The sequence below is a fragment of the Castanea sativa genome, chromosome 11 (assembly GCF_040712315.1).
Source record: "Castanea sativa cultivar Marrone di Chiusa Pesio chromosome 11, ASM4071231v1".
Lineage (NCBI taxonomy): Eukaryota > Viridiplantae > Streptophyta > Magnoliopsida > Fagales > Fagaceae > Castanea > Castanea sativa.
The window spans coordinates 32,320,682-32,392,770 of NC_134023.1; the positions used below are offsets into that span (position 1 = coordinate 32,320,682).

Below are 72,089 nucleotides of genomic sequence, written 5' to 3' on the forward strand. Positions count from 1 at the left end.
TTCATTAATACTTAATATGAGTGGGTGCATTGTGCACAATCACTAGTTAATATGAGTGGATGTTTTAAAATATAATTTGTTTACAAATTTCTAAATGTATAGTGTGTATATATATATAATGATTGGATAATTATAGAGTGATTGTAATGTAATTATGAATAACTGCAGGTCAGCTTGGGTAACTAAGTCAAATGGCCTGTTTGGAAGTTTAGAGAGGGAGGAGAGTAGAGGAGAGGAGAGGAGAGGAGAGTAGTGGGGAGGAGAGTAGAGTGAAATAATTACCCTCCACCTTGTTTGGATGTTTTTAAAATTAGTACGGGGGAATGGAGTAATTAGCCCTTCCCCTTGTTTGGATGTTTTTAAAATTGAGATGGAGAGGAGAAGAAATGATTAAATAGACAAATTTACCCATATTTGAAAATAAATTGTAACATTGGTATATGATTAATTGGTTTGTAATTTTGTTAATTTAAAAATGGTAAATTGGAGAATTCATTTAGTCAATAATTTATCTACTCTACTCTCCCTCCAAATCTCTCCAATTTGGGCGAATTAAAAATGAGGGGTTAGAGGTAGTTAAAACCCCTCCAAACCCCTCCCACTCATTCCTTAAAAAATTTCCAAACCAGAGATTTAAATTACTCTCCCTCCCTCTACTCTACTCCACTCCTTTTTTAAACATCCAAACAGGCCATAAGAGTCTTCCCCCTCAAAAATAAAAAAATATAAAATCTAAGAGTTTTGGTTTAATGATAAAGAGTAATTATTAAAAGGAATGTCATAGATTAAGACTCTATAAAAATAAAAATCTAAGAGTGATTCTTCTCCAATGAACAAAAAAAGAGTCCAAGAGTCAATATTGAATTTACCTAAACTTATGTGTCTAATTTTTTTTTTTGATACATATGTGTCTAAATTTCTAAGAAGGCAAAAATACATTTTTTTCTCCTTATATTTTGAAATATTTTTTAATTCGGTCCTTAAGTTTTCATAACTTTCTTTTAGTTCATATATTTTTAAATTTAGTGTCATTTTAATCTTTGCTATCATCTCAATTACAAAAAACACCTATCCGACAATAAAATAGTTAAATTTTTAATATTAGATATTTTTTGTAAGTTAGATAATGGTAGGGATTAAAACGAAAGCTATGAAAACTTAAAGAAAAAATTGAAAATATAACTAAAATATGGGGACCATAAATGTGTTTTTGCTATTTCTAAAAGAGTAGAGCAAGAGTCATTGTCTTTTATGAGAAAGACTGAGTTTTTTTTTTAAAGAATTTCAACCTATGATAGCTCTCTACATTAGACCAAGATACCAATCTCTTATTCAACCATTAAAGACTTTACCATCAGAGATTGAACTCTAGATTTCTTATTCAACCATTAAAGACTTTATCAGTTGAGTTAACTAAAACCCAGAAAAAAACTAAGTTTAGCAAGTAATTTGATTCTATAGAACTAAATAACTATAGCAAGAATTAAGACGTAAGGGGGGGGGGGGGGGAGAGAGAGAGAGAGAGAGAGAGAGATCACATTGCCAATTGAATACTACAAAACCGGTTCAACGGTTCTCTCCTCTCTTCTACTGTACACGTTACAACAATTTAGAGGATTTGTTTTAAAGAAAAAAAAAATTAGGGACTAGGATTTGATAAATTTTTTTTTTGGAGGGTCGGGAATGTGCTAGGTTGACAATTTTTTGGGGGTTGCTTATTTAGGGCCTTTGGTATAATTTTCATTTTTTTTTAAATTTAACGGGCCAAGAAGATTAGTTAATTTAGTCGAAAGTCTAATATTCCATATTATGTTAGGTTTTAGACCCAGTCATTGAAATACAAGTCAATTAGATAAGTGATTAAATTAATCCAATTATGCAAATTTCAATTCACAAGCTAAACGATGCTTCACCAATCACACAAAATCAATCACAATGGGGATGACAATAAGGTGACAAAGTGGAAAAACTCAATAAATACTATTTAAAGAAAAAAACATTACAAGGCAAACCTTCCCTAATGAAGCAAATCCATTATAGTAAAAGAAGTTTTACAATCATACAAAAAACTTTTTCACTCTATTGGTGTGTAGACAACTTACAATGAAATCTTTTTGGCATTGAAACGAGTAGACTCTGCAACCATATGAATTTCTTCCTTGGATGACGCATTAGAAATCACAACCGAAACCTCCAACTGATTCTAAGCACCTCCTTGAGACTTCTCCACAGTAGAAACATATGTGTTGTAAAGGGTCGGCCCTTCCATTAGGCCAATTAGGCCATTGCCTAAGGCTTCCAAATGGAAGGGAAGCCCCAAAATTTCGAAAAAGAAGGGGTAGTAGAAAAAAAAAATTGAAAAATTTAGTTTAAGATGAAACTCTAAAAAATCTAATATATCTTTGTGACCAAGCAACAAAAAATCTAGAACATTCATGTAAACATTGGTACCCCAAAATATTTTTTGGTCAAAACAAAATCAATTACCCCAAAAAAATCATCATTAATCTCTAGACAAATCAAAAGGTCAACTGGATAAAATGCAAATCTAGTCTTAAAAATTAACCACAAAACAATCTCAAATAAAAAAAAATAAAAAATCTCAAATCCCTAAAATTTACTCATACCTTTTCTCTCTCTCAGCTCTTGCTCTCTACCTCTCTCTTTCTTAGCTAGATGATGATAGTTTGCAAAAATACTGTCTTAAACTTGAATCTTTTCTCAAACATTATGTTTATTATGATATTGTTCCTTTAGATTTATTTTCAGAGTTAAAGTTTTAAAAGAAATTTTAAAAATAAAAGAATAAACTCCAATTGACATACTAAATTGTATAAAAAGGTTAGATTCATTTCCAAATCTATGCATTATTTTTAGAATTTTACTAACAATACATGTTATAGTTGCTTTTGTAAAAAGAAGTATTTCAAAATAAAATTAATAAAATCATATCTAAGATCGACAATGCCTCAAGAAAGATTAAGTAGATCAACTATACTATCGATGGAAAATGAGATATTAGAAGAACTTGAATGGAAAATTTTAATTAGTCAATTTGCATCTCAAAAGGCAAGAAAATATATTTTAAATGAAATATATTATAATATAAAAATATTAATTTAATTAATACATAAATTTAAAAAAAAAAAGTCTAGTTTTAGTTCTCACCTAAGACGCCAAAATGTCTAGGGCCGGCCCTAGTCTTGTCGTTGAAATGACTTCAATGCGATCACAAGAACTTATCATATGATGCTCTATGTAATCTCACTCTACGGGTTAATGATTTGAGAGGACAGTTACAAAAACCCTAAAAATTGCACGTGTTCTTTCTCTCTTATTTTCTCTCCCTTGAGTCTTTTTTTTTTTTTTTTGGTAGAGCTCTCCCTTGAGTCATCCCATAAGTTGTGTCTATATATACTTTTCTAACTAGGTCATCATAGGAGTCACAAGCAAATCGAACAACCTTTATGAGAAATAAGAAATCCAAATCTTTGATAAGTCTACTTGGGGTTTGTTTGAATACCGCTTATTTGCTGAAAACTAAAAACTTATTGTTGAAAACACTGTAACAAAATAATTTTTAATAATAAATAGTGTCGTGGGTTGTGAACAGTGCGGTTTATCTGCATGTTTGTTGAGTTTTTGGCTGGGTCATGAACAGTGTCGTGGAACCCAGTCAAAAACGCAAACGCACGCCTAAGAAATACCAGTGCAATCCAAACGCGCACTTAAAGTTGATGAGGAGCTGCAGAAGCTTTATCAATCAAAGCAGAAATTGAATGAAACAGAAATTTCATTCCTTGAGCTTGAACTTGGGGTGCATTGTCTTAAACAAAATTAAGAGATTTTTAAACTATGACAATACTTACATTTTTCACGGTTTGCCAAAACTTTCTTAAAAATATGAACCTAACACATTGTTTTGAAAATTTTAAAATTTGGGGTGGGGCATGGCCTCCTTGGTCTTCTAATAGCTTTGTCTCAGCACTAGAGGATTGCCATATTCTCTCCATAAATTGTTGTTTTACTTCAGTTATGATGTTGCGTGTTGAAAAGATTAATTAATGATAAATGTGCGTGGATTACATGGGGCTTTAATTTTATTGGCAAGATGTGATGATTTTGAAGGGTTCTTGTCAAATGAAATGAGGTGTTTTTTTTAGTGTTGAATGATGATTTTTTTTTTCTTGGAATTACACGGATTTGGTTTTCTAAGTGGTAGTGATAAAAAAAAAACTCGGAGTTGATACTTGATAGCTTTCAATGTGATGTCCGTCCACGAAGAAGTGTGGTGTGACGATAATGCACTTGATAAGTTGCAAAGAAAAGAAAACAAGAAAAAGCACCCATCTGACTGGAAGAAAGCGAATTCGGAACCAGGACACTCAATAGTGATGTGACATAAGTGAGTCCCATGTCCACCGCTGGAGATATATGCGGTATATTTAAGTTCAAATTCATATTTTTACATTTTAAATAATATTATTTTTTTTTTTACGTATATATATTATAAAAAATTACAAAAATCTCATTTTCAACTACTTTATCAAACACCCCCATTTATTCTATTTGCAAGAAGATTCTCCTCAAGTTTTTGTGCTCAACAAATACTTAACTTCTCTTAAAAATTGGATTATAAATGTTAAATAATAAGTTTTATTTTAAATTCAAAAAAAAATTCCTTAAATTTAAGATTTTTTTTTCCCTTTACGTTCATTTTTTTTATTCTCTAAAATTTAGCATTTTTTATTATTCTTTTTCATCCAAATAAAAGCAAAACACCTTGAATTTAAAAAATAAAAAACTAATATAATTCTTAAAATTTAGCACTACAAGAAATCTAGGTTTAGGCGGCGTTTTTTTTAATGATGTTTTTAAATCCGCTACTATAAGTGGCATACTGTGACGTTTTCTAAAAATGCCACTAAAGATTGAGATTTTAGCTAAAAAATGTCGCTGTAACTCAAAACAATACCAACGTTTCTTAAAACATCGCAAGAAGTATAGTTTTAGCAGCACATATCTCGTTTATAGCAACGTTTTAATAAAATGTCACTATAGTGATTAAAGAAAATGTACTAAGGAAAAAGAAATACTCTATAGCGACGTTTTAGAAAACGTCGCTATAGTGATTAAAGCAGATGGTCTCTGCCTGTTGGTGAAAAAAAATTACGCGCTATATTGATTAAAGCAAACACTTTCAAATACTCTATAGCGACGTTTCGAAAACATCGCTATATGTTCTAAACTTTTGACTTTCAGGTTCCTACACTTTTTTTCCCTCTTATTTTTTTTTTTTGGCCTACACTTTTTTTTTTCTTTCTTTCCATTAACTCACTCCGTGTCCCACTCTTTTCTTTCTTAGGCTCACTATTCATTGTCCCTTTCTTTTCTTTTCTTTTCTTTGTTCTTTGTTCCTAGTGTTTTCTTTGTGACCCATTTTTTGTAGGACCGCCACACATCTTTTCCCTTCCACCCACTGCTATTGCGGCCGTCATCAACCTCCACTAAGACCCACTGCCACTGCGGCCGTCATCAACCTCCACTAAGACCCACTGCCACCACCATACTTTTTTCCCTCTTTTTTATTGTTCAAGTTTCTTTAGAGTGTAAGTATTTGTTCTTGGCTTATGGGTTTGCACTGATATGGTATTTTTTTAATGGGTCATGGAGCTTTTTTGCTATTTTTCAGTTTTGGTTGGAAAGTTTTTGTTGTTCAATTTTCTTTAGAGTGTAAGTATTTGTTCTTGGCTTATGGGTTTGCTTTGATATGGTATTTCTTTAATGGGTCATGGAGCTTTTGCGCTAATTTTTGCTATTTTTCAGTTTTGGTTTAAAGTTTTTGTTGTTCAAGTTTTTTTAGAGTGTAAGTATTTTTTTTTTTTTGGCTTATGGGTTTGCTTTGATTTGGTTTTTCTTTAATGGGTCATGGAGTTTTGTACTAATTTTTGCTTTTTTCGATTTTGGTTGGAAATTGGTAGAAAATTCTCTTATTCAGATTTGGCTTCTTGGGCAAAAGGACTTGAGGATCAAGGGCTGAATCATTGTAAGTATTTCTTTAGAGTGTTAGTATTTGTTTTTCAATATTATACCTTCTAGCAGTGGCAGGGGATGAACAATAGGATTGCAAAATAGACTATGTTCCAAACATATATATTAATAGGGTTTTAACTAACTAAGAAACTTAATTTAATAGCTACAATTAATCTTAGGCAACCAACCCACTTAGTTAAAGTGATACATGTATTGGTATTATACAAATATATATATATATATATATATATATATATATATATATATAATATCTATGGTTAATGTGTTATTGTGGAATATTGATGATTAGTAGGTACATTTGATATATTACAAGCTTGTGTTAGTTATTGTTGAATTTTAAGTAGGTTTATATAGCATTTATAATTTTTTTTTTATATAAATAATGAGCAGCTTTTGCGACGTTTTTGAAACGTCGCTATAGGTGTGAATATTTACAGCGTTTTAAAAACGTCGCTAAATGTATTTTCCTACATTACATACGAAAATGTTATATTATTTAGTGACGTTTTAGAAAACGTCACTAAAAGTTTTTAGACGCCACTAAAGAGTAACATATGGCAACGTTTTTTGAAACATCGCAATAAACCTATAGTGACCGCTCTATTGCGACGTTTTTGAACGTCACAAAAACAAACGTCGCTATAGACCATTTGTCTCTATAGTGACTTTTTTGGGTTTTTAGTGATGTTTTACAAACGTCGCCTAAACCCAGATTTCTTGTAGTGTAGTCTTCTTTTTCCTCATGTTTATATTATTTTTCCTATCCAATTTTTTCTCTATATCACTACACCAGTGACCGCTTTCAAATACATGTTCAAAAAAGAAATTATAGTTAAAATTTATTTCAATTTATCATTTTTATTTATTTGAAAAAATATATATTCTAAATTATAATAGAGGTAAATTATTAACTTTTACCTATAAAAAAAATAAATAAAATAAAAGCCTCTATTCTATAGTAGCAGCATCCAATTGCTAAATAGAGATCATAGAACTCTCATCTTCTCCAAACACTACACACAGAGAGAGAGAGAGAGAGAGAGAGAGAGAGAGAGAGAGAGAGAGAGAGAGAGAGAGAGAGAGAGAGAGAGAGAGAGAGAGAGAGAGAGAGAGAGAGTAGATTCCCTCATATGAGACATTAAGAAACCAAAATCTAAATTTCCATTGCTCAAAAGTATTTACATTCACAACAAAATCAACAGCAATTATCAGTATGACTTAGGCAATGATTCTTTGAACCAAGGTTGTCAAAATCGGGATCCTACGTAGGTTCGTGGGAGGTAGGTAGGATCGGAGATCGTAGGATTGGATCGTGGATCGTGGATCGTAAGATCCTACTTATTTTCAGATTTTAAGCAAAAAACCTATTGATAGTGACTTTGTATGTTATATAATCAATTAAAATATGAATCCATCCATTTAAAAAAAATTGCATCATAAAATGTAATTTGCACGCACTACATCGTTCTTATGTCATTCTAACGAAGCAAAATATATTTAACTTTTGACATAATGTATCTAAAAAGTTCAGTACATGTTTAATTAGCAACTAAGTACCAAAATATTATCTACACATATGGAAAATGTTTTCCAAATTCTAAGTTCCAAATTCAAAATAAGTTAGGCTAGTTAGCATATAAAAACTAGCTAACTACAATTTTACAATATGTAATCCAAAAGAGAATTTTCAATCTAAGGTAAACTAGCTAATTAAATAATGAAGATCCTATTTCATAATTTTTCAAATTTTACTTAATTTAGTTAACAAAATAGAAAAATAAAAACCTTAAAAGCTTTGTCAAAATCATATACACAACACAACAATATGGAATCAAGCTATCAAAGTACAAATAAATGATAAACTACTAAGTACTAACTACCAAAACAAATTACCAAAAAGCTCAAAGGTAGCGATGGCTCATGGCAACATCATTGAAAGGGTTGAGAGGTGCTGGGTTTTTGACAGAGGAGTGAGGAGGCGTAGGATTGAGGTGCTGGGTTTTTTACTTTTTTTTTTTTTTTTTTTTTAAACGTTAAAGTTAAGTTAAGAAAGCTTAAAGGCAGTGATGACTCACCATTAACAGGGCTGAGAGGTGCTGGGTTTTTGACAGAAGGCTGAGGAGGCGCGGGCAGAGGCGCGTGCTGGAGCTTTGTGTTTCTAAATAGTTTAGGTTTTGTTTTTGAAAACGTTAAACGTATACCATAGGTTTTTTTTGAGATTTTATGTTGACATAGGGGTAAATTTGGGACTTCAATTCATTATTGGCTTCTAAAACCTGTTGGGATTGTGGGTTTAGGTTTACCCAAATGAATCCCACTTAAAAAATAAAAAATAAAAATAAAAATAAAAATTCAAGCCAAATGGTAGGATCGGTAGGATCCCATACGATCCTATGATCCTATACGATCCTACACGATTCTAACATTTTTCCGATCCTGCTATGATTTTAAACTTTTTGGTGAGGTGGGATCGTAAAATCGTGCGATTTTACAATCTAGATCGCGATTTTGACAACCATGCTTTGAACCCATAAACAATTGAAGAAATTTTCAAAGTAAAAATAAAAAATGGTAATTATAAAAGAGAAGGAAAAAAACAAAGAAAACTATGCCAAGCTCTCATTTTCTTAAATATAATATAAGATAAGATGTCAAGGGAAAAACCCAAAAACCCCACCTCAACCAACCTGGCATAGAGGAAATCACAAAGCAAAGATCACCCCCAAAGAAAAAACAAATATATATATATATATATATTGAATCTTTTTCTTTTAATAAAAATATGATATGCTTGAGTAAATAGAACCAAATATTCAGATAGAATAAATGCAACAAAAAAAAAGATACTAATTTTTTTTTTCAAGATTACCAATATTGGTTACAGATCATTCAAACTAGCAAAAAACGAAAGTTACTGTATGTTCCCAAAAATGCTGCTACATTCAAATAAGATCCAACAAATTCATCACAATTCCTTGATGCTTCAGTGCACATAGTGCGTTCAAGACATTCTGCCCATTTTAAGATACCCATATGCCTAACATTAAGGAAAGGGGACAGTACTAGACATGGAGAGACCCGTGAAAACGTTTTTTTTTTTCTTATATTTTTTTAAATCGACCAGCAATGACCCTGACTGGGTTTGTTAAAGTTGCCTGATTAATCCTTTCAAAAAAAAAAAAAAACACTTGTCTGATTAATGATATGTCCACAACATAATCTTTGTATTAGATTCAAATTTAAACTAATAACAACTAACTACCTATAATTTGTTGTGAAAATGTTGTAAAAATATTGTGAACAAATTAATCCCTTATTTATTATCATCAAAAATATATATATTGTGGGGAGTAAAAGGACCCAAGTGGGCATATGGGCCTTTGGACTGTAGCATGGAGGGCCGACCTGCTCCAGAATTAAACTCTATGAATTGGCCCATACGCCGAAGATCCGAGGATACAGCTGAGGGAGAGCTTCTCCTCGGACATACCCAAGAGAACTCGAAACTTCATTATGAAGGTCAAGGTACAACTCTGAAAAGACTGATGGTTAAAGGGGGACACCCTAAACCTTCTAGATGCACCAGTGTTAAAGAAAATATCAAGAGCAAAGGTTGCCACCTCCGCATTAAAGGCTCTGCACCTACTTCCCTAGCCGCATTAATGGGGAAGTGACTCTTGAACAGTAGGGCTGAAACTTCTAGTCACTGTCCAAAAAGTATCAGGGAAGGAAGTATTTAAGGGGGGTAAAGGCCAAAGAGGAGGGGGATCGGTAACTAAGAAAGAAATTAAGAATTGTAATCTTTAAGGAAGAAAGAGAAATAGTAAAGAAGTAGCCCTCGGCTCAAGTCCGAGGAGATCCATTTGCAATTATCATTCGTTATTTACCAGTATTTATTTATAAAAGCCTGTTATTAAGTTCTCAGTACCTTTAACCTAGATTTCAAACCCACACTCTACAAATTTCATTGTTTAAGGCTCATTGGGCCTGAGCCCATAACCTTCTTTGGGTCCAGGTGCAATTGTGTACTTACATATATATATATATATATATATATATATATATATATATATATTTATATATTTATTTATTTTCCAGTCAATTAATTCTTAATAGGATAAATCAGAATACTACTATCTATCGTTATTATTCCTAATTCCAATTCCAATTGTAGATCCTGTATACCGCCAGAGTTCGAGGGTTTTATACCCATAAAAATTTGAGACAAATGTTCCAAAAATATAGATTCTTAATAAAGATGTGATGACCAAATTGAACTGGATGTGCTGCAACTAGTAATATGTGTCTTCATTTGTTTATTTATTTATTTTTTGAAAAAAACAATAGTATTTAACGTAAATAAGATTTTTAAAATTTGAAAATGAGATTTTATACATTTGAATTAATTTAGAGAGTTGTTAATCTTATACATTGATGTTGGTTCAGACATATATCAAGAAGTTAGTTCCATTTAACGCTTCATTTGTTTTGAAGTAAAATATGTAAATATTTTACATATTACCATGTTTGTTTTGTTGTAAAATTTGGTCAACTATAAAATATTTTTCGGGCAAAAAAAAAGTAAAATATTTTACACTTGAAATTTTGGTAAAACATTTTACATTTTACAATCTCTCACGCGTAGAGATCACATTAACAGACCGGCCACTCCTAACTCTGAGAGCACCCACCAGCAATACAATCTTCAATGCCAGGGATGGCATCTCTTCGCTGCAAGTCAAGCACCGAAATTGCAATTTGTATTTGCTGATCTGGTTTTCTTTTTCTTTTTTTTACTAAGCCTTTAGATCTGGGTACGTTTTATACAAATCTCTACCGCAAGGCCTGTCATACAAAAATTTTGTAGATCTCCACTTGTGTCATGCATTTTGGCTTTTTGCAGATCTGATTTTTTTTTTTTTGGGTTGCAAATCTTTATATTTTTTATATAGCTAATATGAGTTTGGGTGGTTTGATTCATGGCTGTGTTTCTTATTAAAATTTGATAATTTCAACTTAGGATGGTGAGAATTTTGAGTTTGGTTGTTTCTAATTGAAGATTTTCTTTTTTTCATTTTACACTTGCAAATGAATTTTTAAGTACAAACCCAAACACTGTAAAAGGAAAATATTTTCTGTAAAATATTTTCGGTGTAAAATATTTTACACTTGAAAATATTTTACATCGAAACAAACAAAGCATAAAACTCTACCTATTTGTTTCATAGATAAACTAGAATATTGAGTTTATTTTTAGACGGATTATGTTATTTGAATTCACACAAAATTCTCTTCTCTTCTTAAAAACTAGAATCTTGAGTTTATTTTTTTAGACCGATTATGCTATTTGAATTCACACAAAATTCTCTTCTCTTCTCAATCTTGTGGTGTTTCAATTTAGCTAAATTTTTATTCCTCCAAACTATTGTGAGCCTTTTGTTTCTCTCCTCTCTCTCCTTCTTCCAAGAATCAAAACCTTTGAACTCAACCAAGAAAGCAAAGGATTCAAATTATTGTTCTCTCAAAAGAATAATGGCTTGCTTATTTATATGTATGATTCTCTCTTACGTGTTTGCATTTATATACAAGCCATATTATTGTCCCAAACAATCTTTCTCAGTCCATCAGCAAGATAATTCTGCGATATCATTACTTGATCCAACTCCTAAGAAAACAAATCTTTCCCTTATAGTTTCTAGTCCAACACCTAACTCCCTAGAAAGAACAAATCTTTCCCATATAGTTTCTAGTCCAACCCCTAACTCCCTAGAAAGAAAAAATCTTTCCCATATAGTTTTTGGCATTGCAGCCTCAGCCAAACTCTGGAACAAAAGGAAACAACACATCAGTTTATGGTGGAGACCCAATGAAATACGAGGAAATGTTTGGTTAGATAAGCATGTCAAAGTCGAACCTAATGATAATGGTTTACCTCCTTTGAGGATTTCCAGTGATACTTCAAAGTTCAAGTACAAGCACAAGGAAGGACATCGGTCTGCCATTTGTATAACTCGCATAATATCAGAGACCTTGAGGCTAGGCATGAAGAATGTTAGATGGTTTGTAATGGGAGATGATGACACATTTTTTATTCCTGATACTTTGGTTAAGGTTTTGCAGAAGTATGATCATATAGCTATTATTATATTTGCTTTAAGTTATCCGTTAGCAATGGCACTTGAGAAAGTGCAAGATAAGTGTATACAGAGGTATCCAGGTTTGTATCGATCAGATGATCGAATTCAAGCTTGCATGGCTGAACTAGGTGTTCCTCTCACAAAGGAAAAGGATTTCACCAGGTTAGCTTTTTTTTTTTTTTGCTTAATTAATATGCATGAAATTAAGAACCTCATTTTTATTGTTCCACTAAACTTTTGTTAAAATAATGAAAAATGATTTTGTATTTATGTTAAGATATAGATAGGAGAGAGCGTTTGGAAACTTTTTTTTTTTTTTTGAGAAGGAAACTTGAATTTTATTCTATTAAGGCATGTCTGCTTGATAAACATTCAAACAATGAGCTGGAACATCCTCCATCCATACACTATAACCTGTGATATGTCATGCATATCTAGCAAAGTTGCGAGCTACTTTGTTACTTTCTCTACCAGCATATTGGAACCTAACACCACTAAACTGATTAGCCAAGGTTTATGCATCTCAGATCAACAGACCATAGGTTGCAAATGGTTGTGATGGTTCTATTAATGCATTCATGACTGTTTGACAATCACCCTCGAAGACAACTCTGTCAAAACCCAGCTCGGATGAGAGTTCAATGGCTCGGATGGCTGCCAAAGCTTCCATCTCCACCATTGAAGACGTGAGCTGGATGTTTTGTGAAGCAGACGCCATTACCAACCCCTTGCTGTCACGCCAGATGACTCCAATTCCTACTCTTTCCTCTTCTTGAAATGTGGCTGCATCAAAGTTAGCTTTGAACCAACCATCATGAGGGGTGACCACCTAGCATCTGTTCGGACAGAGGGCCTAATGCTGCGTGACTTTCACTGAGCTGCTCTATACTCCATCAACGTTTCATATGCTCTCTGTGCTACCAGATTCAAAGGGAAGCCCGGAGGATCTATTCTGACCTTGTTTCTCCTGAACCATACCGTCCATGCTTGCATAGCAAAAAGTTCTCCACTGCAATCCGACTCAAGACCATGTTGGAGCAATTGTGGAAAATTATTGAATGTCGTTTGGCTTCGAAAACTCCACTGATTATTGTCATTCCACACCTCTGCTAGCTCTGAGCAAGACCAAAGTGCATGGCGCACGGTCTCTTCATGTTGTGAACAGAGGGGGCAGACCGGGTCATCTACCACACACCGACGCTGCAGGTTCTTCTTCGTTGGAATGGCATTCCTGCAAGCCCTCCACAAAAAGTTTCGGACTTTGCAAGGCAAAGACATTTTCCATATTTTTTTCCACAATGGTTTCATCAAATCGGTGTTGTTTTGTCTCAAAGGAAGGTCTGATTTTGCTTTAGTTTTGAGGAAGAAATACCCAGACCTGACCGAGTACTCACCAGATTGCATGTAAGGCTAGAAAAAAGTATCGTTTGCATTATTTCGGCTGAGTGGGATTCTCTGTATCAGCTCCGCTTCTTCTGTAGTGAAAGTATTTTGCAGCAACATACATATCCATTGCCTTGTGATAGGATTTATGAGGGAACTCACCTTTGCGTCTTGCAAGTCTGCCGTGAGGGGTCCATGGACTGTGGGAGTATGTAAAGAGGGCAGCCATTTGTCACCCCATATTTTGATACTCTCTCCATCACCAACTCTCCACTTTGCACCCCTGTGGATCACCTCCCTACCCTTCAAAATACTCCTCCATGCGTATGAGCCTCCATGTCCTTCTTTGGCTTCTAAAATTGAACAATTGGGGAAGAACCTTGATTTAAATACTTTGTAGAACAAAGAATCATGGTTATGCAGCAACCTCTAAGTTTGTTTAGCCAAAAGAGCATCATTGAACAAAGCTAACTCCTTGAAACCCATACCCCCTTTGGATTTTGGTTCACACATTTCCTCCCATTTAACCCAATTAATCTTCCTTCGGTCACCCCTTTGGCTCCACCAAAACCTTCAAATGAGCTTTTCAATTTCATCACAAAGGCCTTTTGGGAGCTTGAAACAACTCATTGTGAAAGTGGGAATCGCTTGTACCACTGCCTTAATTAACACCTCCCTCCCCACTTGAGAAAGCAATTTTTCTTCCCAACCTTGTAGCTTCCTCCACACCCTCTCTTTTATATAATTAAAACTCACTTTTTTATGTCTCCCCACTAGTGATGGTAAACCAAGATATTTGTCATAATGTAGAATTTTTGGCACCCCCAAAGCTTCCTTTATTTCTATCCTCATGGCCTCGATAGTGGGCTTGCTAAAAAATATGGAGGTTTTTCCTCGGTTAATTTTTTGCCCCAACAAACTTTCATAGAGAGCCAAAATATCCAAAAATTTGTGACATTCACTCCTACTAGACCTATAAAACAATAAGCTATTATCTGCAAAGAGCAAATGGGTTAGTTTAGGACCTCCTCTGTTAAGGGAAAATCCATGGATAAGACCCTCCCTTTCTGCTTTCACAATAAGACTTTTGTGTCCTTCCGTGCATAATAAAAATAAAAAGGGAGATAGGGGGTCTCCTTGACGAATACCCCTTAAAGGTTGAATCATCCCTTGTGGCTCCCCATTTACAAGCACGGAATAAGACACTATTTTTACACAAATCATCATAAGAGTAATCCATTGTTCATTGAAACCCATGTTCCTCATCACCTCCTCCAAAAAACTCCACTCCACTCTATCATAGGCCTTACTCATATCCAATTTAACCGCCATATAACCTGATTTGCTAGAATTATGGATATTCATGCTACGCAAAGTTTCAAATGCTACAAGAATATTGTTTGAAATCAAGTGGTGTTTGGTAAAAGCACTTTGGTGTTCGGTTATTATGGATGGTAAGATTTTCTTTGACCTATTTGCAAGGACTTTAGAAACAATTTTGTAAAGAACATTGCATAGGCTAATAGGACGGTAATCAGTAGCAACGAACGGGTTCTTTTTTTTTTTGGGATTAAAGCTATAAAGGTATGATTTAGGGGGTGGGGTATAGAGGCCGAATTTAGCATTGAAAAAATTGTTTTTGAGACATCATCACCAACAAGACTCCAAAAATTTTGATAAAAGAGAAGGGGAATACCATTGGGTCCAGGAGCTTTAAGGGGAGCCATTTGTTTAAATGCTTCTTCAACCTCCATCTTTGTAAATTCTTGCATGAGCATAGCATTCATTTCGTCAATAACACAACTTTCCATGTGGTTCAAGGCTACCTCCCCAATTACTAGATTTGAAGAGGTAAAGAGTTGCTAGTAGGACTCAATGAATGTTTCGACAATGTCATTGGGTTGAGTTACCCAATCTCCTAAGGAGTTTTGAATACCCAAAATCCGATTCCTCCGGTACCTTTGGGTTGCTCAACTATGAAAATATTTAGAGTTCTTATCTCCACCCACAAACCAAAAAGATTTAGCCCGCTGCCTCCACATTATATTTCCTTTGACCAACAATTCATTAATCTCTAATTTCAGCTCTCTTACCCAAAAATTACACCCCGATTGTCTTGCCTCCAATTCTGCCTTAGCCAACCTCTTTCTTTTCTCCATAATTTCCTTTCTAACATGTCCGAAGTTCCTCCTACTCCATTGTGTAAGTTCTGTTCCACATCTCTCAATTTTTTTCAACACTTGAGCATCGTCCTCATTGCTGGAATTATTTCTCCACACCGCTTCAATTACTCGACTACACCCTTTATCTAACAACCACATTTCTTCAAAACGGAAAGGCCTAGACATAGGGGGGGTGGTATGTCACTTGGAGTGATCCATAGAGGAGAATGATCCGATGTAGTACATGTGAGATGAGTAACCTTTGTACTAGCAAATTGGGTGAGCCACTCTGGAGTACATAGGGCTCGATCTAGCCTTTCCCATATCGAATACCCATTTCTGTAATCTTTGCTCCATGTAAATTTTGAACCCCAGTACACAAGATCAATAAAACCACAAGCATCGATTGCATCACGGAAGAGTTGCATTTGATTATTACTCCTCCTATTCCCACCCAATTTTTCGTTGCTTCGAACCAACTCATTAAAATCCCCTGCAAGTCCCAAGATTCCACCCTCTTTTTCGTATCTGGTTCGCCATAGAAACCAATGAATCTCCACTCATTATCTTTATTTTTATTGATAATGGTATCAAAATGGTTCTTGTCAAAGCCCTCCACTATAACATCCACTGTCTCCCTCCAAAAAAGCACTAAACCTCCTCCTCTATTATTCCTCGGTGACACAAACATATTTTCAAACTGAATCTTCCTCTTCACATCTTTTAGCCTTGCTTCGTCTGCCCATGTTTCGGCTAAAAACACGATAGAGGGATCTTTCGCCCGCACCATTTCAGCAAACTCGTTTCCTGTACATGGGTTCCCAAGCCCACGATAGTTCCATACTAAGCAACTCATTGTGATTGGCGGGGCTGATTCTCAACCTCCATTGAATAAATTGACTCACCCTCATCTTTTGAAACCCGTTGAAGTTTACTTGGTAACTCTAGATGAGACTCTCCCTTCCGCTTACCACAATTTTTGTTTTCCACTGCCAATCGAGCCCCTAACCTCACCCGAACCCCCTGCCTGTTATTGTTTTTCCCTTTGGTTGCTGTGTTGAATTTTCTTTCCCATGTTGCCATAGTGCCAGCTAGTCGTGCTCTCCCCTTCCCTTCAGACACGAGTTGCCTAGCTGGAGACGTTGGCTGAACATTAATTACCTTAGATTGAAATCCTTTAATTTCAGCATTATTCTCTTGCGTCTTTAATGCCTCATTAACCTCCCTTATTTGTATCTCAATTAAATCAGCCTCTGAGACCGAATTTGGCATTGAAATTTTGGTTTCCTTATTAACTCCCCATCATTAGGAGCATTAATAGGAGAAGATAATGATCATAAAGAGTCCAAAATCTGTTGGATTCCTTGAGTCGGTTGCAACGTAGCTTCCACGCCCTCACAATTATTTACCATTGCCTCCTCCTCTTTAATACCATCAACGGATTGTAACGTCTCCCCATCAATGTCCTTTAATGCCTCCTCATCATAGCACCTTTCTGTCATCCCCTCTGCTAGTTGTACCACCACTAGACCACCCTCCCCTGCTTTCACCGATGAGCTTGATTGTGAATGACCACCATAGAGCTCAGCACGGGCTCTAGGCTTTGCCCGTTCATAAAATCCAGGGACGTAAATTACATCCTTTCCTATAGAAGAATAAGGAGTTGCCCTTCGATTAGAATTGAACTGTTGTTAATCTGGAGTAAGAATGCCTTTGCTCTCTATCCACAATTCACAATTTTTGTCGCTATGATCCAAGTGCCCATACCAAAAACAAAAGTTCAATAGTCTCTCGTATTTAAAACTAATCCAAATTTTCTTTCCATTCTCTGTTGTGATCAACCTCCCCCGACACAGTGGCAGGGAGATATCAATGAAAACACGAACCCTTATAAAATGTCCACCTTCCTCATCAACTGCCCCTGTGGACTTCTGGACCTCCCCATTGTATCACAAATCTCTTCTGCAACCTTTCTTGTCATGAAGCACACTAGAATGGCATGGACCTGAACCCAAAACACCATTGTCTTGAACACTAAATCACATACTGGAATATCCAAATTATATAGCATTACTAAGTGCTTGTCAAAACTCTAAGGCTGATTCTTCAATATCCGATCCACATCACCCAAATTGTCAAACACAAAAAGCACTCAATTCTCCTTATGATTTCTTATCCTAAACCCATTCGTGGACCTCCTTGCTTGAAAGTTCTTGCCATGGCTTCCATGTTAAGGAATCGTGGCGTCAAGAATTGTGCTGCTATGATGAACTCCCCCGTTTGGTGGTCTCTTTGAAGAACAAAACCAGTATTCTCCCTCTTTGATAGAGTTAAATAACTCCATTTTTCAGCTAATTCCTCCATACCCATGATAGGTAAAGAGCAAACCTATTGTGTTTCCCTAAAATCCAAAAAAAAAAAAAAAAACAAAAAAACAAAACAAAACCCCACTAGCTCTAAGGTAATCTTGTTACCTTAGAGAGACAAACACTCCTTCATTTGAAGGGACAAAACACTTCTACTACCTAAGAGAAGAGAGAGAGCTCACTTTCTGAGACAAAGAGACTCATTGTTTGGAAAAAGTTAGTTTTCGGTTGAATCATGGAATATAGAGTTTGGAAACTTCATATACAAGACAAAGATGTTTTTTCAATCTAAAGGGAACTGATAAGTGGTTAAATTATGGTAGAATTTTAGCTAAATAACATTTCTAAAAGTAACCACTATAATAATGAGAACCAGTTTATGCCCCAAAAATTATTGTAAATTGATTATTGTAACCCTTTATGTGTAATTAAAACTAGTGTGTAACCCATTCCACTGGGTTTACTCCAATAAATATAGGATAAATTGCAAATTATACCCCTGAAGTTTAGGGTTGACTGGATTTTACACCCCCAAAGTTTCAAAAACTTGATTCTACACCCTGTAGTTTGATTCCGTTAGCAATTTACACCACACGGTTAGTTTTTCCTGTTAAGTGAGACATGCATGTTGACATGTTTTATTTTTGCCAAATTAGCTTCAAAACTACGTCATTTAATGATGACCAAGCAAATAGTTAGCATGCATCAAAACTACGTAGTTTCAAGCCTAAACTTAACTTCTTGCACATCTCCATAAACGACATAGTTTCAAGCAAATTTCTAAAATCTAAAAACAAGGACTCACGAACAATTCAGGGATCTCACGAACCGAAACCCTTCATCCCAGGTGGTGGCGGCATCGCGGCGTTGAAGGCTCCAGGCTGTCTCGGCGGCGACGTCTAGATCCCCTAGCTTCAATTGAACGTGTGAACCCAAATAGACCGAACCTAAACCCCATGAACCCATCGGCTCTTGTGAACCCAAGCAGCCTCGGCGGCCACGACAACAGCCACATTGATGTTAACTGTATTGAAATTCATGCTATTCTATTGCTTCTCTGTTAGCTTTCTGCCTTGTGGAAACTAGAGGTTTCTGCTTATGATTGCCAGTTATGTAGTGTTGGTTCTGCTCAAATTCAATTGTCAGAATGGATAAAACTAGTGGTTTGGGTTATAGACTATTTGGTTCCTATAAGAAGTGGTTTTTATGTATGCTTTCCTTAGTTCTTTCGTGAATCTCTTCTGCTTTAACTAGTTATTCTGATACTGAATAGAAGCATGTTTAATTATCTGTGTTTGGTTCAAGATCTTTTATTTGATGAAATTTATACTTGGTGCTTTTAATGTCAAGAATACAATTATGAGCCCGTTTGGATAGGCTGTTTATAAAACCTTAACGCGCATTTTAGACAAAACGTGATTTGCCAAATCGTTTGGCTCCACAAAATCAGCACGTTTGCATTTTCAAAATTCAGATTTTTTACGTTTACAAAACACTGCGAAGTTTTGCTTTTTTAGAAACGCAGATGGGCTAACCGCTATTTTTTTCTTCAGAAAATCAAAATAGCGCTGATACGATAAAAAATAGCGCCTATACGATAAGAAATACCAGCTTTATCCCTTCTCCCATGTATATCTTCAGTGCAGGGTGTTCTCACAAACCTCACGGTTCTCACAGTTCCTCCCACAGAAATCTTCACTGAAAATGGCTGGTGGCTGGGCTCGTTCATCTTCACCAAAAGCTCAAACCTTAGATAGATGTTAGATCTACTATTGATAGATCAGTTTGCTTAGGAAGAAAGGTTATAGAGGAAGAGATGTGTGCTCTGATCTACTTGTTGTATGAGAGACTAAGAGGTGAGATTCTAAAAAAAAATAGAGACAAGAAACAGAGATAGAGAGGGCTGGAGAAAAGAAATAGAGATAGAGATGAGATCTTTTATATTTTTTAAATAAAAAAATTCCACAGCCACACACTTGTTTTCATGTTACTTTGACATGTATTTTAGTTTTGAAAAACGTGTTTTAGACTAGTTGAATACCTGCTACTTTCTCAAAAAAATAGTTGAATACCTGCTACAATTTTTTTTTTTTTTTTTGTGTGTTTAATACCAGCTACAATTTCAAACTTTAATATATGTAGTTTTTTTTTTTAATGAAATAAACTTTACTTTTTGAAGGCCTTTGAATGTATATAAATACAATACGTGTAATGTTATTAATAGTTTCAACTCTGTGCTACAGATGAATAGAATATCTTATATATTAGTAGTTTGGTTAATATATTAATAGTTTGGCTAATTATATTAGTAAATTACAAATTTAACAAAATATCTTAAATAATTAGAGGATATTTATTAATCTTTGTAGTAAATTATGAGATATATCTTCTAATCTTTAATCAAGATATATTTTTAACATCTTTAAATACTGTTTTTATTAAGATTGTTAAAATTTATGTAATTATTTTATTTATTTTCATATTAATTAATTATTAAATTAATTATGACATTATCACGGTTTGACTACTGTGAGGAACGAATTTTTCTTTTTATTAAACAGTGTAATTTATGCTTGTTGAGAAACACCCTAAAAAATATTCTTAGAGCTGCCATTGCCTCCATGTATATTTTTATTAGATTGTGTAATTAAAAAAAACACTGATTAAAGGAAAAATGACAAAATAACCTTAACAAAATAGTTAAGTCCTTTTTTGGAATTTACACTCCAAACAGCTATTTTTAAAACAGCTTATCCAAACGCTTAATGTAGCTTTAAAAATAAAAAACGCATATTTTCACATTTTTACCAAACACTTGTTTGTGGTTTTTAAAATGATGTTTTCGAAACGCACGTTTTAAAAACGCTCGTTTTTAAAACGCACATTTGTGAACAGCCTATCCAAACAGGCCCTATATGATATTTCTTATCTATATAGCATTTGTCTCCCTTCCCTATTCAAAGTGTTATGCCACTTAAATTGCAATTTCTTTGAGCTATTGCTCTGCTGACAGCCACATGCTACTTGTGAGACCGTTGGTGAGTGTGATTGATTGGTTTGGACTGTGTTGATTTAGTATGTACATATGTATTTGGATTCTTATTCTCGTTAGGGGATGATTGTGTCTTATGAAACAAGACGGTCGTATAAAACAGAACAAAACATGAAAATTTTGTAGATGAATATCAAGTACCCATAATTAAGTGTTGAAATTGAAAATGTTTTCCAATCTTACAAATCCAGTAGCTTTCAATATTATGTTGTTCTAGAGAATTGTTGAATTCATTTGGTCAGGGAAGAATAATTGGTTTGGTAGTAGAGTGGTGCTTGATGCTTACATTGTTAAATAAGTGACTTCCTAGTGCTAAAGGAGAATGTCCTGATCTTTTTGATTCTCTATTGTTATTCTTTTTTTGACTAATATGACATGATATCTTGTTCGTTTGTTTGTATCCTTCAAAGGGTAAAAGATTTTGGACTTTTATATGTTTACATTGTATTAGCAATGTAAGCTTACTTGGTACTCATTTTGTTTACATTGTTAGCACAATGTAAACTAAGAATTTTCTGAAGATTTTTATTAGGAAACTTCTCCATTCAAATTACTAGCTCCTGTGAACAAGAATGTTGCACTCACCATTCTCTTGCCCTCCCCCCAAAATACAGTTGAAAGAAGAAAAAGAAAAGAAAGGCTGAACATGGGTATTAAATATTAGAAACAATGCGGAAAAAAACCAAATTGTTGGGCTGCAAGTATAGGAGACTAGCTTACAACAATAAAACCATGGCACAGGGTCAAGTAATCATTTTATCATTTTATCAGTAATCTGACTACTTTAAGTCTTGCTTCATTTTCTTATTGCCAAATTATATTTATTTGGTCACAGGTAGACAATGTATCTTCCACCCAAAGGAAGACATGTATTGCCCTTCATGAGAATCTTTTAATTCTGCTATTGGTAGCATGCATCCAACAGCATTAGAACAATTGAAGAAGTGAAATTTTCCACTGTTCCATAGATCCATTATCAGTTGGTGTTCTCATGTCCAGGACCCTTCAAATTTTCCACTATTCCATAGATTCATGATCAGCTATACATGTGCCTCTTATCTCTTGCAAACTGACAATCTTGAAATCGGAAGAAGTGAAATTGTGGAGGTAGCAGCTTCTCCAAGAGAACCTTAATTGTAGAAGTTGGTTTGCTGTTGTGGTGGTCATTTTAGTGTATTTAGTGAACGCAAAAGGCCAATTGTATATAGTTTCCTATCTTATTTAATGTAATGACAATTGTAATAGCCATTGGCTTTATTATATTGTAATAGAAATTGAAATGCATTTCTTGCAAAGGAAATTGTCACTTAATATTGTCTCTTATTAGAATAGTGTTTATTATAATGGAAATTGGCTGAAGGTTTTTAAATGTGGCTTTTGCTCCTGACTTAAAACTTAGAAGAAGTCTAGCAAAACCACATCTTTTTTGCATCAATCTATGAGAAATGTGACTGGAATAGTAAGTCGCTGCTATATGACTGAAATATGCAAAAATATAACATAAATATGCAGAGACATGAATGAAATATGCAGAAATATGCAGAAACATAACTGAAATATGCAGAAATATGATTGAAATATGCAGAAAGATGCGAAAACATGACTGAAATAGGCAGAAATATGCAAAAGTATGCAGAAACATGACTGAAATATGAAGAAAGATGCAGAAACATGACTGAAATATGTAGAAAGATGCAGAAACATGATTGAAATAGGCAGAAATATGCAAAAATATGCAGAAACGTGACTGAAATGTGCAGAAAGATGCAGAAACATGACTGAAATATGTAGAAAATATGCAGAAATATGACTGAAATATGCTGCTTTATTTTTTTTCTGCTCAGTTCCAATATGACTAGAATAATAAGCTTACGAAAGCTTTAAAAAACAGTGACTATCAAAGTTTGCCGAACCAAAGGCCCTAATAATAAAAGGTCCTAAGACTAACACAAAATAATTTATTTTTGTCTAGTAACACCATCAAGTAAGCTTATGGGAAGCTTTATAAAACAGTAACCACAAAAGGTTCTAACAATCAAAGGTCCTACAAACTACCAACTCCTGATCCACTTCTAGTTCCTTTTCCAGCTCTAGCTCCAGCTCCTTTTCCATATCTACCAACTACTCTGCTTCTAGCAACACTTGTTTGGGTTGAGACCTATAATAATAGATTCATTGGACCATATGGTAAGTACACAACAAACTCAATCACCAAATGCTGGCAATATGCAAATATTAAGCACAATGTGAAGTATATATATAATATGGCAATTACTATAGTGGATTGGCTTCCAGCAACACTTGGTGGGTGATGATCCTCTTCCACTCTTAAGCCTATAAACACATGATTGCCTCCGGCTCTCTTAACCTTCAACAAGTTCAAAAATTTTGTAGTTAGCAACTACAATAGGTAAGTAGCACGTTAAAAAACTTATTTAGCAATAAGCAAGTATTAATACATGGTTTTGGCTCCGTATTCGTTGTTGCTCCTTGTCTTTGTTTAGTCTGGCCCTCACTAGCATCATTAGATTTGGGGAGTAATTTGCATCCTCTTTTGTTGTGACCTAGTTGTCCACAATTGCCACATTTTTGTGAGGTAAATAATTTCTTCAACTTATGTGAAATCCTTAGTGTCTTATCAACAGCTTTCTTCCTCTTGTTCTCTTTTGGTCTTCCAAGCTGTACTAGCATCTTTGGAGGCAAAATCTTATCACCTACTGCATTTGGCCAAAAGTCCTCACCATTGGTAGGCTGGATAAGGTGTGAGTATGTTCTAAGGTAAGTCTTAACCTTGTAATAGCTATGCACATAGTTTTCTACCTTTTCTTTTTTGTAAGCAATTGCTAAAACCGCATTCATACAAGGGATGCCGGTTATATCCTATCTATAGCAAGCACATGTATGCTTCTCCAAATCAACTACAAACTGCTTTCCCTTACAATGCACTTCAAACTTCGATCCGCCAGACCATGTAGATGTGCAGTCCCTAGTTGCTTCCTTGTTAACTTCTAATTTATCTTGAATCTTAGGACAAATTAGGCCAGACTTCTTCAACATTGTATCCCTGTTTCTTGGGATCCTTTTTATAAGATACCTTCTGATCATCTCACACATAGCCAATATGGACTTATCCCTAGCATCAACAATCTTAGAGTTAAATGACTCACAAAGATTGTTCAACAGCATGTCACACTTAGGCCATGTACTAAAAGCATGTCTACTCCAATGTGCACAGTCAATACCCATCAAATGCCCATAAGCATTAACATCTACCTTTCTCATCATCTCTATCTTTGCCTCAAACCCAAGCTTGGTGGTCTCTCTTGCTGCTACCCACATTAAATCTTTCAATAGTTTGCCCTTGTGCTCCTTCTTGAAGTTAGCATATAGATGCCTAACACAGAACCTTGTATGTGCTTTAGGAGCAACTTTTGCAAGAGCAGGAAGTAAGCCCTATATCAAAAACAAAGCAAATAAATTGGTTAGTATGTAGATATTAAATAATATGTAAATTATTTCAAGTCAAATATTATACAACAAATGGTAAGATTAAACTTACATAAATAATTACATACCTTCTGTTGATCAGAAATAAATGTCCAACCACATTCCCTCACAAGACCAATATCAGCTAACAACAACTCCAAAAACCATGACCAACTGTCCTTGTTCTTGCCCTCACAAACAGCAAATGCTATTGGGTACGTCCCGTCATTCCCATCAATTCCAATAGCAGCTAGTAGTTGCCCCTTCAAAAACCCTCTTAAATGACAAGTATCAAGACTAATAATTGGCCTACATTCCTCCATAAATCCAGTTCTACGAGCAACTAGACACACATACATTCTTTTAAAGTGCAATGTGGGTGTTTGTAGAGTAATTTTAGTTGTGGTGCCTGGATTAGAAGATCTCAACTCTTCACAATAATCTCTAGCTCTTTCAAACTAGTAGGCAAACCTTCCTTTAATCATCTCCAATGCGATCTGCCTAGACCTAAAGGTTTTGTCCAAGGATATGTCTACTTGAAATTGACTCATTATACCTTTCTTTATCTCAGCACTCTTGATATTTGGTCTCCCTCTAAACACCTCTAGCCATGTAACTGCAATCCACCTCGTAGGCACCATCCTACTATGAAAAGCCCTAGAACATGTATGTTTTCCATGATAGGTTTTCACTAGCAAAGAGTTTTCTTCACGATCCCATGAGGCATATATATACCACTCACAATTTTTACATTTGTAACTCACCTTGCGAGATTCGTTCTTACAAATTAACAATGGATATCCAAGCTTGATTCTATAAGATTGCACGGCCCTCTTAAATTCCTTGTGGTCACTAAACAACATCCCTATCTCAAAAACGGGGTCGGGCATATCCACCTCAGCCCTAAATTCAGTGTACTTCGGGTGTTCTTCATCATCCTCAGAGTTAATAGGTGTGCACAAGACATCAGAGTGCCCATAATCACTTTCCCCACTTCTTATATCATGCTCCTCATCACTAAAGCAAGTGGGTGCCCAATTTGATGTTTTTTTTCTCATAAGGGTTTAGGTTGGATTGGTCATGGGGAGTGGATGGGACAATGTGAGTGGTTGGGACAATGTGGGAGGATGGGTCAATAAGGGAGGATGGTTTTTCATATCTATCAAATTCACTGTCACCTACCAAATCAACATAGTCCTCATCAAAAAAATTGTCATCTACTCCAACCCCTTCATCACCTTCTTTATAACACTCATGCTCATCATCACCTTCATTACCTTGATCCTCATCAACTTGTTCCTCAAAAGCTTGTTCAACATGCTTTACATATATGTGTATTAACTTTTCAGGTGCAAATTCTAACTAGTCACGTAGGGCCCTAACATCACCATCTTTATTCAATGAACATAAGCCATTATGAAGTTCCATTTGAGGAATCTGGTAAAGAAATTCTTTTACATTCGTAATACCAAGATTTTCGGCATACTTAGGCATATCAAAAACAGTAAGAGTGTCAATATCAACATCAAATCAACATGCATATCACTATGCATAATGAATACCCCTCCATGATGTATACACATATCAAATAGTTGATCCATATTCAATGCCTTGCACACACGTATAAATGCATTACTAAAATACAAAGTTTAATTAATATATTACTAAAATATAATACACACATAAATGCAACAAAATATACATGTAGATATCAGGCACAAAGCACAACACATGTTTGCTCACTTGGACCACAACCATTGCACTTGATCAATTTACCAATAAAAAGTATATATTATTTTACACCAGGCAATACATACAACTAATCATCATCCAAACAAGCTGACCCACCAAAAATAAAGATCAATAAAGTAACCAGAACAAGACAAAATACAACCAACTATATTATAATCCATTGACAACAAAATAATACAAAACTATTCCCAATCAACAATATTCAAGTGATAGAGAAACCAAAAAAAAAAAAAAAAACAAAGGAAAACAAACTTCACCATAAACACATAGTTTCAATAAAGATGCAAGTTGTACAATGAGTTTAAATCATACACATATAGAAAGTTCCAGCAACAAATCAATCACCCAAACATTTATACAAAACCCCCCACCAAACCCAATCAACAAATCAATCACATGAGAAGAGCAGTTCGGGTTTATTTGGTTTTACCGTCGACGTGGTTGCCTAGATTTGCCGCCGCTGCTTGGGTTCACAAGAGCCGCCATTGCCGCTGCCTGGGTTCACAATCTTCAAGTTGTTGTGGCTACTCAAATGAACGGGAATAGGGATTCACTTATTTTAGAATTAGGCTGAAACGGTGTAGTTTTAGGATTGGATTTTTTTTTTATAGCTTAGGGTAAACGTGACTGAAATTGCTAATGAAATTTTAGTGCCAGGTAAATTTTTATTTTGGGTTGATTTGGAAAAAATAAAACATGTCAGCATGCATATGTGTCACTTAACAGCAAAAACTAATCGTGGGTGTAAATTGCTAACGGAGTCAAACTACAGGGTGTAAAATCAAGTTTTTGAAACTTTGGGGTGTAAAATCCAGTCAACCCCAAACTTCAGGGGTGTAATTTGCAATTTATTCATAAATATAATATTATACAAATAATATAGAATTTAGATAAATAGATAGGGATATTTTATTAATCATTAATAGCTAAGCTAATTTAGGTGCTCCCAATGGGTTTAAGCAAGACTGTTATCTTCCACCAATGGGTTTAGTTTTAGAATGATGAATTAAATTAATAATATGCCTAAAAATTAGCTATAAATAGAGGAAATAAAAATATTCATCTCTAATAATTATTTCTTCTCATTGGTGATTAGTTTGATGTGTATGGCAACCTAGTGGGCCTCCTAGCAGCGCACCCAATTAAACCTCTAGTCTCGTTGCATCACTTAGACATGGAGGCCAGTTACATATTCCCCAATACGAAGGACAAAGTGGCCGCCCTAAAACGATTCAGGCGCCCAATGAAGATGGACTCGGCTGGGCTGATGCAACAATCCATTTGCTATGACAAAAATCGAAATTGGACAGTATCTGTTTCATGGGGCTACGTTGTACAAATATTTCGAGGAACTTTCTTAGCCATGGATATGGAATTGCCTGGAAGAACCTTTGTTGATTGGCACCATAAAACTGATAACACTGCTTTTTCCTTCAACACTCGCCCTAATAATATGCACAAATGTCAAATACCTTTTGTATATTACATTTCTACTGCTACAATTTCGGCAGCCACTGAATATCTTCTACATAAAACTCCGCTACAAAACTGCGAATGGCAAATGCCAACTCCTTCTCAAATTGAAATTGTCGATGTTTACAAGACGCCCAATCCATATTTGTGGTATAAGGGAATCATTTTTTTTTTTCCTTTCTTCTTTAGGACAATAATCAATACTCCATGAGATACTGCCTAATTTAATTGATGTTAACACTAGAAAATGTATTTAGTCAACTTGAGTTACGAGTTTAATTTATAATCATATAATCTGTTATTATCTTGATTGATAACTTACATTGTTCTTTGTATTTTGAGCAGCCTCCAAGAAGAAACTGTTGCAGGATCTTGCCAACTACCAAGAGACGTACTATAGTAATTGATGTAGGAGAATGCAAAGAAGATGAAATCATTGCATTGCGGTGACAAAACTAGTATTGATTTTCCCTATTTTGTGGTTAATATTGCCTCTCATAATTTAATGATTTCTTCATCAATGCATGAATGTAAGAACGTTATTCAAGAAATAAAAAATTCTTTTATCAAAATATTAAAACCAATTTTTTTTTTTTAGTTGCACAACTCTATTATAAAAAATTATAAAAGTTATGAAACTAACATAGGAGGCTCATATCTTATTGTACTAACCAAAAAAAAAATGTTATCAGAATGTTCAGGACCTTGTTTAAGATTTTCTTTCTACATTTTTTCCCCTATGAATGATAAATTTTATTTCAAAGAACTTATTATTACAAGACAATACAAAAAAATTTCGGAAATCCTATTGGAAGGCTAATATATTATTTTATTAATATTTGAGATGTAGAACTTAGTTCATTTCGCTGGAGTAGATTTACGGGGTGTTTTTTTTTTTTTGCCTCATAAATTCAAGATTAAAGATGGGATGTATAGATAATTGTGAAATATATTAAGATTTTAAAAATAAATTATCTTGTAACTTCAAGTACTTATCATTTGACTCTCAAAAAAAAAATAATACTTATCATTTTAATTTCGAGTATTTATCATTTCTTTAAATAAAATTTAAGGGAGTAAGGATTTTTTTTCATTGATTTTTAAAAGAAAAACTGAAAAAAAAAAAAAGTCTTAAAAGCCTAGAGGTTGATATTAATAGGAAATGCTGGTATATAGGACTTTCAAATTATAGAATTTGGATAATCATAATCATGAAGAAAAGTCTCTAAGGTTGTATTTGGATGGCAACCTTTGGATTTGGATTTAAATTTGAAATTCATTGATTTTAAAATTCCTTGTTTGGGTCTTTTAAAACAATAAAAGATTTGAAATTCATCATTTTAAATTCTATTGTTTAAATACTTAAATTTGGATTTGGATTTGGATTTAAGATCAATAAAATATATTTTTTAATTATTATTTTTCTTAATCCTTCTACATTTTAATTTTAGTAACAATTTTAATAAATACATGAGGTAATGAAAAAACTATTGATAATCCAATTGTCAAGATGAAATGTCTTGCCAACTAATGACAACTAAAATGTTTTATATCAACATAGAGAGAGAACCCAAATGCATGGGTTTTTTCACAACATTCAAAATCTCAAACTAAAAAATATTCTAAAGTTCTTAACAATTAAAAGTGAGGAACCAATATCTACAACTTCAACTAGTGGATCTTTCCTACTCCTTTTTCTTTGGTGAGGCTCAGCTGCAGAACTTGTTGATAACAAATGTCAACATGGTTGTTGTGCAATGAGAGAATTCAAAAGATACATAGCACTGTTGCAACAAAGACAACTAATTTCATCCAGCAAGAAAAAAACATACAAATAGTTTATCTATACTAGGCCATCCTATGCATAAAAAAATGAATCAATACTTTCTCACTAAGAGAAACAACAATGCAGTAAGAATTCAAAAAGTAAAAATAAAGTCAAAAATTCAATTCCCACTAAATGATAAGTTAAAAAAATTATTTCAACAATCTTCACACAAAATTAAGGAATAAGCAAATATACCTATGCAGATTAAATAACATGACAACCTAACTTCCAAATTTAAGGTGTTTATTTTTCATATGCTAAATCTTTTCAACAACCAAGAAGTCACAATAAAATCAAAACTTTCATCTATAACATAACAGGCTTCAAGAGTTTCTTTTGCAATAATCAAATTGAACACACACACACACACAAAAATAACCCTCAACATTTGATGCTAAACATTAAGCTTTAAAGCATCAAACTACTCTCTTATTCAATTTCTTAAAGTACTCTTTTTACTGGGCCTTCCACAGATTATAAGAAAGAAACTGCGGAGGAGCTTGTTCTGCAAAGTCTTCATCAACCAATAGAAAAAACCACCCACCACGGCATACTATGATTAGCTAAATAGATAAAACTTGGGCACAATAAAGAATTGTGCCAAAGTTTTATTCTTAGCTTAGCTCAACATTATAAGACTACAAGATCCATTTCTATTGCCATCCCAGTTAATAACATACTAGGTACATCTCACTAAAACCACCACAAATACACAAACTTGTTTGTTTGTACAAGCAAACCGAATTGACACCAGCTACAATATAATTTTATAAAAAAAAAAATGAAGAAAAATGCTTTTTTGCAAATAATGGAACAACATACTTTTCCAAAAAGATTTCAGAGTAATTACAAACCATTGCCCACTACTTTTGCATTAACAAAATTTTCTAACACAATTAACATTAACATCTACTAGGCAATAAATTGGAAAGATTATTGTATGCCACTTGAAACAACACAATAATTGCATCCAAGTATCCAACTCTGATATTATATAATTTGAAACTAATTAATATTAGATATTGCTCAGTAACAAGGCAGTGTGCAAATGGCTTGGATAGACCATTTCCGGGAATAAATCATGAGAAGGCTTCCATGGACATATTTATGATAAGTTTTGGCACAGGATACAAAGCCCTTAATAGAAAATGGTATTTCCTTTCAACTGTTAAAAAATAGTCATACAAATTCAAGTAGTTCCAGCAGAGCCGTGTGAACCTAATAGCTCCAACGACTACCCTTTGGACATAACAAAGTAAAAGTACAACTTACAAAACTCATAGACAATTCATAGAAGCATTTCATCAAACCCATCATTGCATTACAAACCCACAAACAAAAATACTAATAGAAAATAAAGACAAATCCAAAACAAATCATTGAAAATACTATGAAACAAAATGCACAAACAAATCAAGCAAAACCCACAAACAAATCAAATCAAACCCAAACAAACCAACAAAAAAACAAATGAAACCCACTGAAACACCCAAAGCTTTTGTGGGACTTAGTAGAAAGAGCAAAATAGAGAGGCTAAAGAGGAAGATAAGAATTGAGATAAACAAACTTGAAATTGCCAAAAGAAAGATGGAAGAAGAACTTGTGAGTTGCGACTAGGAAGAGAGACACAGAGTGAAGCAAGCCAATAGAGAAATAGAGCACAACGTGCGTGTTAGATTTTAAATTCCATCGTGTGTGAGAGTATTTGAAATCCATGAATTTAAGCCTATCAAATTCTAGTTGGATTTGGGACCAAATCCAAATCCATTTCTTTTAACTTACCTAAACAAAGGATTTGGATTTGGACCCTCTCAAATCCAAATCCAAATCCAAATCTAAAGGATCCAAACAGACCATAAAATAAATCCAAATTCCAAGAGTCATTCTATGGAGGATACCACCTAAATCTGAACCATGCATTCTAATGCTTTTAATCTTGACCATTTAAATAATTTAATTGGGTTACCATTTACCAGTAGAATAGGTTAGGGTATAAGTAAAAAAAAAAAAAAAATCTCTCTCTCTCTCTCTCTCTCTCTCTCTCTCTCTCTCTCTCTCTCTCTCTCTCTCTCTCTCTCTCTCTCTCTCTCTCTCTCTCTACTCTGCACCTCTTTGCCTATATAAAAAAAAAAAAAACTTTGCTCCTCTTTGCCGATCTCCACCATGTCTGCCCCCAACTCTCAGGTAACCATTTTTCATCATTTTTCCTGAATTTTATCCTATAGGTTTGTGCTTTTGAATGGTGGGTTTAACCTTTTTTTTTTTTCTCTATTATTTATGTTGGGCCTATTTGAGAGATTTTCTTTCATCTAGGAATTTTGGAGCACTAACATGCAAATACAAATATACAATCTTATAAACTTTGACTGAAATTAGTAACACTTATTTTATTTTTAAATGTTACCAGATCCTTATTGAGATGTATTAAAGCTAATATTCAATTATTGAGGCTCTTTTTCTTTGTCTTTTTGGTTGATGAGCTTGATTGTTCTCCTTGTTGGTAGTACTTTCTATTGTATTATCAAAAAGCTTATTATTCGGATGATGATTGAATTTCCTTGTACAAATTTTTTCTACTTGGATCCAAAGGGAATTTTTTTTTTTTTTTTTTTTTTTACATTTGAAGAAGAGGCTACAGGTTCAATTTCCCACCAAAAGCAAAAAGTTTGGAATTACATATTTGTGTTTTTGTTTTACAACCCTTATATTGCTTGAGAGGATTACTCATATGTAGAGCAATGTTGTTTGTGTAGGATACTAACTCTACCAACGAAGTGTTGCGTGGCAAGATAAGGCAGTTGAAAAAATGCATTCTTCTGTCAGCAAATGAGAACATTGAAGAAGTCGTGAATGATTGTAAAAGCATTCTCTAATTTTCGGGAAAATGCTTGTACTTTAGCTGGTGAAGTGGAACAACCCCAGAAAACACTCCCAAAAGCATTGTTTTCTGCTGGGTTGCTTGCTTGTTTGGCTTACTTGATTCCTCTCCTAGCTGCAATTGGGGCTATACCTCTAGATCAAGAGGATTGGGTTGATGGGTATTTTGCTAATGCTGCTAAAATCATTGCTGGGAAGTGGTTGAAAGTTCGGATTGAAATTGGAGCAGTTTTATCAGTTATTGGACTATATGAAGCCTAATTGAGTAGTAGTGCATACCTAGGAATTTCAAATTTAGGATTTTTACCAGAAATTTTTGGGGTAAGATCCACCTGGTTTAATACACCTTGGGTGGGAATTTTGCTCTCAACATTGATTACACTTGCAATTGCTTACATTAGTTTTGTAGACATAATATCTTCAGTGAAATTCTTGTATGGTTTAGGGATGCTATTGGAATTTGCATATTTTCTTTGGTTGGGGAGGAAGTTACCCACAGTGAAGAGGCCCTTTGTAGTTCCCATGGGGTTACCTTGGCTATGGATTATGTGCTTGATTCCATCTGGGTTTTTACTCTATGAAATGGTAGTGGCTACAAAAACTGTCTAATTGGTAGCTGCTCTGCTTACACTGGTTGGGATTGCTTGGTACTTCTTGATGCATTTTTGCAAGTCCAAAATGTGGCTTGAGTTCAACAATGCTGGAGAAAAGTTGGAAGATCAAGTTTGTGTTTGGCAAAAATTAAAAAGCCAACTTATTTTACTTTTTAGCTTATTTTTGCTACTATTCATGAGCCTTACTACACTTTTTAATACTATTCATTGGTCTCACTGTATTATTTTAACTAACTTTTACCTTTATCTATAATACTTTCAGCAAAAATTTTTAAATTTCAGTAAAATAAGCGGATCTCAAACAGACCCCCAAGATTTGGAACAGGCTGATAATTACTGGCTGTGAGGATCCTAATATATTGTTTCTTTTTTTATTTTGGCTAAGAAAGTTTTGTAAACACTATTTGCAAAAGAAATGGATACTTTGATTTTCTTTTTAGTTTCCATAAAGGATAACAATTTTAAAACAATTGAATTTACAAAGGACATTGTGTAAAATTATGCTCCTGATTAATCAGGTGGGGCACATTGAGCTTATGATGTGGATGTAGTGGGTTTTAAAACTTCAATAGCCTTATATTTTATTCAGGCATTTTTACTGTCACATAAAAAACATGAGATATCAATCATTGAAAAGTGCTTTCCTTTGATGCAAAATTTAGTCCGGGACTACAAGATTTGTCAAATGCCTCCAGTGATCATAGTATATACAGTGCAAAATTCAGAACCTGATATTGCATTCAAAGAAGTTAATATCAAATATTGCATTCAAAGAAGTTAATATCAAAAGTTTATTATGAAGATATTATAGAGAGAATTTAGAAAGATTTACAAATGAGGCTGATGTTCTGAATTAGTTAATTTGCCAAGTCAGTCTGGATATTGGAACAAGAAGGCTGAATATTGACTCCATAATGGAGGGATAGCTGCATTTGAAATGGTTAGAATGTATCTAGTAGCATGTTATTTAAAATTTATGGCCTGTTTGGAAGTTAAAAAAAGGAGTGGGAGTAGAGTAAAGGGAGGGAGAGTAATTCAATTACCTTGTTTGGAAGTTTTTTAAGGAAGGAGGGGGAGGGGTTTGGAGGGATTTAGAGGGGTTTCAACTACCTCCAACCCCTCATTTTTAATTCCCCCAAATTGGAGAGATTTGGAGGGAGGGTAGATTAAATAAATTATTAACCAAATGAATTCTCCAATTTACCCTTTCTAAATTTACAAAATTACAAACCAAAAAAATTAACATAGATCCTTCTTTTCTTTTCCTCAATGACTACTAATTAAAAAATTATTTTCCTCAATAATTACTAATTAAAAAACCTAATTAAACAATTATTTTCCTCAATAACCAAACTGAGGATCAATTATTTGATTTTGAAAACTTTTCAAAGCATCTTCTCAAGAATCAAACACAACACCAGGTCTAGGTTGTTGTATATTATTTTTAATTGATCAACATGTTGCTTCATGATTGAAGATAAAAACAAACAAAATTGATCAATTTTCAGAATCCAAGAATAGGAACCAAAACAATCCAATTGAACAGAGATCTGTGCGGTACTCATCGGAATCAACGGCAGCCATCGGAAATGGATTCGACGGCAGATGAAGGAGTTCGTCAAACTCGTTTGGTTTCGACAAGGACGATCCACCGGCGAAACCACATCGGCGGTGATCATAGCAGGAGTCTCCGGAGGAGGAATCTCTGACTCCGTGCACTGCTCGATAGAGTTCATCAACGCCCACTAGGATTCGCTCCAGGTCATCGAACTTGTATTGATATGCCGCCGGTGCCAAACCAGAAGGAATCGGCGATTTCGTCGACCGGAAAATCTTTGCCGTCCGATTCGTTGCACTATGCGAAGCCATTTTTACCAAGCTATTCTGTCCAATTCGTTGCAATAAATAAGCTTTTCTATCCAATCGTAGGTAGTTGAAAATCTTGTAATGAAAAAAAAAAAATTACTAATAAAGAAGAAAAAAATATTTAAGAGTTGAAATCCTGGAATTTTCTTTTTTCTTTTTTCTTGGCATCCAAACAGCGAAAGAACAAATAAAAACAAAAAAAGGTTAAATTTTGCTTTATTAATTAGATTAAAAAAAAATCAAATAGGGGTAAATTTGTCTATTTAAATAATTTCCTCTCATTTCTATAATAATTTTTAAAACATCTAAATAAGAGGAAGGGCTAATTACTCTCTTCCCCCTTACTAATTTTAAAAACATCCAAACAAGGTGGAGGATAACCATTCCCCTCTACTCTCCTCCCCACTACTCTCCTCTCCTCTACTCCCTTCTACTCTCCTCCCTCTCTAAACTTCCAAACAGGCCATTAAAGCCATGCCATAGGGTCTTTCTTCCTTATTGTACACTTGTTATTGTATATATTCCGCACATATCATCTATTTTATGTATAAAATCAATGTGGACATGCTTAAAAAAAAAAAGTGATAATGTGTTTGAAAGTATGGGCATATGGATTCCACAACCATGACATAGGGTTGTAAAAGAGCCAAACTTTGCTGAGTAGTGCGTGTTTGAGCTTGGCTCATCAATAGAAATCAAATGCTCAAGCTTGGCTCGAGCTTGAGACAAGCCTAAAAACAGTTGGGCACATTAATGTAGATGCATGTTTTCCCTTACTAGCTTGTCACAGTCACTCACTAACAAATATTTCCTGAAACCTTGCATGTTCATGCATGTCAAATTTTGTTGCTTGGGCTCAGCTTGTTTATTAAACGAGTCTAAAACTAAGGCTCAAGCTTAGCTTATTTAAAACTAAGGCTCAAGCTTAGCTTATTTAAAACTAAGGCTCAAGTTGAATGCCAAAAAATACCAACTTATTTGTGTTTTGGCAATGAACTTTGAGAAAGTAACTTGTGCTTAATTATTGTAGAAATTTTAATCATGGATTCCTTGCTGTTTCTTTACATATATATAAAGAAAAAAAAATTTAATGCTTCTCATATAATAATTTCTCATATAACAAAATCACATATCAAAATTATTATTGAGTACAAAGAGGAAGAAACAATACCATTGTTTGCACTTTTTTAGTTTGCATGTCTTGCCTAGTTGTGCTTAGCAAAGAGTCCAATATATGTATACATCTTTTTGAACTAAAGTCAATGACACATATGTACTAGTGACTATTATTATTATTTATAGGGATATAAATCTACAAGTACAAATAAACAATGTATTAGCATGTGTTAATGTAAAATACAGAAGTGTGTTGAGTAAAATTACATGTTCACAAAACATCAATTTCGACATATATTATCGTCCCTATATGTATTTTTAAACCATTCCAGTGTGGGATTGCCATCTTCATCAACTATTTTTTGCTACAAACATATATATATATATATAAAGAAATAAGTAAGCAAAAAAGTGACTTTAGTGGTGGGCTCAAATGTAAAAGTACGGTCAGATGTAATATTGGTATTACCCAATGTGATAATGACCTGTCAAATGTGAGGAAAAAAAAAAGGAGAACCACTAAATATGACAAAAGTACTGTCAAATGCAATGTTAGTACTACCGAATGTGACTATGAAACTGTCAAATGTGAGAAAAAAAATAAAGGAACTACCAAATGTGACAAAAGAACAGTCACATGTGATATTGGAACTATACAATGTGAGGATAAAACGGTCAAATGTGAGAAAAAAAATAAAGTAACTACCAAATGTGACAAAAGAACAGTCACAGATGATATTGGAACTACACAATGTGTAGATGAGACCGTCAAATGTGAGAAAAAAAATAAGGAAACCACCAAATGTGACAAAAATACTGTCAAATGTGATGTTGGAACTACACAATGTGAGGATGGAACCGTCAAATATGAGAAAAAAACAAGAAAACCACCAAACGTGACAAAAGTACTGTCACATGTGATGTTGAAATTGTACAATGTGAGGATAAAACTGTCAAATATGAGAAAAAAATAAGGAAATCACTAAATGTGACAAAACAACTGTCACATGTGATATTAGAATTATACAATGTGATGTGAGGGGTATAGTAGAATCACCCAAATTCCAATTGGTGAGGACTGAGGACTGAGACTTGAAACCATGTGCTATTGGTATTCTGACTTGTGAATATTTCATTAGTGACACGTCTCTGTTCATTGTCGTCGACCCCGTCAAAAACGGCACCCTTTTCATTGTCGTCCAAATCAAACCCCACTTTGCCACTTTGTAAAGGCAAGGGACCGACTTCCATACGCGTACAACCCAACTTCCCTCGAGTCCTAACTTAGAAAAAGGAAAATAGTACTACTAATAGATAATTTTATGCCTCACATTTTAATGTTTGCTAAAAATTAAAAAAAAAAATCATAAAGCATTTCAAACATTCATTTATTATGTTGTTGAGGTTCACAAATCACATCAATTTGTAGAATTTTTAGTATTATGATTTTTCTTAAAAATATTGTTGTTTAATAATTTTAGCACACGTTTGTTTTTAATCCCTTAAATGGCTTAGTCCATTTAAAATATGATAACTCATCACTTTATATACTCTAAAAGCAATTGCTTTGAGTTTATGGGGAAGTAAAATTGACCATTTAAAATTTTATGTTATTAAAAAGGATTGCTTAAAAAAATAAAATAAAATAAAAGATCACTTTAGGCTTTGTTAATGGCCTTATAGCTCAAGTTGTATTTTATGGAATTTTCAATAGAGGTGTCGAGAGTTCAAATTTTCATCTAAACTATCTTAATTATAAAAAAATAAAAATAAAAAAGAATTTAAAATCACTTTAAGCTCTACAATAAGTTTAGGGTTTGTTTAGTAGGTGGGATAAGTGCTAGTTTTCAAAATGATTTGAAAATAGAGGTTTTAAAAAAGTTGTAGAAATGTGTGTTTAAAGTATTCATAATGAAAAACAAACATGTTTGGTATCATATTTATAATAACATATTTTTAAAAGTGAAAAAAAAAAAAAGAAACAATTGTGCGTCTTATATGAGTGTATATTTTTTTATTATAAAAAACATGGTGACTACCTAACATTTACAATACTATCTCTTATAATAAAGAGAAATTTTCATGCTATTTCCATTTACTATCTACTTTCAGTCTTTCTCTTCAAAAAATCCACTCTTCCCCTAAAAAAAAAAACCCACAAATCCTCTGTAACCAAAAAAAAAAAAAAAAGCATCCAGGAGCGCACTCTTCTTCCTCTTCTATAAAACTCACAAATTCTTTGCAAAATAATAATAATAATAATAATAATAAAACTTGGATTCCCAAGACTTAAACCGATCTTTTCAAAAAATCCACTCTTCCCCTTAAAAAAAAAAAACCCACAAATCCTCTGTAACCAAAAAAAAAAAAAAAAAAGCATCCAGGAGCGCACTCTTCTTCCTCTTCTATAAAACTCACAAATTCTTTGCAAAATAATAATAATAATAATAATAAAACTTGGATTCCCAAGACTTAAACCGATCTATCCACTAAGAAAAACCATCATTTCCTAAAAAAACAATTTCAGATAAACCTATAAAGTAAGGGCAACATTAACAAGAACCCTAACAGTTGTACAACCCTCTATATCTCCTCTCAATACCTAGATTAATGATGTATGAGTTGCATGGAGGTTGTGTGCGCCGCTTGTACGATGGAGGTTGCGTGGGTGGCATATCTACTGTTAGATTTTCTGGGTTTTTGTTTTCACTCCCTGATCCGTGATGTTGGATTTGCTTTGAACTTTTTTTTTTTTTTCAATTGATCTTACCGTGATTTGTGGTATATGAGATGAGAGAGAGAGAGAGAGAGAGAGAGTGAATGAGAGAGAAAAAGGCCTAGGAGTTGTTTGTGACTTGTCTACGCCAACTCAATTGTGTGGCTTCTGTAAGTGCACAATTGCACCTGGCCCCAAGAACAGTTACGGGCTCAGGCCCAATGAGCCTTAAACAATATGAATTTGTAGAGTGTGGGCTTGAAACCTAGGTTAGAAGTGTTTTAGGATTAAATGACAAGCCAAAGATTGCGAACACTTGAAAACAACAAGGAATATTCTAAATCCACCTCCTCGGACGTAAGCCAAGAGCTGTTCTTATATTATCTCTTTCTCTTTTTTCTTTTTCTTTTTGATTACAAAAAAGGGAATCCCTATTCCTGTCCTAGATTGCTCCTTAAATACTCCTCTTTTTGATACTTTGTACACGTGTTGCCCCAACTTCCCCTTAGCCTAGATATTTCTTTTCTCAATGCCTTTGAATAGTAACCAGAAGTTTCCCGTCCACTATTCAGGTGTCACTTCCCCATTAATGCGGCCAGGGTGGTAGGTGCAGGGTTTTTAATGTGGAGGTGGCAAGCCTTTATCTTTGGTATTTCTCTGACATCGGTGCTTCTAGGACATTCAAGGGTTCCCCCTCTTTAACCATTGGTCTTGACCGTGTCATTCCCTAACCTTTACCATGAAGTCTGGGGTTCTCCGGTGTCCGTCCGAAGGGAAATTCACCCTCGGCTAGATCCTCGGATCCTCGGTGTATGGGCCGACTCGTAGTACTAACAAATTCTAAACCCAAGAGCAGGTCGGTCTTCCTTAGCATGGCCCAAAGGCCCACATTCCCATCAGGGTCTTTTTACTCCCCACAATAGCCCCTCAAAACTCTAATTTTCAACGTCCGAGGAGAAAAATAGGGTTTTGATCCGACGAGAACTTACTCCACACACTTTGTGAATAATTGCAAGTGTGGAAATCGTTTCGCGTCCCAGAAGATGCCATTTGGCGGTTTTATTTTCAAAACGCGCGCATTTATTACCGTAAGTTATACCTTGTCCCCCACGTTCAACGGTGAGATGAGCATCCAACGGTCCTTATCATTCCACGAAAATTTGGGCGGGACGAACATAATTTCGAGGCCGCTTTTTCGCACATCGTGACGCTTCGGGAACCGGCGCCTTCATTTAATTCCCCAGGGGCTAATCCCATCAAAACATCAGCAATCATACTTTACCTGCAGAAAACCGTGGAAATTTGCACACCTTCAACTTTGTAAGTTCTTGCTCTCTCTATCCTTAACCTTTTCTCCTCGGATTTAGTCCTCGGCTGTCCTCGTAGATATTCTCCCCTTTAGAGTTTAGTCTTTCGTTCTTTTCTAATGGGTAGATTTAAGTGTCTAGTTGACACCGCCGCGGGAATGGAAGGCTTCAGAGCCAAGTATCACATTCCCGACGATGTAGGTTTAGAATATTGCCCGGCAGAAGCCGTGGCCGGTTCTAGAAAAGAGGGAGAGGTTATCATCCCAATGATAGCCTTTATAGAGGGTGGGATGACCCTCCCAATGAAACCTGTAACTAGGGAGTACCTTCGCAACCACCGGTTGTGTCCCGATCAGTGCCTCCCAAACGTTTTTAGAGTTTTGGGTAGTGTCGATGCTCTGAACGAGCAAATGGGTTTGAACCTCACCTGGAACGATGTCATTTTTCTATACGAGTCCCACAAACTTTCCAATGTAGGTTACTACATTAAATCTCGCTCCAGTGTCGTTAGGCTAATCTCCTGTCTGCCCAAATCCAACAAAGGCATGAAGGACGACTACCTGATCGTCTCTGGAAACTGGCACAACGGCCTCCACTGCCCAGTTGAGTGGGGAGATCCAGGTGCGACACCTTAGGATTAATCTCCCCCTCTCACAACTTCCTTTAATATTCACGAACATGCACACTAACATGTACTTATATTTGTTTAACTTTATCACTTGCTGTTGGAATCTGACCATGTTGTTCACTTTCACGTCTTTCGTTGCAGATAAGCAACACGTGCGTCCACGCTTGAGCCATTGCAGCGTTGCCGACCTAAACCGAGTGCTTCGCTCCGAGGTGTTCGTCAGCGAGGACTTACAACTTAGAGCTGCTCATCTGATTTTGGGGTACACTCCCATCTCCTCGGACTTCCAGGAGATAGAAAACGCCATCGTCGCGGGTGACCGAAGGCGAAGGAGAATAAACGTAGCCCGGCCCAACTTTTTGGACGACCGCGATCTCCCGGATGCCCCTCACACCGTTTTGTACAACCAGCCCATAGCAGCAATTCCCCTCGCCGTGCACTCACAGGCAACTGTCGTTCCAGAAGAGCAGGTGTCTTCTTCACATACACTAGACGAAGAAATAGATCAATTCCAATTTGAAGACACCGAAAGACCTCGAGGGAACCAGTTCGTCGTACTCTCTGACGAGGAAGAAGAAGCCACTGAAGCTTCTGGAATTGCAGGATTAGTTCTCGCCCATCCAGAAGACGACTCCGAGGAAGATATGGACAGGATGAAGGGTCTCCTAACTAACAGAGCTGCGAAGGTTGCTGGGAAAAAGACGGGGGGGTCCCAAGCTCTTCAAACTTTGCCACCTCCCCCTCCTCCAGCTGAGCCAAAACTTCCAGCCGAGGATCCCAAAAAGAAGAGAAAGGGGGAGGCCGAGGGGACGATAAACAAAGACCCCAAAAAACCGCGACAACAACTCCCACCGGTTCAGCAGCAGAAGCTGGACAAAGGCAAGGGTAGGGCCCGCTCAGTTGAAAGCGGAGAAATTAGGGACGAGGCCGAAGTGCGCCGAGCACCGACCACCTGGTCCCCCGACTTAAGACTGGACGGCGCACCCATCTCCTACCAATCCAGTATAAGGGCGGTTCAATAAGGCCATGCCCACCACTTGGCCGAAGTGTTGGAACGCCCTCTTCTGCTGCCCAAGGACATGGAGACCTTGAAAAAATGAGCCAGCCACAACTATTCCTCTCTTTAAAAAGAGACTTAGCGCTGGTAAGTTTACCCCTTTTTAGGAAGATTCCACCTTTAACAATATTCATAAGTCTTTTACTATTCCTGATTCCATCATACTTTGTTACAGGCCATTCAGGAAGTCTTTGTAGCTGAGAAGTTCATAGAAGACACTCGGAAGAAGGCTAGAACTGAGCTGGAGATCAGAATGGAGACTGAGAAGTCCTTGGGCACAGCCCTTGCTGAGAATGAAAAGCTTACCTCGGAGGTGGCTGATCTAAAGAGAGAAAAGAATGGGGCCGAGGCCAATCTAAAGACCATGAAGACCCAGATAGAAGGGCAGCGCAAGCTCCTTCGCGAAAAAGATGACGAGCTCTCCCAAGCCCAAAGGGAGCCCTCGGATTTGGAACAGGAACTTGCGCGAATGAAGGAAGAAGCCAGCTCATTCCAACGCTCTCTATAGGCTGCCAAGCAGACGAGCTACGAGGAAGGAGTAGCGACCACCGAGGAGCAGCTGACAGAGGCTTTCGCGGCTTTGTGCCGGGAGTACTGTCAGAAAGTCTGGGGGGAAGCCCTAAACATGGCTGGAGTTCCTCTATCCTCGGATCTGAGGAAGTCTGAGAATGTTTGGCTTCCCCTGGAGATACAGGAGATTGAAGAGGCTCCTGCTGCTACTCCTACCCCTGAGTCAACTCTCCCTGCTCTGCCTTCGGTGGTCCCACAGCAAATTCCTGATCCTATAGAACCTTCAGGTTCCAACAAAGAGAAGGAAGGAGGAGGGGATGCAGAGAAGGACTTGAGCCAGATAGTGGAACCCAACGTCCTTCCAACGAAGACAACAGATAAAGGAAAGCAAGTCTTGACTCCCTTTGAGCTAGAGTTGAGAAAGACCGAGGCCACCAGTACCTCTCAGCAAGACCCCCCTCCAAAGGCTTAGGACCTAGCTTAGGACTTCTCTTTTTCCATGTTTGAATTAAACATGTAATATATATTTGAATGATTAATGAAAAACAATTTCATTTGATTCTCACCTATGTTACATCCGTTTTACTTTACTCTTTTTGGTATTTGTTATAAAGATTGCCATTAGTACATAGTCAAAAGGGATAGAACAAACAAATCTAACTCCAAATATCACACAATCATAACTTCCACGTAGTTATTCGCATGTTTTAGCATTAAAAATTTAACAGCAGATGACATGGTTGAGATATTTTAAACAATGCCTTGATAAAAAGAAACCTCATATAACGGTTAAATCCTTATAATGTGTAGCATTGTTTTTAGTAGGATGTAAGATCCGAAGACTATTCCTTACATAAATTTGCTTAACGCTTAAAGATATAAAACTTAAGACCTGAGTTAATGACCAGTAAGGCACTAATTTCCAGACGCAATAAGAAATTAACTCTAATAAAGCTTGGGGTCCGAGGACCGGACTTAATCAATTTCCTATTTGATTCTCAAAGATTGTAACTTCAAACGTTAATTTTCCCAAAGTAGGAGGTCCGAGGACCCGACATAACTAAGGTTCTGTTTAACAAATGATAAGACATCGATTTCCACAAGGTTTGTGGTCCAAGGACTACACTTAACCAAGTTTCTGTTTGATTCTTAAAGATTGTAACTTCAAATGTTAATTTTTCCAAAGTAGGAGGTCCGAGGACCCGACATAACTAAGGTTCTGTTTAACAAATGATAAGACATCAATTTCCACAAGGTTTGTGGTCCGAGGACTACACTTAACCAAGTTTCTGTTTGATTCTTAAAGATTGTAACTTCAAATGTTAATTTTCCCAAAGTAGGAGGTCCGAGGACCCGACATAACTAAGGTTCTGTTTAACAAATGATAAGACATCAATTTCCACAAGGTTTGTAGTCCGAGGACTACACTTAACCAAGTTTCTGTTTGATTCTTAAAGATTGTAACTTCAAATGTTAATTTTTCCAAAGTAGGAGGTCCGAGGACCCGACATAACTAAGGTTCTGTTTAACAAATGATAAGACATCAATTTCCACAAGGTTTGTGGTCCGAGGACTACACTTAACCAAGTTTCTGTTTGATTCTTAAAGATTGTAACTTCAAATGTTAATTTTCCCAAAGTAGGAGGTCCGAGGACCCGACATAACTAAGGTTCTGTTTAACAAATGATAAGACATCTATTTCCACAAGGTTTGTGGTCCGAGGACTACACTTAACCAAGTTTCTGTTTGATTCTTAAAGATTGTAACTTCAAATGTTAATTTTCCCAAAGTAGGAGATCCGAGGACTTGACATAACTAAGGTTCTGTTTAACAAATGATAAGACATCAATTTCCACAAGGTTTGTGGTCCGAGGACTACACTTAACCAAGTTTCTGTTTGATTCTTAAATATTGTAACTTCAAATGTTAATTTTCCCAAAGTAGGAGGTCTGAGGACCCGACATAACTAAGGTTCTGTTTAACAAATGATAAGACATCAATTTCCACAAGGTTTGTGGTCTAAGGACTACACTTAACTAAGTTTATGTTTGATTCTTAAGAACAATAGCTTCAAGTGTCAGAGATACTCATAACTTTAAAATGTTCACTGAAAAAAAGCACATTTTATTAATAATAATACCTTCTAAGATTGTTTACATTCCATGGGCGTGGTACAATTTTTTCATCTAGGTTAGCTAGCCGATATGACCCTATGCCGGCTACTGAAACAATGCGATAGGGGCCTTCCCAGTTGGGTCCTAGCTTACCCCAAGCTGGGTTTTTAGAGGTGCCAACAACTTTTCTTAGCACAAGATCACCAGGTGCAAGTGGCCTTAGCCTCACGTGGGCATCATATCCTCGTTTTAGCTTCTGTTGATAGTAAGCCATTTGAACCATAGCTGCCTCGCGTCGTTCCTCAAGTAAATCAAGACCTTTCTCCAGGAGTCCATCGTTGTTCTCCGGGCTAAAAGAACTTGTCTTTAAGGTAGGAAAACCGTATTCCAATGGTATCACCGCCTCGGCCCCATAAGTCATAGAGAATGGCGTTTCTCCAGTGGACCTACGCGGTGTGGTCCGATACGTCCACAGAACATAAGGTAGCTCTTCTACCCATCTGCCTTTCACATCGTCCAACCTTTTCTTCAGCCCACTGACAATGACCTTGTTAACGGCCTCGGCTTGCCCATTTTCCTGAGGATAAACTGGAGTGGAATATCTATTTATGATACCCATATCACCACAATACTTCCTAAAAGCCTTACTATCGAACTGAACACCATTATCTGAGATGAGTGTGTGTGGTATACCGAATCTAGTGACGATGTTCTTCCAGACAAACTTCTTGGAGTCAACATCTCTAATGTTTGCTAAGGGCTCGGCCTCAACCCATTTAGTGAAATAGTCTGTTCCCACGAGAAGCCATCTTTTGTTACCTGTTGCCCTCGGAAATGGCCCAACTATGTCTAGTCCCCACTGTGCGAAGGGCCAAGAACTGGAAAGGGGGTTAAGGACTCCTCCAGGTTGATGAATATTAGGGGCGAACCTCTGACACTGATCGCATTTCTTGGCATAGTCTTGAGCCTCCCTTTGCATATTGGGCCACCAATAACCCTGAGTCAGAGCTCTGTGGGCTAAGAATCTTCCCCCAGTGTGGCTGCCACAAATCCCTTCATGCAGTTCTTCCAGAAGCCCTTCCGTTGAGTCAGGGTGTACACACAACAAGTACGGTCCTGAAAAGGATCGTTTGTACAGTTTCTGGTCCTCGGACAACCAGAAACGCAGCGCCTTTCGGCGTATCTTATCTGCTTCAGATTTATCCTCAGGGAGGACATCATTCCTAAGAAAAGATATGACCGGGTCAATCCAACTAGGTCCAGGCCTTATTAGATGGATGCGAGGTGCGTTGGCAATGACAACAGAGGGTTCTAGTAAATCCTCAACGAGGATAACCCTAGGTAAACCTTGAGCCGAGGTAGTTGCCAGCGTGGCTAAGGAGTCTGCATGGGTGTTTCCGCTCCGAGAGATATGAGTTAAGGCGAAGGAGTCAAATTCAGTTTGCTGACGCTTGATCTGGGCCAAATATTCCTGCATCCTTGGATCTCTGGCCTCCATGGTCCCCGTGACCTAGCCGACCACCAGTTGAGAGTCCGAGAAGACATGGATTTCCTTTCCACCCATCTTACGTACCATCTGCATGCCTACCAAGACCGCTTCATACTCGGCCTCATTGTTAGTAGCCGAGAAGGCCAATCTTAAAGATTTTTCAAAGACAATTCCTTCAGGGGACATTAGAACAAGCCCAATACCGGACCCTCTCTGATTAGCAGCCCCATCCACATACACTTTCCAAGCCGAGGGCACTGCGGCCGTGATCACTCCAACTGATTTTGCATCCATGTGTGCTTCCTTTAGAGCTTCTTCTAGCAATGGTTCAGTAAACCCTGCCACTAAGTCAGCAAGGACCTGGCCCTTCACCGAGGTGCGAGGCTTGTATTTAACATCAAAAGCCCCCAGGATGGTCCCCCACTTTGCTATCCTGCCCGAGTAGTCGGCACTACGTAGTACTGCCTTGAGGGGCAATTGGGTCAGAACAACCACTGTGTGAGACTGAAAATAATGGGGAAGCTTTCGCGTGGCATGAACCACGGCCAATAGCGCTTTCTCTAAGGGTTGATAACGCACCTCGGCATCACCTAAAGACTTACTAACATAATATACCAATCTTTGCACCCCGTTATCATCTCTTATCAGGACCAGGCTGACCGCGTGGATGGCCACTGCGAGATAAGCAAACAAAATCTCATGTGCCTCCGAACGAGACAGAATGGGTGGCCGAGAAAGATATTGCTTGAGCTGTTGAAAAGCTAACTCGCAATCCTCGGTCCATCGAAACCCTTTCCACTTATTCAACAGTTGGAAGAAAGGACGACAACGGTCAGCTGACCGAGATATGAACCTATTCAAGGCGGCAATCATTCCCGTTAACTTTTGAATCTCTTTTGGGTTCCGAGGAGGCTGCAAGTCCTGAATAGCCTTGACTTGCACCGGATTTACCTCTATGCCTCTATGAGTAATCATGTATCCCAAAAATTTTCCAGACCCCACGCCGAAAGAGCACTTTGAGGCGTTGAGGCGCAACTTGTACTTTCTCAGTATCTGAAAAGTGTCGGCCAAATCTTTCACGTGTGAGGGTATTGTTTTGCTTTTCACCACCATATCGTCGACATATACTTCAATGGTTTTCCCCATTTGCTGTTCGAACATTCTGGTCATCATCCTTTGATAGGTAGCCCCAGCATTCTTCAAGCCGAATGGCATGACCTTATAATGATAATTTCCCGTCGGTGTAATGAAGGCAATCTTCTCTTGATCCTCTAATGCCAAGGGAATCTGGTGGTAACCCTGAAAGGCGTCCAAAAAACTCATCCGAGGATGTCCGACAATGGCATCCACCAATTGATCAATACGTGGCATTGAAAACGAATCTTTAGGACAGGCCTTGTTCAGATCAGTGAAGTCCACACATACCCTCCACGTTCCATTCTTCTTTTTGACAATAACCGTATGGGCCAACCACTCGGGGTAGAAAACCTCTTTGATAGCACCAGCCCTTTTAAGTTTAAGAACCTCTTCCTTCACAGCCTCGGAATGTTCCCTGGAAGATCGCCGAGGTGGCTGCCTTCTCAGAACAATAGCTGGGTTGACATTTAAGTGATGACAAATGAAGCTCGGATCAACGCCTGGAGCTTCATAAGGATCCCACGCAAAAACATCAACATTGTCCTTCAAGAATTCTAACAATTCCATCTTCTCTTGGTGTGGCAAAAGTACACCGACTTGGAAGAATCTCTCTGGGTCATCGGCTACTGGAAACTTCTCTAACTCCTCACAATATGTCTCTTCTCCTGTCGCCATCCCGGATGAACCGAGAGCAGTTAATTGCTATAAACCTTTGGTGATCAGAGCCGAAGATTCGGCTTCCGTCTGATGCAGGACAGCAGCCGATATGCATTGCCTGGCCACCGATTGGCTGCCGAGGACCTCTTCAACACATTCCCTTGAGGGGAATTTGACTTTAACATGCAAGGTAGAGGAGACAGCTCCAAGAGCGTGCAGCCATGGCCTGGCAAGTATGGCTGTATATGGGGAGTACGCGTCAACCACAATAAAGTCTACCTCAACCGTTTCTGAGCCGGATTGAACGGGCAAACGAATCTGTCCCTTCGGCACAACGGCTCTCCCTTCAAAACTTATGAGCGGCGAATCATAAGGAGTAAGATCTTCCAACTTCAACCTTAACCCCTTGAATAGATCAGGGTACATGATATCTGCACCGCTGCCCTGGTCTATCATCACCCTTCTCACATCATAGTTCCCTATCCTGAGGGTGACCACAAGAGCATCGTCATGGGGCTGGATAGTCCCTACCTTATCCTCCTCGGAGAAACCTAGGACGGGCAAAGTGCCCTTCAACCTCTTCGGCCTGCTACCCACATCCTTAACCTGAGGATGGGAAACCGCCATCACCCTAGTGGGACCTGAGCCGGTCCTACCAGGTGTAGCGAAGATAATATTAATTGTTCCTAATGCTGGCTGAGATGAATTGTTCCTCTGGTTGTTTGAGCCAACTTGACTAACCTGCCCAGCGGGCTGACACAAGTGCTGCTTCAACTTTCCCTCACTGACGAGCTGCTCCAGATGGTTCCACAAGGTCCGACAGTTCTCGGTAGTGTGGCCCACATCCTGATGGTACTGGCAAAAGAGATTTTGATTTCTTTTCGCAGGGTCCCCTGCCATCTTGTTGGGCCATCTGAAGAAGGGCTCTTTACGAATTTTCTCTAGTAACTGATGCACTGGTTCTCGGAACACAGTATTTACAGCCTGAGGTGCTGCCGAGCCGGATTGCCTGAAATAATCCCTCCTCGGCTTGTTGTTGTGATATCTGTCCGACCTGAAATCCCTTCTCTCCTGCGGGATAACCTTCTCCTTTCCCTTCCCCTGCTGCTGGTCTTCCTCTACCCTTTTATACTCGTCAATACGATCCATAAGGCGGCGTACGCTGCGGACGGGCTTTTTTGTCAAAGACTTTCTTAGGTCGTGGTCAGTAAGAAGACCTACCTTAAAGGTATTAAGCGCCACCTCATCAAAATCACCATCTATTTCATTAAACATTTCCCAGTATCGGTCGGAGTATGCTTTCAGCGTCTCCCCTTCCTTCATGGCCATGGATAGCAGCGAGTCTAATGGCCGAGGGACTCTGCTACATGTAATGAACCGCGAAGCGAATGCCCTAGTTAGCTCACCGAATGAGCCCATAGACCCCAATTTGAGACCGTTAAACCATCTCATAGCCACAGGTCCCAAGCTGGAGGGGAAAAATTTACACATCAGAGTCTCGTTGTGAGAATGCACTGCCATCCTCTGGTTGAAGTGGCTCACGTGCCCCACCGGATCAGTCCGGCCATTGTAGATGGTAAAGGTGGGCTGGGTGAACCTCCTGGGAAGCCTCCCCCTCTCAATCCTCCGTGAAAACGGAGATTTGGAGAGTTGGTGTAACGCCCTACTCATAGCGTCGTTGCCTAAGCCCCTTGAATGAAGCTTCTTACGTCTGCGGGTTGGCTGGTCGTCCTCCTCACCGGAGGACGTTGCACTGGTAGGGGAGCGCGACCTCGAGCTGTAGCCATCTCCCCTATCCTCCTCAGAGGAAGGATTAGACGAGGACGGTGAAAACCTGCGTTTAGAACGGCGTAACTTCCTCTTCAAACGATTAATTTCCTTCTACATGGATTTAGAACCCTCCTCGTGAGCAGTGCTACCCCCACCATGAGTATGGCTGACGCCTGGGTACTCTGTGTGGACGCTTCCCTCACGATCCCTTCGATGTTCAAGACGCTCGAAATGGTCCTCTGGCTGTGATCCTTGTGACTCTGCATGGTGAGAGCCTAAGCCTGCCATAATATCCCTACCTCTTCTAGACTAGATTTCCCACAGGCGGCTTCAATTGTAAGTGCACAATTGCACCTGGCCCCAAGAACAGTTACGGGCTCAGGCCCAATGAGCCTTAAACAATATGAATTTGTAGAGTGTGCGCTTGAAACCCAGGTTAGAAGTGTTTTAGGATTAAATGACAAGCCAAAGATTGCGAACACTTGAAAACAACAAGGAATATTGTAAATCCACCTCCTCGGACGTAAGCCAAGAGCTGTTCTTATATTATCTCTTTCTCTTTTTTCTTTTTCTTTTTGATTACAAAAAAGGGAATCCCTATTCCTGTCCTAGATTGCTCCTTAAATACTCCTCTTTTTGATACTTTGTACACGTGTTGCCCCAACTTCCCCTTAGCCTAGATATTTCTTTTCTCAATGCCTTTGAATAGTAACCAGAAGTTTCCCGTCCACTGTTCAGGTGTCACTTCCCCATTAATGCGGCCAGGGTGGTAGGTGCAGGGTCTTTAATGTGGAGGTGGCAGCCTTTATCTTTGGTATTTCTCTGACATCGGTGCTTCTAGGACATTCAAGGGTTCCCCCTCTTTAACCATTGGTCTTGACCGTGTCATTCCCTAACCTTTACCATGAAGTCCCGGGTTCTCCGGTGTCCGTCCGAAGGAAAATTCACCCTCGGCTAGATCCTCGGATCCTCGACGTATGGGCCGACCCATAGTACTAACAAATTCTAAACCCAAAAGCAGGTCGGCCTTCCTTAGCATGGCCCAAAGGCCCACATTCTTATCAGGGTCTTTTTACTCCCCACAGCTTCCATACTTTTTAAAATATTTATAACAATATCACTTAATATTATTATTCAAAAAATGAAAACCACTTGTTTTAAAAACTGGATAGGACCGGCCAGTTTAACAAGTTGAATTGGGAATTAGACACGAAGCCGATCCAATAAAAATCAAGTACACCGGCAAAGACCCATCAAAATCGGTGAAAACTGAAAACCAGTTAAGAGCTAAAAAAACTGGGAGCTGATCCCTTTTTTGAAAACTACTGGAGATGTGTTCTCAAAGTAAAATATTTATTGACTCTAAATCTTCTATCTTATTTTTCTTTTACTACTCAATTTTTCACCAATAAAAACTTAACATATACCAACCTATTTAAATTAAATCTAATTTTTCTGACTTTACTCATTTCAGGTTTTTAAAATATATAAAAAAATAAACTCAAATAACTCAACCACTCCCATCAGCCCATCCCCACCGGCCGCCACCGCCACCCTTCGGCTAGCCATGCACCATCTCCGGTTAGTGACCCAAAGAAAGCCCAGCCACCCCTATCCACCACCTTGTCCAGTGACCTAAAAAAAAAACCCCCAAAACCTTCCTCACCAGTCACCACCACCTCTCTCTCGCGCCAACGTGAAGAGATCGGAGGCCAGCACTGCAACATGGCACCGCAACCTCTTGGTAGTGCTAGAGTGGAGCGGTGGTGTCTGTTGTGTGATGCCCAAATTTGATTGATTGTGTGGGTGTGTGATGAGTCATATATCAGGTATTTACTGGATAGTTTTGAGCTTTATTAACAACTACAAAGAGCCTCAATTGTGACTAGTCCTTTTGAGGTATAGCGCAGATGTGACTAACGCTTTTTCTTGAGTCGTTACATATGGTATCAGAGCTAACCCAGTAATCCCATGTAGGCAGAGACACTACCCCACAAAGTGAGCCCTAACGAGGACGTTAGGGATTTATACGGGGTTGATTGTGTGATGTGTGTGGATGTGTGATGACTCTCACATTGGGTATTTACTAGGCAAATCTGAACTTTATTAACAACTACAATGAGCCTTAATTGTAACTAGTCCTTTTGAGATATAGCGTAGATGTGACTGACGCTTTTCCTTGAGTTGTTATACTATTGTGGTGCGTTGGGGTTTTTTTTTTTTTTTTTTTTTTTTTTTTTTTTTTTTTTTTTTGCAGATTATTATTATTATTATTTATTTTTGTAACTAGTCAAAGGTAGTGGGTGGCGGTTCCAAATCAATTGGCTGAAGGTGGGTATCAAGATACGGTGGTTGTCATGAGCGACGATGTCAAGGGTGCTTTCTTCCAGCGTCGGCCAAGTTTTGGTGGTGGTGGTGGTAGGGAGGTGTTTATGTGTTTAAGTTTTGGGTTTTCTTTGGGTCATTGATCGAAGGTGGTGGATGGTTGCCGAATCTGGTGGTTGGATATTGTCGGCTGACAAAGGTTGGTGGTGGTGGCTAGTGGGGATGGGCTGATAGGGGTGGTTGACTGGCTGGGTTATTTGAGTTTATTTTTTTTTAATATATTTTAAAAACCTAAAATGAGTAAAGTTAGAAAAATTATATTTAATTTAAATAGGTGGATATGTGGCAAGTTTTTACTAGTAGAGTATTGAGTGGTACCAAAAAATGAGACAGGAGATTTGAACTCATATTTATCACTCAAAATTAAAAACTTGACTCAAACACTTCTAAGCAAACAGTCTTTACCAATCATTAATTTTATTTTATTTTTTTTGTTTTTTAGGGTCTATTTAGATGCCGTTTATTTGCTGAAAACTTAAAACTTATTGCTGAAAATATTGTAGCAAAATAATTTTTAATGATAAATAGTGTTGTGGGTCGTGAATAGTGTCGTTAATCTGCGTTTTTGCTAAGATTTTGGCTGGGTCATGAACAGTACTGTAGGACCCAACCAAAAACGCAAACACACAATAATTCCTTCCCAAACACACACTTAGTTATAGTTTTGAGGGTTGAAATTTTAAACACTAAAAACTATTATTTTAATTCAAGTAACAAACAGACTGATAATAGCTTACCAAAGTAATTGTTATTCATGTCGACTACGGATGGAGCCAGAACTTTGGGTTAAGAGGGGCAGTTTACTATTGACTGTGTTTCAACCTCTGATTCTGCTACTTAGCTGCTGAGATTTTATTTTATTTTATTTTTGTAGGTAAGAACAAAATTATTTTTGTTCAGAATTTTTTTTAAAAGGGCAGGGTTATTAATTTTAGATAAAATTAGTTAATTGAGCTTAATTTTGTTTTTAGTTTTACTCGTAATTTTTATTGTTGAGGTTTTTTTTTTGGCTTGGATATTTTGTTTTAGATTTTAGATCTATAAATTTTTTTATGGTCACTAAAATGAGGAAAATGCTAGATTTTTTTTATAAATTACTTATGTAATAAGTAGTTATTAGTAAGTAAAAAATGATGTGAGTGGTGTGTCCATATGCAAACCAATAAGAATTTGCTGCAAAAAAAGTTTGTAAAAATATTATAAAAAAATTTGTAAGTATAACATTAGTATTAAAAGAATTAATGATATTGTTAAAGGAAAATAAAATGTAATTTTATAGAATGAAATTGTTAAAATTAATAAACATATATATAATAATATTAAAAGGGGGGTTGCCCCCGCTCCAAGGGTAGTTCCGCCCCTGATGTCGACCGACCTCAACATGTCGTGGCAAAAGTAACGGTGGTAGAAGAAGCTCCATGAGTGATAGTGAATTTTGGCGTAGAAAAATCAATCCATACGTATCCTAGTCGTGTAGTCCAGCCTGTTAGCCAACCAGAACAATACGCGTGGACCCCACAACGCGACTCGGTCTTCAATTCTTCGTCTATACAAACAAAGTGTTCTCCTTACAAACCTCAGAATTATTCTCTTGCAGTATCTCGGCTTCAACTCTCTCTCTCTCTCTCTCTCTCTAATGGAGTTTCTACACAGAAACTTTGTTTTGACTCTCTTCCTACTTTCTCTCTCTACCCTCACAGCTCTCTCTTACACCTTCTTCTCCCCCGTTGACAACTACCTCATCGACTGCGGTTCCACCCTGGACTCCACCGTAGACAATCGCCTATTCATTTCCGACTCGTCCCGCTTCAAATCTCACTGGCTCAGCTCAACTCGCTCTGTCTCACTCAAAAGCAACAACCCTTTTGATGTCTCTCCTGGTATATACCAAACAGCTCGAGTCTTCACGAAGCCTTCGAGGTACGAGTTTGAAATCAAGGACAAGGGGACCCACATGGTACGTCTTCATTTCCACAACCTTAGTTCTTCAAAATTTGATTTTAATGATGCTCAATTTCATGTTCTCGTTAATGGGTTTGTGGTTTTGAGTGATTTCATTGGTGGGAATTTAGACAGCCCAAAAGTTATGGAGTACCTGATCTGGGTTGAGACTGGTAGGCTTGTAATCACTTTTGTACCCATTTGTAAGTCTAAGTTTGCGTATGTGAATGCTATTGAAGTGATTTCTGCACCAAAAGATCTGATTGTTGACACGGCTCAGTATGTGAGCTCTGAGAAAATTGAGCAATTTGATGGGTTGGTTGAACAAGCTCTTGAAGTTGTGTATAGGGTCAACGTGGGAGGGCCTAAAGTTACACCTTTCAATGATACTTTGTGGAGGACTTGGGTTCCTGATAATGATTTTTTGAAGTCGAGTTTTGGGTCGAAAAGGGTGTATTTTAGTGGTCGGATTAGGTACCAAGTGGGAGGGGCAAGCCGTGAGGTTGGTCCGGATAATGTGTATAATACAGCACGAGTGATTAAGAGTACAAATGCTTCAATTCCTGATGTTAACATTACATGGGTGTTTCCTGTGAAGGGGGGATTTAAGTATCTTGTTCGTTTGCATTTTTGTGACATTGCTAGTATTTCAATTGCTTTGCTGTATTTCAATGTGTATGTTAATGGGAATTTGGCATATAAAGATTTGGATTTGTCGGGTGTTACCAATTATGTATTGGCTGCTCCGTTCTATGCGGACTACGTGGTCGATGGAGATAGTTCTGGGGTTTTAACTGTTAGTGTTGGGCCTTCAAATATGAGCTATGCGTATGGGATTGATGGTATTCTAAATGCTGTTGAGATTATGAAGTTGAATAATTCTATGGGGAGTCTTGTTGGTGACTTGCCTGCGGAGTTCATTTTGAACAGTTGGCCAAGAGGAAATATCCATGTTCTGGTTCCTTTGATTGCTGCTGTTTGTTTGCTGGTAATTCTATCTTTGGTCATGCGTAGGAGGATGACTGGATTAAAGGACTCTGTCATGTGGTCAAAATTGCCTATGGATGTTCCCAATGTTAATGTCAAGTCAGGCTCCCTGCAGCCATAGTGTAATTTGGTATGGATCTAAAACTACAAGGATTTACGTGACATATAACACGAGCATGCTATAGAAAATTAGTGTAGTGCTTATCTTTTCTGGGGTTAGGAATTGCTGGAAGAATAGTAGAGTTCCCTGTTGTATTCTCTGTAACATAAGATAAGTATAAGTTTGAATATAAAGTCTTGAAAGAGCTTCATGTAATTTGCAGAGTACCGTATTACTATTTGTAAGTTGTATTAGTAGTATATAGTTGAAGAATACATTTGTTGGCTTTTTTCTGTTGCTGTTATGTTCTATGTGCTCCTTAGTGAGCTAGAGTTGTCATGATTTGCTTTGTTGTACAATCCCTGTAATAAGCAGGCCTTTAATGATGTAACAGTGCCATATTTATCCATTCTCAGTGCACAACTTCCTCTGATTTTTAAATTTTGTCTGTGAGGTGGATACAAGCCTCAAGTACACATGCTCATGGACGATGGTGCAAGAAGAAAATGGCCCTTAAAACCTTATGAGTAAAACCTACAACCAATTGGGCTTAAGGTCTAATAATTTAATTGGATTTATTTACTTTCTGTAATTGTTTCGTACTTGGATTATGAATTTTATTAATTCTCTTACTAGATAGATAGACTTCATATCATTGGTTAGAATAGTTTCCTTTCCTTAATAAGATAATAAGTTGGGAGTTTTCTTTTAAAGAACCTAGTACTATTTACAGTTTGCTTGAGTAATTAGATTTATTGTTCTAGTTTTACCTTCAATGGCTTGGTGTCCATCCTAGGCAGCACTAGTTGGTAATTTACAGGTTTTGTTTTCCCTTGCTCAATTTATAAGTTTCAAATTTTCAATAGCTTGGTGCTGATTTTAAGATTTTTTCCCCTCATAATTTTGAGATTTGTGTACTGCAACAGCTTATGGTGTGATATAACCAAGGTTATTTAAAGTGTTCTGAATTATTCTCAGCATATGTTGATATAAAAAGAGATTAGTAGACTTTTCTTAGTTGTAAAAATGCTTGTCTTTGAAATCTCTCCGATTTTAAGTAGCTGATGCTTGAATATATATAATTTAATTAGTTTTTCTTTCTCCCAGATTTCACATTTTGGCTGCGTTTGTTTCGGCTGAAAACGCTTTCAAGAAATTATTTTCCAGCCTTTTGTGTGTTTGGTAGTTATAGAAAATTCAGTCAAACGAAAATTCAAATCAACGTTGACCGGAAAATAACCCTTCTCACCCGTAAATTCATTTCCATTCTTAATTTACCTTCAAGAAGAGAGAGCTCAACCACACTCCACCTGAAGAACCCAGGCACATCCTCGTCGGTCAGGTCACCGTCCTTGTTCAAACCCATCTTCGCCGGTGATGCCCAGAACCACCCCTCTACACACAGTCTCGCCGTCGCATGCAAGCCACTTCGTCGACCCATCCCTTGTCCTCGTCCTCCACCGATCCATCCCTCATCCTCATCCTCATTGACCCATCCCTCGTTCGAACCAACCTAGAAATTCAAATCAAGTTTTACGCTTTGAAACCAGACACGAGAGAGAGAGAGAGCTTGAAGGGAAAGTGAAACAGAAGAGAGAGAGCTTGAACCTAGGAGAATCAGATTGCCGCTATTGGCTCATAGTCGCCGCCTGAAGCTCGTCGTCACCACCAAACATAGCCTTGACCCGATTTCAACCTCTCTCGATCTCTCACTCTTTCTTCCTCCCCCTCTCTGTTTGATCGCGTTAATGGTGTTATTTTGATTTTTGTTTCTTTAAAAAGTTTACGTCTTGCAATTTTCTATTATAAATTTGTTTGGTAGTTGAGAAAATGGTTGAGAAAATGTGAGAAACCAATAGAAAATTTGTATTTTTCAGAATGTTACCAAACACTTGAAAATATTTTCTACTACAATTTTCAAAATGCAACAAAACACTAAAAATATATTTTTCTTTCCAGAAAATATTTTCACCTGAAAATATTTTACATTCAACTAAATGCAGCCTTTGTTTGTCCAATTAGAGAAATTTCTTCATAACCCACACCCCCCCCCCCCCCCCCGCCCCCCACCAAAAAAAAAATCCAACAATTAAATTTGATTAACAAATTATAGGGAACAAAACAACTAGGAGAAAGCCTAGAGAGACAAGTTTTTACAAAACATTTGACACCTGATTTTGTGTGTATGTGCATTTCTCTAACAACTACTACCTTCTCTTCCATGAGATTCCATAACAGAGTTATATATGGATGAGATAGCAATCGGGTTCCCCTGACCTTTCAAACAAACGCCCAACCGCAGTAGAATGTGCTAGTACATTATAAGAATTTTTTTTTTTCTCTGGCTGAGAAAAGACTTTTATTGTAACAAAGGAAGGCTACAACTGGAGTAAGAGGCCACAGCCTCCAAGAGTAGGAGAATTAGAGTAATCCCATAGTTGACCAACTAAAGAATTCTGCAAGGCCCATTTACCCAGCACATGCATGGATTTGTTAGCAGTAGGCGAACCCGACTAAAAACAACATAAGTCAAGTATCTGAGACAAATCAACCATGTCCAAAGTTACGTACGAGATTCTCCAACTAGCTTGGAAGGTCTTTGAATCTGATAGCTTGAACACACTTTTTAAGTCCCCCTTAAAAAGTGATTTTTCTTTGCTTCAGTTCCCTTGCAATTAAAAAATTAAAATTAAAATTTAAAAAAAAAAAAAAAAACCATTTGAAGGCTTCAGCTTCTGCGGCTTCAGGCTCAGTAGATGAGGATTTCACAACTGCTTGCAAACATTCTCCAACGTTTCTAACCACGGCAGCAAGTAGGGAGTGAGAAATACCTATCACCTCACCGCATCATTGTTTATCTCTAGCATCCCCTGTTCAGGCTTTGATTTTTATATTTGCATAAATTTGCTGTAGGGTTGAAGCCCCATACCTGGGAGATGGCTGCACACATTAGAGTTTAGTTCTCGGACAATGTGGCTTAACAACCAAACAAACCTCACTCTACTCCTTCCTTCCAAATGATGTCCATTGTTAGTATCGAGAATAGAGTAACTTATTTTCTTTGCTCGACCTCTAGTAATGGATAGTCTTCTCTTCTATGAGGTGCAACACCAGTTGTTCAATGGTGGTTGCAGGAATGCACTCAATGCTGATCGCCTCTTTGGCTACATCACAGTGTTTGAACTTTGAACAATGTAATGTTGTTTCTTCATCCTTTCAACATAGCGGGCAGCTCTGGCCCGTTTAGTTTCCCAGAAAAGATAGCTTAGTAATTGTAGGAATAATATCTGCAGCAACTATCCATAGGTATCTTTATTATTTCATAGATCTTTAGTTTCTATATCTTCCTCCAAATATCCCCACTTCTTTCTGTCTTTTGGTTTTCAGTTAATCGATAAGTTGATTCACTGTTGGTCTACCATCCTGGTCTTCCTGCAGTCTACCCAAGGAAATTATCTTTATTGCTTCCCTGAAATGTTCATCAAAGATTTCATATAAAAGCTGCCTATTCCAGCGTCTCCTAGTTTTTTGACTGACAGCGTCTCCTAGTTGATCAATCAGTTTGGCTACAATTAAGAAGTTTCTCATTGGGTTGTTGACTTCTTGTGCCTTGGGCTAAACCCTGTGATCCAAGGGACCTAGGGGTGCTTCCAGATGTTTACTAAGGCCTATCATAAATCTTAAACCTTTGCTAGTAGTGGTCAAGTACTTAGAACATTTCTCCAAATCAGGGTCATTTCTCTTCTCTAGATGAGGAAATTCGTACCTCAAGTATTTTAAATTCAGGATCTTTGCGCAGCTACAATTCTTTTAAGTTGGTACCGCTCAGGACAATTTGGATAGAAGGGCAGTATTTAAGTCTTCAAAATTGTTGAAACCAAGTCCCCTTAGCTTATTTGGCTTGCTCAAGTCTTTCCATGCTTTTAAAGCTAGACTAGTTTGGATGGCACGTCCAAGCACGTGCTACTGCTGCCCCTAAAATGAGAAATTTAAGATAGTGAAACAGTGATTTTTGGTTTAAAAAAATTGACTAAATCAAAATAAGCTCAGAGACATAACAAAATATCATAATATTTTTACAATAATTTTATTTTTGGTTGTGATGGTTTTCAGTCTTATAGTTTATTATTTAATGTTGAACCATAAGAAACTTATACCTTAGTAGTAGTTGTGAAAAATATTGTGACAACAACAAAATATCATAACATTTTTACAATATCTTTATTTTCAATTGTGATGGGTCCCAATATAAATCTTTTTAAAATTTTGTTTTGACTTATAAAGAGCTTACACCTCAACAATTATGAAAATACTGTTACAAAAACAAAATGTCACATTTTCACAAGATCTTTCTTTTAAGTTGTGGTAGGTCTTAGTATAATATTTTATTATTTTATTTTGATTTATAAGAAACTGATAACTCAACAATTGTGAAAATATTGTGACAATAACAAAACCACCATCCACTCACTTTCTTCATCCTCAAGAAAGAAATAATAAAAACTAAAATTCACAACAACAATGCCAATGTATATTGCACAATAAATGCATAAGTTGATGTAGGTGACTTTTGGGGTTAATGGAAAAATTGGCTCTTATACCATTTTACATGAGCTGATATGAATGCTCTAAGAAACTTAAGTTGTTTATAATTTTCTTACACATAATTGTCAAAATACTATGATAACAACAAAATGTCACATTTTCACAATACATTAATTTTAAGTTGAGCACGTCCTAGTATGATATTGTGACAACACCAAAATGTCATTTTTTTTACAAGAGTTTTATTTCTAGTTATGGTTGGTCTTGGTATGATAGTTTATTATTTTATTCTGACCCATAAAGAACTGACATCTTAAAAATTCTAAAAATGTTATGACAATTTAGTTATGTAGTATAATACTCCTCAATCAAAACATTGTATCATTGCTATAAATATTTTAAAAAATAAAAACGGAACCCCAACTCAAGGGAAACTGGTATAAATGGTTATTTGTAGCACTACACATATTTTGGCGTTTAAGGCTGTGTTTGTTTTGGCTTCAAACGACTTTCAGAAATGGTTTTCCGTAAAAATGTGTGTTTGGCTGTTACTGGTCAAATTGAAAATATTTTTAGGGTTGATCGTAAAATAAGCGTACCAAGGCGTAAATGAATTTCTGTTCCTATTTTCACTTCAAGCAGACAACACTCCTCACACAACACTCTCTGAGCTTCTCTCACACGCACTCCTCACAGCAGCAAGCCCGAGCTCCACCATCTTTCCTCACGCCAAACGCAGCAAGTTCGAGCTTCCACCGTCTTCCTCACGCCAAACGCACAAGTCCGAGCTTCCACCATCTTCTACTGTCTTCCTCACGCCAGTCCGAGCTCCACTCATAGTCCGACGAGCGCCGCCGATCCACCCAAGGTGAGTTTCATCCACAACTTTAAGTTTATTTAGTCCGACAACCTCACCTCACTTCCGATCCAGCCTCTATTTCAGTTCGACAACCTCATTGAACCTCCGATCCACCCTCTAGTTGAATTAGACGACCTCACCTCACCTCCGATCCACACACCTCCGACCCACCCTCTAAAAACGCCGATCTACATCCCTCAATCCCATCTACCCAACATCCTTCCTCAAACCCAAATGCTACTTTCACTTTCCCCCTTCCGATTCGATATATATATATTTATAAATTTATTTATTTACTTTTTTTAATTATCCATTTTTTATTTAATTATTGATTGAAGAAATTAACTTTTGTTAGTGTTACAATTATACAGTAATAGAATGCAATGTTGTGTGTTGGTGTAAATATTGATTGTGATGGTAAATAAAATGCAATGTTCTGTGTTGGTGTAAATATTGATTGTGATGGTATTCTGTTGTGTACGTTGTTGATGTTACAATTATACAAAAATATATGTGCATAAATTTTGGTAGAATACTCGATATCAATGTGATTTGGATGTTTTGGTCAATGTATATGGCACCTGTGAATACTGTGGACACACTACCATAGTGGTGTTTTTTTAGACCACACTGTTTACGTACCTCTTAGACCACAGTGTTTGTGATTTTTTAGATGAAGAAAAAAACCAAAGCAGCCATTCTTGCCTCAGTTGCAACTATCCTCATTGTGGGGATTGCATTGGTAAGGAAATTGCGGCGTAGACGACTGCCTAGAGAGACAGTATTCTGCATGGAAGTGAGAGACATTGTGTGAATCAAATTAGGATGAAACCTATAGCTTTCCACCACTTATGTCACATCCTCACTGAGGGGGAGCATGTACGCCCGACTGTTCACATGTCTATTACGGAGCAAGTGCTAATTTTCTTACACATTATTAGTCATAATGTGAGGTTCCATGTAATTGGTAGTCAGTTCCATAGATCGATTGAGACTGCTCATAGATACTTCAGTGTCGTCCTTATGGGGGTCCTAAAATTATATAGAGCTCTAATAAGATTGCCTAGCGAAGATACACCCCCAGAGATAAGGAATAGCAGAAGGTTCTACCCATATTTCAAGGTAAATATTGCGACTTGTGTATTTTTGTAAATTGTGAAGATTTGTGTAATTTTAAACCATTATGTCTGTTGAAAATTAGGATTGTGTTGGAGCAATAGATGGTATACATGTTCGTGCATCTGTGCCACCTGAAATACAAGAAAGGTTTCGTGGTTGCAAAGATGGAACCACGCAAAATGTGTTAGCTGCCATTAGTTTTGACTTAAAGTTCACTTATGTATTGGCTGGATGGGAAGGTAGTGCACATGATTCACGTGTGTTAAATGATGCATTTGCTAGGCCGGGAGGATTTTCAATTCCCGAAGGTATTATAGGATTACTTCACCTTTTTGGTTTATTAGTTTAATAAATATTGTGCATTTTCATAAGCATAGTAGTGATTTCGTTTAATTTTTGAATATATGTAGGTAAATATTATCTTGGTGATGCTGGGTATGGTAATAAAAATGGAATTTTGTCACCTTATCGGAGTGTGCGATATCACTTGAAAGAGTTTAGTGATCGTCCTCCTGAGAATGAGCAAGAATTGTTCAACCTTTGACACTCTTCATTGAGAACTACCATTGAGTGAGGGTTTGGAGTGTTGAAGAAACATTTTCGAGTGTTGGATGCAGAACCATTTTGGTCTTTTGAAACCCAAGTGAAAGTAGTGTTAGCATGTTGTGTGGTTCATAATCACATTATAGGAGTTGAACCAAATGACCATATTATGGAAGCTGCAATGAACCAAGTAGAGTCTAGTGGCCCCCAACAAGAAACACAGTCACGTCGGGACTCCATTGAAGATAGTAGACTGTGGAATGCTAAGAGAAATGAGATATGCTAAGCTATGTGGTCTAATTATACCAGGAGTGGAGAGTAGTACTTTATTTAGATTTCTATGATTGTAATATGTGTTGTATTTTTTTTTTCTGTAAGGACAATGTATTTACTATAAACTTCTGGTGGTGTAAGGAAAAAGTATTATCAGCATTACATTGTTATTTCCAACATTACAACCTCTATTTCTAGTGTTAGCATGTTTCATTCTATTGTGCATATCTATGAGCGTGGTTGTATGTATGTTTCATTTGGTGTTCATATTCCGAGTGTAATTACTAAATGCTACTCTTATTTTTAAATGCTACTCTCACTATACAATTTTCATATATAGTAATGTCGAAGGGAAAAGAGAAGGTGGGCGTCACTAAGTAGTTCTGGTGGCTGCCCCCCATGCACACGGCTATGCTTAAGATACTTGCCGAGGAGGCTGCGAAGGGCAACAAGCCTTTTAACACTTTCAAGGCCGGCTCCTTTACTCTTGTAGTGAATGAGATATCTACTCAATTTGGGGTCGAGTGCCACCCCTCTTATGTAGAGAATCGGATGCGGACTCTGTAGACCATGTGGACCACTATTCAAACAATTAGGAAGAAGAATGGTTTCGGCTGGAACGATAACTTAAAAATGATAACATGCAATGTGAAGACATATCCAGAAGAAGTCATGGTATGGCTTCCAACTATATTTTCTTAATATAAATGATAATATATGTTTTTGGCTTTTATAGTGTCATTCTTTTTAGGATTCCATTGGTTTTACAAATTTTAAAATATAACTTTCATGTGCGAATCTATTGTAAAATCTGGTCTTAGCATTTGTACATTGTATTCTTAGTTGTACTTATCTTAAAAATCATGGGTTATGTAATCTGTTCCCTAATAGATTTTTTTGTTTATCATTGACCTAGATCCGATCTAATGGCATCTATATTTAATTGAATATTGAATTTATGAGTGAAGTGATTATTGCATTGTTATTATACGTTCCTTTCTCCCTTACAGGCGCATCGTAAGCATGCAGAGTTTCTGAACAAAAAGATTGAGATGTATGATGAATTGACTATTGTTGTGGGGAAGGATACAACCATGGGTAGCTTTTCTAAGTCGTATGTGGATATTGTGAATGAGCCAGACAATGGGGAAAGTATTAAGTTTGTGGCGGACAATGTGGAGGAAGGTGTGGTGGACAAAGGGAAGAATGCAGTTGAGTCATCCACCACTGGGTCGGGAATTTCCAAGTCTCGCAAAAGAGGGCGTGCACCTTCTAACACTGATTATAGTGTGCTGACTGATTTGTCTGATCAGCTGAAGGAAATAGTTGTGGCTTTGAAAGAAATCAATCGGGGCACGGTGGATTACATAGCTCTTTACAATGAGGTCATGGCTATGATGGCGGATGGGTATAGCGAAGACATGCTCGCAACTGCGTTTGGCCATCTCTGTGAAAATAAGAAGGCAGCACGAGGATTTCTAGCCAAGAATGCTAAGCTGAGAAAGCTGAGGATGAATAGTTTTTTGTTCACACAAATCTGACTTGTCTATTTTATGTTGACTGTAACGGTAGCTTTAGGAATTAACTTTTGTTGTAGTACTAGTATTCACCTACCATTATAATATATATATAGTCTTTTGTATTATTGGAACGATACAATTGCCCAAATTATGTATTTGTACTGTTTAGATACCACTTGTAGGTATCATTTTTGTACACCATGGAGGTGTAATGCCAATGGTGAAAGATTGATGTGGCTATTTTGATATAAATATTATGGGTATATTCGGATGATTATTTTTTATGTTGAAGTGGATGATTATTTTTGTACTATTACAGGTTTGTCTAGGCAATGCAGGTGCTGAATTTGTAAGGCATTTTATAAATTCCGTAAAATGATCCACAAACCAAACATGGGAATTGATTTTTCGTAAAACGGAGAGCTTTTTTCGTAAAATGTTTGAACAAACCAAACACCGGAGTTGATTTTCCGTAAAATGGAGAGCATATTTCGTAAAATGTTTGAACAAACCAAACACCGGAATTGATTTTCCGTAAAACGAATTCTGAGGTAGCCAAACAGCCTGAATACATTTTCCTTAACGGGAAAACAATTTCCCCTGAAATGATTTTACGCTCGGAAAACGATTTCCGTTGAGCCAAACGCAACCTAAATGGAAAAAAAGAGGCCAGCTGTGGTGAAATTATGAGTTTTTTGCAGTCAAGGTTTCTCCAGTATTTACTTCCCAAATACTTCTACGCTTCATGCGAGATGGAATGGAGCTGCGAACCTCATTTGAATCTTGATCCATAAGGAGTGTCTCGTCAACATCTCTGTGAAGGAAATTTGATATCTTATTTTGCTTTTGTCTTAACTTCTCATCCTTTGAGAGTTGAGAAGAAGTAGCATAACTAAGTCTTGTAAGAGCGGAACATCGAGTGCCATTTTGGGAAGAAGTTGAACGACTGAGTCTTATAAGAACAGAGCTTCGAGTGCCGTTAACAAAGTTATCATCTTCTTGTGTCCCCAACCTATCGAAGACTGAGATAGGGGGAGTGGGTTGGCCAATGCGATCAAAAACAGATGGTTTCTTTGATGACTTTGAAAATTGTTCTTCTTCTTTATCATCTGTCGAAATCACCAAAACACTAACTTTCCGAATGGGGATATGGATGGGGGTTGGTGGAGTATATCCAATTCCGGCCTTAGAACTTGTTGCCCCAACACCTTGGGCTTTCGATGTCTTTTGTCCTTTTCCAGAGGCTTTAGGGATGAGCTTACCCAAACCAGTTGGCTTCTCATGGTTATAACCAACCTTAGCCATGAGTCTATACGCGTTAAGGTCAAAACCCTCTTCTGTTCTTTTAGTGGGCAAAGTCCCATGCTCAACAATCGGCCCTTGGGATGGTCTTGTAAACCCTTTCAATGGTTGACTTGAGGATTTCGGTTTTATGATTTTAGTAACTGGCAGGTTTAATCCTTGCAAATCCTTTGATATTGACTCCTCATCTCCTGAAAATGGGGATTGGCCTTCTTTTCTTTTGGCGACTGGAACATAGTGTAGCATAGGGGCTACTCTAGTTACTTCTGGAGTATGATGCTTCCTATCTTCTATAAAAGTCTTGGTTTGGGCTTCCTCAATTGGAGAATTAATCCTTGAAGCTTTGGAGTGGGGCTTTTTTTCTTTGCTAGATAGTGAAGCCACAACTTGGGTTTCTTCCATCTTATCATCTTCCAAGTAAAATTTTGCATCAGCAAAGTGTGACTCAGCTACAGTAAAAGGCTTGTCATCAGCCACTATCTTCTTGACTTGTCCATCTTGGAAATATTTAAGGCATTGGTGATATGTAGATGGCACAACACCATACTCATGCAACCATGGTCTTCCAATAAGCATCTTATAAGTGGTCTTGGCATCGATGATGTGAAAGAGTGCGCTTGATTCCATTTCACCAATGAGAATTTGAAGTCTAATCTTCCCAATAGCTCTTTGTCCACCCTGATTAAAGCCTTGAATCATTAACTTACTGGGAAGTAGTTCATCCAAGGAGATTCCTAATTCTTTCAATATTTTGAGTGGGAGAATATTGACTGCAAACCCACCATCGATAAGGATACGATTAACTCATTGTTCTCGAATGTACCCAGTTACAAACAAGGGGCGATTGTGAATCTTGGGGCGATAGGCATGCTGTAGTATATCAAGTTTTGTTTTGGTTTATCACTGAAAAGAGACTCTTGCATTTTTCACAACAAAACGCAACATTTGAATTCACAAAAAAAGACAAGGTACTTGGCCAAACCAAAATATTGTAGCCAAAGCACTATAGAAAGTGTCATTGACACTTTTTATATAGTTAGTAGAAAATGCCCATTATCCCTTAAGGAATATATGGGTTCCATAGTGAATTTGGCAATTTAAGAATTATTTTATGGGGTCCACTTGTGAAGTCCAGTTGAAGTAAATTTTGTGTTCTTTTAATGATCTAATTATGACTTATGAGTCTTTTAGGATTAAAATATATATATATATATATATATATATATATATATATATATATATATATATATTTATGGTCAATGTTTTAGTCTAGGTAAATTTGTAATTTTAGCAATTCCTGAAAGTTAAGGGTCTTTTACTATTTTAGTTGAGTCTAGAATTATTTAAGAAATCCTAAATATTTCAGGTTTTATTTTCTTTAATTTCAAGTTAGTCTTTCATTATGTTCTTATGTCATTGGTCAAATTAGGAGTCCTAATACTATTACTGTAAAAAAAAAAAAAAAAGTCTTTATATATATGTATGTATGTATATTTGTGCTCAATGTATTCTAAGAGTAGATGAAGTTGATTAATAAAATTATTGAGTGTTTTAAGTATTAAGGCATGTTGGCTTCTTTCATTATTCTCTCTTTTCTTCTTCTCTCTCTTGAGGTACTATTCACATGTACCATTCATACAGTCCCTAAATGCAATAGAATCATCTCTTTTTCTTCTTCCTTAAATCAAGCCCTTTATTTTATCTTTCAAAACCCTAAAACGTACCTTCTTCTACTATATAGCCATCAAACAACTTATAATCATTTTTTAATTCTTAACACTACCTGATATATTTTTCTCCATGATCCAGCTTTTTTTTTTTTTTTGCTTATAACTTTTCTTTTAGGTAGTTGAAAAACTCATTTATGCTGTTTTAGGTAGCAGAAAGACTAATTTATGCTCTTTTAGGAGTTGCTTTAGGCTATTCCTGCACTTGATGCCCTTGAATTGGTTGTAAAACTCTTTGGTTAAAGTTGAAGGACCCTAAAATTTCTAATTCCATTAACTAACCAAACGATATATAGTAAGCGTTTATGCATGAAATCAATTGGTTGACCTTTACTATTATTGCTCCACAAAATAGAAAGACATAATCTACATTTAATGGATGGGTGCTTGCTGTTAGAATAATGTGGCCCAACATGATATTTTATGATGTCTCTATTATCAAAAATTAATTATTTAAATTTTCTTGTGAAATTTTACAATATTTTTATGATGTAAAATATTGGAATATTGAAATATGTCTACTTGATATTGTAGACTAAGATTATGAATCATTTCATTATTGTCCTTGACTTGACCATATCTATTATGATGTAGCCTATTCTGATAGGTACATTGACGAACCATGATGGAAAGGAGGTGCATGTTAAAATTGCTTAGACTATGGAAGACAATAAGGGCTAGTTTTTCGATGGTTAGTTCATAATAATCTCGGAAGTCCTTTCATAATGAGATTCATGCACGTTGAGTGTTAGCCTTAATAAATCTATCATGTCATGGCCAGTAACTTGGCCTCCTATAAGAGGTGTTGTCATTATAGTGATTCTGGATATGAATGATAGATGAATCCATGTGTTAGTATAGAGTTACAAAGATAATGACATGCTAATGAATTAATTCATTAATGAATCTAATTAATGAAGTTGTTTATTAATGAATGTAACATATCTGTTACATGAATTATTATTACAATAGAAAGGATTTTATGGTTGGTCATGTCCTTTCTAAATATTATAAATATTGTCAAGACCACTCTTGCAAGGGGTGTGGAAAGAGAAAAGAAAGTTCTTATTAATCCTGACCAATTGAAGAGAGCATCTTAATTGCTTGCGAGGTCCTTGTTGCTTTTATTACATATGCACATGATATAATTGTTAATTGATACATATATTATATTTGTTTCTCTTGAATTATTACTTTTTAAGTATAATTCCTACACTTGCTAGACTTGCCAGTGCTGAGCTTACTTCTTAATTTTACCTTCTTGCATTGCTTTACGTATTAGCCTTTAAATGATTGATCTCTTTACACATGAGAACAATCATTTAAAATTAGGCATGTCACAAGTCAGGTCGAGTCAAGTTTGGCTGGGCTCAACTTAGACCCAACCCAATCTTGTCAAGTGGTAGAAAATAGGACCCATTGTCGACTAGTGAAGCGGATGTCCATGAGTTGAGTTGGTTGTCCAAGGATGTCCAGGATAAACAACAACAAAGCTAGATTCCAATGAAACTCGTCGAAGATCACGAAATCTCCACCAACTTAGGTGGAGATTTGAAGATTTTGAATAGAGATGGAAAAGACCTAAACGGAGATGGAAAATATCAGCTATATCAAATCAAGTCAGATTTTGGACAAGGAGACCCGTCGTCACCAGGTTTTGAATATGCATACTCGTCGTTGACCGTCATAGTCATTAGATTGGCCATAAGTCAGGTTATTTCTAGTCGTGGGTCGAGTGGCATGGGTTTAGGGACAACCTTAATCAAAACAATTTTCATTTAGTAATAAGGTATATTTGATAGTAGACATGTGTCTGTAAATCTAATTTATGAACATCTCATTAAACCAAATGCTTTAAGGACTGCCACTCAGTGCCAGCTTTATACTATAAGCAAATGTGGTGGTCGTCTAAGGATTCAAGCAGAAAAAATGCCCTCAAACATTTGTGAATGTTGTAGTTCTAAAAAAAAAAAAAAAAGAGTAGTACACAATAAAAAATTCATAACATTTTTCACAACAATTGAGTTGGCAAATTTTTACTAGTTCTCATTTAGGCCACCACTAATGTCAATTTTTTAACTTACCACTATCAATATGCTACATCAACAAGTGTGAACAGTTTTACCAAATTTTTTGTGTTTATAGTTTTTCTAGACAATAAAAAATTCCTACCTGGTTCATGTTAATTAATAGTAATTTTGCATTTAAAAAAGAATATAGTTTAAGTAATATTTATTTATTTTTAAGTTAAATTTAAATATATGAAAGGCTTCAATTTTAGTTTTCACTTTTAAGTCCCCAACTACATCAAACTGCTCCTGCTACCACTATAAAATCACATTCCAGGTGAAAAAAACTATAAATAGAGAAAGAATTCATACAGAGATTAATACAGGAAATGATTGCTCTAATCTAGAAGTGGGGACCAAGTTATAGAGAGCCATGGGGGTGGGGGTTTGATCACATTAAGCATATCTTTTTAGTACAACCTTGGAATAGCCTTTGACATGCACCATTGTCCATAGGGGTAGCAAGGATGTGAAAATGAGTTTCAATTAAGAAAGTCAATTAAGTACTGGAGGTTGTTTTGGTTTGACTAGGGGAACGATGCTATATATATATAATTGAAGTACTATTGATAGTCATTTTTATATTTTACTAACTCTTTAAAAAAATTTGTAAAGATATTATTAGGTATAAAATGTAAATTTTCTATTTTTTTTAATTATTATTGTGAAGCACTTTTTTTTTTACGATTCATTTATTATAGACTCTTTAGTTTTTATACTTAATAACTCATTTGAATGAATATTTATGATGTGTCTCACATTTGATTCTAAAATTAAGAAATAAAACTCTTTGAGAATAAATAATTTAGGACACATGACGCAAAATTGGAACTCTAATTTGGAATTCTAATATGAGTTTCTCTCAGCTTTACCTATTATTATATATATAAATTTCTATTATTTATGTAAGTATGAATTTATTAATTTTTATCAATATAAAATTTAAAATCCACATATGTTATAAGCCTATATATTAGTTTAAGTTCATTAACCAATATATTAGATTAAATAAAATATTTTTTAATATTTTTTTTTTCAATTTTTTATTTTTTTCATTGTACCGGCTGACACGCCAATAGCAGTTGGTGCAACTGAAATAGGCCGATACAACCTAGTAATTTTTCTAGTATGTTTTGAATGAGTACCAATACTAATTTGATGGCCGGTACAACATATTTCCCCAATATGGCTGGCACTGGTACAGTATTGACTTTCTTAGTTTCAACAGTGCAACCGAAGGGGCTCTTGTGCTTCTATTATACTAGTCCTTGAATTCAGAATCTCTGCTTTATGGTTGTGACGATCCCTTTTTTGACAAAATGTCTAGGCTCGCAGCAGAAGCGAGGACCCTAGGCCTTGCTGTTGTTGTGTTAAGGAACTGGGCTTGATTCTCTGCAGCTAAAAGGGCTATTTATAAACCAAGTGGTGCACAGAGCAGGGATCCTACAATACGTATGTTCTAACAAGCAAGAATGTATATATGTGTGTACTGAACAACATAAAAAGTAAAGGAACAATACATAAAGAAGGACATAAAATGAATGTTAAGGATCCTTAAATCAATAAATAATATTTCATTACTTTTTAATTGATGAATCACAAAGTGCTCACTAAGACATGTTACAAGATCCAAATAAACTCAAAAATTACAGCCTTAGATAACCCATTAAGCCTCTAAGACTTGCAAAGTTTGAATCCCTTTGAATCTGAGTATGTTCTATAGTGGCTGCCTTGGTACACTAGGCAATGTTTCTTTTCCCTTTTCTACTTTCTTTTAGTTTTTTGGCAGAGTTTTCTCAATGATTCTATTCGGATTCATTGTTACAGAATGGCCCTTCACTGTTGATCGCTTCCTCCTTTTATAGCGTCATCCTAAGGCTCCGAGGTACTACTGGTTCTCTTTCTTTGCTTCCCAGGGTAACAGAGCCCGTGGCGTGCCAACAGCTTTGGGGGCTGATCCCTTCCTTGTTTCTCATAGTTTTATTCTTTTGGTGTTTTTTCTCCAAAAGTCTCTTGTTGACTTTCCAGTCTAGGGTGTCTTTGGGGGAGCTAACCTTTAATCTCTTTTCCTTCAAGGCTTCACTATCTTCCTTTTTACAGACTCAACTTTTTGGTTGTCCTTCCTTTTGTCATTTTTTCCTAAGTCAGCCGATTCTACCCCTTGCCAGGTTGAAAGTTCCCTTAGCTACTTCCCTTCATGGTTCTTCTTCCTAGGTTCCTTGAGGTACCAGCCTTCTTGTTCATGAGTTGTTGCTTTCCAATCCTTCTGATTCCCTTCTGCATCGTTGAGAGGGGTGCTTCTGCTCTTCATTTCCTGTTTCTCTTGCCACTCCTTTTGAGCTGTCTTAGTCTCATTCCCAGCTGTACTGCACTCCCCGAGGACCTCGAGCCCTTGGCAGCCTCTGGGCATCCCAGCCCAGAATTCACTGTTGGATTTTTTGATTTTTTGATCTTGATAAGCTGGGCTTTTCCCTCTCTCTTCCCTTCGTTTGACAGGCCTTAAGGCCTATCCCTCTATGGATCTTGGGCTTGAAATCTTCTTAATGGACTTGGGCCTACTCTCTCCTCTTTTTGTGGGAGCTTTAATCCTTTTATTAATATTTTCATGGAGTGTATTTACTATGTTATTTTTGGGCCTTGATGTTGTAACTTTTTATACCTCAACAGTGGTATCTACTTAAAAGTTGAATCAAAATTTATTTTACCTTACAAAAATAAAATTTATTATCAAATACTGAAAATTACATAAAATGTTTAAATAAAATTAAATTATAGAGCTTCAATCGTAATGCAATTTAAGAAAAGAAATTTACACCATTTTGTTTTTCAATTACAATCTAAAAGTGAAAAAAAGAAAGATATATCTTATAGAAAGATCTAATCTACATCTCATAGCCTAAGTTCTGGACACCCACCCTACTTAGTCTAAGTTGATCTATTAGGATATATATAATGGTTAATGTAAACAAATCCATTTATCCCATCATATAATTAAGTTCACATAATTGAAAATAATAACTGGAAAATCAAGACAAAAAGCTTTAGTCATAAACACGAACAAGTATTGAGAACATGTATGCAACACACTACATTAAGATGCATTGATATCTTTCAATGAGATCATATGTAAGAATACATAAACATGTGAGAGTAAGAATATGCAAGTAT

At 36.6% G+C, this 72,089-nt stretch overlaps 4 protein-coding genes, 1 long non-coding RNA gene and 2 pseudogenes across 5 annotated transcripts in view; 6 read left to right on the top strand and 1 right to left on the bottom strand.

The window, feature by feature from the left end:
• Positions 1–11,586: 11,586 nt before the first annotated feature.
• On the top strand, positions 11,587–28,315 carry LOC142616369 (uncharacterized; annotated as a pseudogene).
• LOC142615716 (uncharacterized) lies at positions 18,851–22,454 on the top strand. Its single transcript, XR_012840836.1, has 2 exons — positions 18,851–19,128; positions 21,990–22,454. It is a non-coding gene; the product is annotated as an uncharacterized LOC142615716 (long non-coding RNA).
• On the bottom strand, positions 23,199–25,698 carry LOC142615291 (uncharacterized). Its single transcript, XM_075788027.1, has 6 exons — positions 25,197–25,698; positions 24,730–24,983; positions 24,094–24,607; positions 23,798–23,997; positions 23,430–23,522; positions 23,199–23,312 (listed from the first exon to the last, which is right to left on the bottom strand). The coding sequence occupies exons 1-6, from the start codon at positions 25,696–25,698 to the stop codon at positions 23,199–23,201; spliced, it is 1,677 nt and encodes a 558-aa protein (XP_075644142.1).
• Positions 28,316–32,501: 4,186 nt separating the features above from the next.
• Positions 32,502–33,735, top strand: LOC142616370 (putative polyamine transporter At3g13620; annotated as a pseudogene).
• Positions 33,736–53,331: 19,596 nt separating this feature from the next.
• Positions 53,332–55,384, top strand: LOC142615714 (putative receptor-like protein kinase At5g24010). The gene has a single exon (XM_075788483.1). It carries the CDS (start codon positions 53,573–53,575, stop codon positions 54,983–54,985), a length of 1,413 nt encoding a protein of 470 aa, XP_075644598.1. The 5' UTR covers positions 53,332–53,572; the 3' UTR covers positions 54,986–55,384.
• Positions 55,385–61,265: 5,881 nt separating this feature from the next.
• LOC142616371 (uncharacterized) lies at positions 61,266–62,031 on the top strand. The gene is made up of 3 exons (XM_075789238.1): positions 61,266–61,490; positions 61,570–61,795; positions 61,898–62,031. Exons 1-3 carry the CDS (start codon positions 61,266–61,268, stop codon positions 62,029–62,031), a joined length of 585 nt encoding a protein of 194 aa, XP_075645353.1.
• A 6,324-nt stretch (positions 62,032–68,355) lies between these two features.
• LOC142616372 (uncharacterized) overlaps positions 68,356–72,089 on the top strand; it is a 5,334-nt gene continuing 1,600 nt past the window's right edge. Inside the window, exon 1 of the mRNA XM_075789239.1 lies at positions 68,356–68,565. Within this exon, the coding sequence (XP_075645354.1) occupies positions 68,356–68,565 (210 nt within the window). The remainder of the gene's footprint in view (positions 68,566–72,089) is intronic.

Excerpts from the sequence above, each read along its gene's own strand:
- LOC142615291 (XM_075788027.1), bottom strand. The coding sequence starts at position 25,698 with ATGAGAAAAAAAACATCAAATTGGGCACCCACTTGCTTTAGTGATGAG. Across the intron at positions 23,998-24,093 it reads ATCGAAGTTTGAAGTGCATT|CAATTGCTTACAAAAAAGAA; the intron begins GTAAGGGAAAGC and ends ATGCGGTTTTAG. Across the intron at positions 23,313-23,429 it reads CTGGAAGCCAATCCACTATA|GTCTCAACCCAAACAAGTGT; the intron begins GTAATTGCCATA and ends CTATTATTATAG.
- LOC142615714 (XM_075788483.1), top strand. The coding sequence starts at position 53,573 with ATGGAGTTTCTACACAGAAACTTTGTTTTGACTCTCTTCCTACTTTCT.
- LOC142616371 (XM_075789238.1), top strand. The coding sequence starts at position 61,266 with ATGTCTATTACGGAGCAAGTGCTAATTTTCTTACACATTATTAGTCAT. Across the intron at positions 61,491-61,569 it reads GGTTCTACCCATATTTCAAG|GATTGTGTTGGAGCAATAGA; the intron begins GTAAATATTGCG and ends GTTGAAAATTAG. Across the intron at positions 61,796-61,897 it reads AGGATTTTCAATTCCCGAAG|GTAAATATTATCTTGGTGAT; the intron begins GTATTATAGGAT and ends GAATATATGTAG.